Source organism: Solanum verrucosum, unplaced genomic scaffold (genome assembly GCF_900185275.1).
Source record: "Solanum verrucosum unplaced genomic scaffold, falcon-dt-bn FXZP01000072.1, whole genome shotgun sequence".
NCBI classification, from domain to species: Eukaryota; Viridiplantae; Streptophyta; class Magnoliopsida; order Solanales; family Solanaceae; genus Solanum; species Solanum verrucosum.
In genome coordinates this window covers 257,921-329,196 of record NW_026020208.1, presented here as the reverse complement: position 1 = coordinate 329,196, position 71,276 = coordinate 257,921, and the positions used below count along the sequence as shown (strand labels likewise).

Genomic DNA, 71,276 nt, shown 5'->3' with positions numbered 1-71,276 from the left:
AATAGACTAGTGGATCCATTAGGCAGTTCAGGTCCTATACTTTTGGCCGGATATAGGATGCGTTGGCAGCGTGAGGTAGATTGTTGTATCATCACTATAGCTCTTATGTGATGGTTGTCGTCGGTTAGAGAAACTCCCACAAAAGTTATTGTATTTTCATATACATCAGTTCATTGTATTTTTACATACATTTCAGAGTTATGTTGTATCCTTGTACATACATAGAGTTGACATCATGTTTTTAAACAGCTTTTCTTTATATTGCACTTGTTTTAAACTACTTTATATTGAAATGAGTTCAGTTAAGTATTCATGAGTTGAGAAGAGACAAGGTAAGTGTTTCTTTCAGATTCTCTTTCCAGCCTATGTTGTTTTAGCATTCCAACTCGCATACTCCTACATTCAATGTACTGATGTCAGTTGGCCTGCATCGTCTTATGATGCAGACACAGGTAACTAGGATCGGCATTCCAGCGCACCATTGATCCAGTGAGCAGTTCAAAGTCAGTCGGTGAGCCTCCTTGCATTCCGGAGGATCCATTTCATTGTTTTCTAGGTTAGTTCATTAGGATGTTGTGGGGTTTGTCTCAACATCCATCTCAGTTGTTATTAGAGGCTTCATAGACAGTAAGATGTTAGTTGTTTAGTCTTTTCATTGTCATTATTCCATGTTGAGACTTTAGTTTACCTTAATGGCCAGTTGAATGTTCCTTTATAACATTCCAGTTTATTATATGAACTTATTTTTGTTGAGTTTAAGTCTTCTGCTGAGTTAAGTAAGCCAGGCCAAGGGTTCGCTTAGGGCCTTTAATGGTTTTCGAGTGCCGGCCACGTCCAGGGTGTAGGCTCGGGGCGTGACAAACTTGGTATTAGAGGACAGAGTTCAAGAGTCCTAGGGAGTCTATTAAGCCGTGTCTGTAGAGTCCTAGTTATCGATGTGAAGTGCACCATATCTATAATTAGGAGGCTGCAACATTTAGGAATTCTTTCACTTCTTTCACACTCATTTCGTGCATTAGAGTTTATCTCTAAAAAGTTTCCCTCTAATTCGTTCTTTCACGTGTTTCAGATAATCATACCTCTACGAAGAGCAGTCAGAGGTTGTCCAGCTAGGAGGAATGTTGAGGAACAAAAACTACCCAATGCACCTGAAGTGCAACCTCAAGGAGAAGTCACCAATGCTGAGTTCAGAGAGGTTATAAGGATGCTCAGTCAAGTTGTGACCAACCAAGCTGGGCAGTAGAGAGGAGCTCGACAAGAAGAGGCTGACACTTTAAGGATTCGTGAGTTCTTGAGGATGAATCATCCAAGTTTCACTGGTTCAAACACTGCAGAGGATCCAGAGAACTTCATTGAGGAACTGAAAAAGGTGTTCGATGTGATGCATGTTACTGATATTGTGAGAGTTGAGCTAGCTGCATATCAGATGGAGAATGTTGCTAGGACTTGGTTTGATCTGTGGAAAGGGGGTAGAGCTGAGGATGCACCACCTGCGAGTTGGGCATGTTTTGAGGAGGCTTTCTAGGGGCATTTCTTTCCCTGGAATTGAAAGAGGCTAAGATACGGGAATTTCTAACACTTAAGAAAGATTCTCTCAGCGTTCATGAATATGGGTTGAAGTTCACCCAACTATCCCGATATGCTCCGGAGATGGTTAAGGACATGAGGAGTAGAATGAGTTTGTTTGTTGCTGGGTTGGACCACCTATCAAGCAAAGAAGGTCGAGCAGCAATGCTTATTGGGGACATGGACATTTCGAGGTTGATGGTCTATGTGCAGCAGGTAGAGGAAGAGAAGTTGAGAGATAGAGAGGAGTTCAAGAACAATAGGGCTAAGACGGGGAATGAGTCTGGGCAGCAGAAGAGTAATGTCAACCGGTCATCCTTCCAACAGAAACAGAAAGGACCTACTCCATCATCTACTAGTGCATCTGCACCTAAGAACAAAGGTGAGTACAATGGTCAGAATTCCAGAGCTAAGCCTGTTTATTCCCAGGGTAGTGTGGCACAAGGGGGTAGTAAGCCTCATGCCTGCACCAAGTGTGGTAGAAACCACTCAAGTATTTGTCGTGAGGGCTTCACTGGTTGTTTCAAGTGTGGTCAGACTGGGCATTTCATGCGAGAGTGTCCAAAGAACAAGCAGGGAAATGGTAATGGGGGCAATAGAGCTTAGTCTTCTTCAGTTGCTCCACCAGACAGGGCTGCACGGAGGAACAAATCGTTTATATGCTATCACTAGTCGCCAAGAGCAAGAGGATTTGCCAAATGTTGTCACTGGTATAATTCAAGTCTTTGAATTTACTGTTTATGCCTTGCTAGATCCAGGAGTGAGTTTATCTTTTGTAACTCCATATGTTGCTATGAATTTTGATGTTATTCCTGAGTAACTTAGTGAACCATTCAGTGTTTCTACACCTGTTGGTAAGTCTATTCTAGTAGAGAGAGTCTATCGTGATTGTCCTATTTTCGTCAATCACAAGAGTACCATGGCTGATTTAATTGAGTTAGACATGGTAGGCTTTGATGTCATTCTTGGTATGGATTGGCTTCATGCCTGTTATGCCTCAGTTGATTGTAGAACTCGAGTAGTCAAGTTTCAGTTTCCAAATGAGTCAGTCTTAGATAGTAGTGCCTAAGGGTCGTTTCATTTTGTACCTTAAGGCAAGGAAGTTAGTTTCTAAGGGGTGTGTCTATCACTTAGTCTGAATTAATGACTCTAGTGTTGAGATACCTCATATTCAGTCAGTTCTAGTAGTAAAAGAGTTTCCAGAAGTCTTTCCAGATTATCTTCCCAGAGTCCCTCCTAAGAGAGATATAGACTTCGGTATAGATCTTCTTCTAGATACTCGTCCTATCTCTATTTCGCCATACAGAATGGCACCAGCAGAGTTGAAAGAGAAGTTAAAGAATCTATTAGATAAGGGCTTCATTCGACTAAGTGTCTCACCTTGGGGTGCTCTAGTCTTATTTGTGAGAAAGAAAGATGGTTCCCTTAGGATGTGTATAGATTACCGTCAGTTGAATAAAGTTACCATCAAGAATAAGTATCCTCTTCCAAGGATTGATGATCTTTTCGATCAGCTTCAGGGTGCTTCCTGTTTCTCAAAAATTGACCTCAGATCAGGCTATCATCAATAAAGAGTGAGGGAATGTGACATTCCAAAGATAGCTTTCAGAACCAGATATGGTCATTATGAGGTTTTGGTTATGTCCTTTGGTTTGACTAATGCACCAGCAGCGTTCATGGATCTTATGAGTAGAGTCTTCAAACCTTATTTAGATATGTTTGTTATCGTCTTCATTGATGACATACTAATTTATTCAAGGAATGAAGAAGATCATACTAGCCATCTCAGAATAGTTCTTCAGACTTTGAAAGATAGAGAGTTGTATGCCAAGTTCTCTAAGTGTGAGTTTTGGCTTGAGTCTGTGGCGTTCTTGGGCCACATAGTTTCCGGTGATGGAATTAAAGTTGATACTCAGAAAATTGAGGCAGTGCAGAATTAGCCTAGACCCATATCTCCAACTGATATTAGGATTTTCTTGGGTTTAGCTGGCTATTATAGAAGGTTTGTAGAGGGGTTCTCGTCTATTTCGTCTCCTTTGACGAAGTTGACTCGGAAGACAGTAAAATTTCAATGGTCTGAAGCTTGTGAGAAAATCTTTCAGGAATTGAAAAAGAAGTTGACTACTACCCCAGTTTTGACCTTACCAAAAGGTACTCAAGGTTTTGTGGTGTACTGTGATGCATCTAGAGTCGGTTTGGGTTGTGTCTTAATGCAGAATAACAAAGTTACAACATATGCCTCCAGACAGTTAAAAGTTCATGAGAAGAGCTACTCAACCCATGACTTAGAGTTGGCTGATGTAGTATTCGCTTTGTGTTCACCCAGAAAGAGCTTAATCTCAGACAAAGGAGGTGGTTAGAATTACTCAAGGATTATGACATGAATATTCTTTATCACCTAAGTAAGGATAATGTTGTTGTAGATGCCTTGAGCAGGTTGTCTATGGGTTGTTGATGAAGAAAAGAGAGAGTTAGCGAAAGATGTGAATAGACTTGCACGCCTAGGAGTCAGACTTATGGATTCCACAGAAGGAGGAATAGTAGTGACGAATGGGGCTGAATCATCACTAGTGTCAGAAGTTAAAGAAAAGCAAGACCAAGATCTCATTTTGCTTGAGTTGAAGGCAAATGTTCAAAAGCAAAAAGTATTAGCTTTCGAACAAGGGGGAGATGGCGTACTGAGATGTCAAGGGAGATTGTGTGTACCAATGGTGGATGGACTCCAAGAGAAGATCATGGAGGAGGCTCATAGCTCCAGATATTCCATCCATCCGGGTTCCACAAAGATGTATTGTGATTTGAAAGAAGTGTATTGGTGAAATGGCATGACATTGTTGAATTTGTCGCTAAGGTGTCCAAATTGCCAACAAGTGAAAGTAGAGCACCAAAGGCCCGGTGGTTTGGCTCAGAATATAGAACTTCCCGAATGGAAGTAGGAGATGATCAATATGAATTTCATCACAAGTTTACCAACGTCTCGAAGACAGCATGATTCTATTTGGGTAATTGTCGACAGAATAACAAAATCAGCCCATTTTTTGCCGGTAAAGACTACCCATTCAGCAGAGAATTGTGCTAAGCTGTATATTCAAGAAGTGGTAAGATTTCATGGAGTTCCGGTCTTTATAATATCATATAGAGGTGCACAACTTACTGCACAGTTCTGGAAATCTTTTCAGAAAGGTTTGGGTTCGAATGTGAATTTAAGTACTGCATTTCATCCTCAGACAGATGGGCAAGCAGAGCGCACTATTCAGACTTTAGAAGATATGTTGAGGGCTTGTGTGATTGATTTCAAAGGGAATTGGGACGATCACCTACCTCTCGTTGAGTTTGCTTACAACAACAGTTATCACTCTAGCATCCAAATGGCTCCTTATGAAGCTCTTTATGGGAGAAGATTCAGAACTCCTATTGGATGGTTTGAAGTTGGTGAAGCAGGGTTGATAGGACCATATTTAGTTCACCAAGCTATGGAGAAGGTGAAAGTGATTCAAGAAAGATTGAAAAAGGCACAGAGTCGTCAAAAATCCTACACTGATGTTAGGAGAAGGGTGTTAGAGTTCGAAGTAGATAATTGGGTGTATTTGAAAGTTTCACCCATGAAGGGTGTTATGAGGTTTGGTAAGAAGGGGAAGCTTAGTCCCCGGTATATTGGACCTTATCACATAGCCAAGAGGATTGGCAATATAGCTTATGAGTTGGAGCTACCACAAGAGTTAGCAGCTGTTCATCCGGTATTTCACGTCTCCATGTTGAAGAAGTGCATGAGCGATCCTTCATTGATCATACCAACTGAAAACATTGGGATCAAGGATAGCTTATCTTATGAGGAGATTACTGTTCAGATTCTAGATCACCAAGTTCGCAAGTTGAGAACAAAGGAGGTAGCATCAATCAAAGTCCTTTGGAGGAACCAATTTGTTGAGGAAGCTACTTGGTAAGCTGAGGAGGATATGAAGAAGAGATATCCACATCTCTTTGAATCCGAAGAAAGTGCAGATCAAGGTACTAATTTTCTTCTTAGTGCTCTTTAAATTATGAATGAGCATGTTGTTTTTTTTGCATTTGCTTGTTGAGTGTTTGAATTTGATGCTACACCCTAAGCCTAGTAAGAGTAATCTCATTCGAGGACGAATGTTCCTATGGGGGAAATATTGTAACATCTCGCAACTATAAAGAACTAGAAAGAAGTTTGAAATTTGGAAATAGTTACTTTTGGAAAGAATGAGGAAATCTGGAAATTTTTAAGTAAGTTAAAGTGAGTTTTTGGTCAAATTCAAATGACTATAATTCCTTGCTCATGATGATTTAGGTGTGATTCCAGATATGGTTGGAAATCCCTTGGAATTATCTTTCCAACTCCGTCAAGTTTGTGCGATTCTGAGTTCGTATGAGTGAGTTATGCCTTTTGGAAGTTGGGTTGTTGGATTAAAGCTATGTCCAATCCAGAATTTTAAGGGGTATTTTAGTCTTTTCATTGCCCTATTATTTTAATCCTTTTTTAGGAGTTTAATATGGGTCAAATTAGATTTTAGTCAGTTTTAGAATTTGGGATTTCACGCTAGGCCTAAGGAGAAAGGAGAAGAGAAAAGAAGAAGGAGAAAAGGGAAAATTCATCAAGATCGATCAAGAAAGTTGGTGTTTCGCCAAGGATTTGCTTCTATCAGGTATGTGAGGCTCTCATAACGTTGGGATCATTCTCCCACGTGCCAAGCATATTAATTTCAGTTTGGATTCTTCCTAAAAACATTTGAATATTGATGATCTTGATATCTATTATTGAATACATATATTGTTCTTGAATTTGACTGAGTTAGGAAGTTTCTAAGTTCGTTACATCGCATTATAGGGTCATTTCGAGTTAGGTTCTTAGGTATATTTACTACATCTATGTATCTACAAGTAATCTGGAAAAAAGAATCGAGTTTGGGTGAATTGGGGTTGGAAAATGAAGAAGAAATTTCGTCAGACAAGGGATGGGCGCGTGTCGCACGCCTACTGCCCAGATTTGAACATTTCAACTTCGCGTCGCGGAGCTGACATGAGGTGTTCTGCCTCAAAAGATGTTTTTGGAACCAAAATTTAATTATGCCTCCGCGTCGCGGATCCACCTTCAAATCTTGAGTTTCGGTCTTTTCTCATGTTTAGCTATCCAAAATCATTCCTAAACAACATGAGATCTTTCCAAATCACAAATCTTAATCCTTAAATCCATAATTCAATTCAAGGATCAGTTAAGAGTCAAGTCAAGAGCAGTTCAGATCAAAGTCAAGAGTCAAGTAAGAGCAGTTCATTTCAAGCTTTCATAAGTCTTTTACAAACGTTATAACTTTATTTTAGACTTAAGTTTTGAGCTCAGTAAAGAGTAATGTTGAAGTTCTTTTCTTCAAAGAAACATATGGGGACTAAGTATTTCCCAAAGAGATTTAAAATGTTTTACACATTTAAATAAGAGCGGAAACTGAGATTTCCAAAGGGACTTGGGGCTAGTTTTCAAAAAAGAGTAATAGCTTTCTAAATGAAGCAAGCAGGGAAAACTGAGATTTCCAAGATAGCCTTTGAGCTAAATTTTGAGCACTAATCTCAAATCACAAGAGAAATATGTTTTTTTAAAACATAAGAGCTAGTATATTTTGGGAGTAGTATTGAGCACCGAGCATGAGTTCAGATAACTTACGTCATCATAAAACCATGTTGCCACCATGGGTAGAAAAGGGTCATACTTTTTAGATAAATCCTTTTCGAAATAGACTAGTGGATCCATTAGGCAGTTCAGGTCCTATACCTTTGACCGGGTATAGGATGCGCTGGCAGCATGAGGTAAATCGTTGTATCATCACTATAGCTCTTATGTGATGGTTGTCGTCGGTTAGAAAAACTCCCACAAAAGTTATTGTATTTTCATATACATCAGTTCATTGTATTTTTACATACATTTCAGAGTTATGTTGTATCCTTGTACATACACAGAGTTGACATCATGTTTTTAAACAGCTTTTCTTTATATTGCACTTGTTTTAAACTACTTTATATTGAAATGAGTTCAGTTAAGTATTCATGAGTTGAGAAGAGACAAGGTAAGTGTTTCTTTCAAATTCTCTTTCCAGCCTATATTGTTTTAGCATTCCAACTCGCATACTCCTACATTCAATGTACTTATGTCAGTTGGCCTGCATCGTCTTATGATGCAGACACAGGTAACTAGGATCGGCATTCCAGCGCACCGTTGATCCAGTGAGCAGTTCAGAGTTAGTCGGTGAGCCTCCTTGCATTCCGGAGGATCCATTTCATTGTTTTCTAGTTTAGTTCATTAGGATGTTGTGGGGTTTGTCCCAACATCCATCTCAGTTGTTATTAGAGGCTTCATAGACAGTAAGATGTTAGTTCTTTAGTCTTTTCATTGTCATTATTCCATGTTGAGACTTTAGTTTGCCTTAATGGCCAGTTGAATGTTCTTTTATAACATTTCAGTTTATTATATGAACTTATCTTTGTTGAGTTTAAGTCTTCCGCTGAGTTAAGTAAGCCAGGCCAAGGGTTCGCTTGGGACCAGCAATGGTCTTGGAGTGCCGGCCACGTCTAGGGTGTAGGCTCGGGGTGTGACAGTGAAGAAGATGAGGAGGGTGGGGTGTGAAGAAGAAGAGATGTGGGGGTGGGGTTTAAGAAATATTTTGATTTGTTTTTTTTTTCTTTAATAATTATCTGACGCGCATGATTTTTTTTAATTATTATTATTTTGTCATGTCAGCTTTAGGGGTAAATAAATTCACTTTTAAATAGCAAAGGTGTGTAATATGTCGTCATGATAGTTTAAACGTGTAACTTACTTTTCAGTACAAGTTCAAGGGGAAATCTATGTATTTTCCCTTATTTAAAATGTGTAACTTATTACTAATAGAACTATATAAACAATACATATAATGATTGTTCCAGTAAAAAGATTTTTTTAACGTTAAATTGATAACAAACTTACCTAAAACTAATAATTTAAAACAAATTTTCAAAGAAATCATCTATAGTAAAAAAAGAAATTAAGTAATAATTTGCATCTAATGTCTAAAGTCTTTATTAAAACCCCAAATAAATTGAAAGGACCTATTCAATCGAATTTTAGGAAGTTGTTACACCTTCTCATCACTAATTCATCAAACTGCGGCCGTGTGGGGCTGTGTCCTTGAAACAACAATAATGATAGGCTATACCATTATTGCAATTTGCAGGACTCCCTTCGTTTTATATTATTTTTTTATAAAAAATATCACAAAATTTCTCCCTTATTTTTTTTTAAAAAAAATTTACACTCTTCTAAAAAAAAGAATAAATTATAAAGGTAAAAGAAATATGTATAGTTAATTCTATCTTAATTTTGTAAATTGAAAATCAACTTGGTACGACTACTTATAGTAAATTAGACAACATATATGAGGCGAAGGAGTAGCAAAGAAGAGTGTTTTGCTTTTTCTGTCACTAGCTAGAAAAAATATTCATTTCGTTTCAATTTATTAGTCTTTTTTAAAATAAAAAAAACTGCTTAAATAGGAGTAATTTTTTATTAAAAAAATCTTTATTTTAATTTTATGGTAAATAATACAAATCAATTTAAGACTATAAGATTAAAAAAAAAGTTAGTCTTTTTAAATTTCGTATCAAGATAGAATCGGACAAGCAAATTCAAGCAGATAAAGTAATAGTAATATACAATATGCATGCAGACAAATAGATGTTGGTCTATATAAATATCATGTCAATTGTAGCTGATTTTGCTATAGAACAAAAAAAGAAGAATTATTAGGCTATATAGAACTATAGATGATGATGGTGTAGTAAAATAATATTTTGTTGTTTATGTATGGACAACTATTTCACGTTATTGGCCTTGTCTGTTACGAGCATAATCTCGTGTTATGTTCCACAATATTTTTCATGAAAAAAATATAGTGAATTTATTTTTTAATTTTTTTTAATATGTGATAAGTAAATAAAAAAATATAATTATGTCAAAATCATTTGTATATAATCTAGTAGAAACATTATGAAAATGAAATGTGGTAGGGAGCGGAGGTACTGGAGTGGCGGGATGTGGGATGGTCACGGTCCGTGACTCACGGAGTAGGAATTGATGGAGTTGAGTGGGTGGAATAAAGACCGAGCTTGAAATGTTACTATATTTCAAACTTGTTTTCTCCACTTTGATTAGAGAAGTCATTTTTTCTCATTTTTTGAGAAACTTATTTTCTTAAAAAAAAAATAATTAATGAGGTGTGACACACCATATTTACTTAATTGAATAGATCTTGAAATATTATACGTAAAAATCATAATATCTACTCACCACACTTGGGGGACAAAACTATGTAAAGACATGTTGATGCATACATACATAGAGATAGACTGATGGAAGCACAAAAGTATGGATAAGTATTTCAATAATTCAATTGAATGATATCATCAAGGCCAATTGCTTCTCTCGAGATAGTAATGAGGAAGGAAAATACTTGTCTATCGATGTAGTTTCAAGTCTTCGATGTCTCTCGGAGACTGATAAGAATTGTTCTTCTTTTGTCAAAATTATAGACCATGTATTTATTCTTCTCCTTCAAGTTCTACTGCACCCTTCGATTAAGTAAACCAAGCTCACAGAAAAAAGGAAATCTTTTACACCGATGTATCATACTCTCTCGACCAGGTATCATAAAAAAATACGGAAAAATCTTTCCAAAGTGAGAGAAGCAATCGATGTGACTTTTCTTTTTCTTAATTTGAAATTTTGATTTTGAGTTTTGAATATGAAAATATCCTTAATAAAAAGTGTTTTCTCCCTCGAATGAGCCCTACACTACATAAAATATTAATAAGACGTCAATACAAATATCAAGACATTGATATTCCAATTAAATGGACAAGACAAGATGCTTCTAAGCATGTTGCACATGTATCACAAAACTAAGACAAAAGGAAAACATAAAATAATGACACAACCCACAAAATGTTTGGAATTCATCCATTTGTGTGTCACGATCAGAATCATCTTTCCCTTAAGTCTCCTTTACTGTCTTTTTCAAAAAAAAAAAAGAGTTATTTTTCTTTGTCCCCCCAATCACCATAGCCACAACCTTTGACCCTTACCTTTAATGCACTTTTGAAAAGGATTTAAGTTATATATACTGATTTGGTAAATAATCTTCCAATTTAATTGGTTACAACACATTAGTATTCCATTTTCTAGGTTACCATGTCAGGCTCGTTACGAAGAGTTACCTGTTATTTTCAATGAAGTTAACTTGACAATGCACAAAACTTAAACTTTGGAAAGAAAATAAGAAACTCCCTAGCAATAGTTCCAAAAGGATTTCTTGAATTACTTAAAAAGAATTCATTTCATTGTTTTCAACTCAAGAGGCACTTTTGTAATAGAAAACCAAAATCAATAAAATAGCTATAGCTAAAAAAAATTGAGAATATTTTCTTTTTGTTCTTTTCCTTAAACAAAAAACTTAAGTTCTAGTGCTAGCTATTGTTGCATTGCAATGCAACTCCTCAAATTATCAAAGAGTCAATAGGAAGGGCAAAGAATTAGGATGAGACCTTGGGTTTTACGTGTCACCATTGCCGGTCGTGGTTCTTCAGGAGAGTGAAATTTGATCAACACGACAACCTTCAAGCATGAACACAGTGTCGGTCATGGTGGGACGATCAAGGGGGTCCGGTGCTGTGCAAAGCAAGCCTACTTTTACTCCTAATAAAAACTCTTCCCATTCTGATGATTCAGGGTCCAGTTCAAGCAATCCTGGCTCTAACAATTCTGAAATTTGACCTCTCTGTAATTGCCTCTTTACCCATTTCACAATGTCCTCATCCTGCGAGAACATTAACGACTTTTTCCCTGTTAGCAGTTCCAGTAATACAATGCCAAAGCTATAAATATCTGATTGTCTTGTGGCTTCTCCGGTTAATGTTGCTTCTGGCGCTACATAGCCTATAGTCCCAATTGATGTTGAAGAGGAAGGTTCGGCTGGTGTGGCTACAGTAAGCTTGTCTAAGCCGAAGTCTGAAAGATGGGCTTCAAAGTCTGCATCGAACAGTACATTTTGTGGTTTAACATCTCCGTGAATGATAGAGGCTGCGTGGAGGAAAGCAAGCCCACGGGCAATGCCAAGTGCAACTAGGTGTCGCATTGGCCAATTGAGAACATGACCACCATCTTGATGGGATGCTTCTTGAAGAAGGGTTGCAAGGTTCCCGTTTGGCATGTAATCATATGCAAGTAGTCTAAGGTCTGGAGGCCCAGCATAGTACCCACGGAGAACAGTTAGGTTTCTGTGCTTCACTCTGCCAAGCGATTCAGCCTCTTTTCTGAATGTGTTTTCATCTAGTGATCTATCTGGTAGTCTACAGATTGAGAGCAACATTCCATCACTGTAACAGGCCTTGAACAGCACTCCGTGGCGTGTTCTGCTAAGAACATTTTCCTCATCAAATTCCCTAGTTGCTTCGATTGTTTCAGCAACTGTAATTCTGTTATTGAACATAACAAGTTTTGGTCCAGCATTGTTGCCACTGCCACGAGAACCACTGGTCCTCGAACTAACCCTTGCAGGGCTATGCTTCTTCTCTCCAGCTGCCTTTTCTTTGAGCTTCCTACGCCATCTCAGCAAGGCGTATATGTAAAAACAGCAACATGATGCAAGGAGAAGACCTCCACTAGCAGACACTGCAATAAACATAATCAGTCTATTCTTACCATTACCAGTCCGCTCACATTTTCTATTCAATGGCTCCCCACACAAACCCTGGTTGCCACTGAAATCCGATGGATCGTTAAAATGATAACCGAGCTTCACTGGTATCTGGCCTTCCAACTTATTGTTCGATACATTGAAGTTCACCAACTTTGGGAGCACTGTAAGATTTTCTGGGATTTTTCCACTCAAGTTGTTTCCGGAGAGGTCAAGGGTAATTAAGCTTGATAAGCTGGAGAGTGATGCTGGAATGTTTCCCGAAAGATGGTTCGTGTCCAGCACAACTGATGTGAGGGATGAACAATTGGAAATAACTTCTGGAATTTCACCTGTCAGGGTATTTCTACCCAAATCCAACACACTCAAACGGGAGAGACGTGCAAGATCAGAAGGAATTTGGCCACTCAATGAATTTGACCTCAGATTTAAAATCTTCAGAGCAGTGTTATTACCCAAGTCAGGAGGTATTGAACCAGATATGTGATTCTTAGACAACGAGAGGACAACTAACGATGTCAAGAACCCAAACGTAGATGGTATATGACCTGAAAATGAATTGGAAGATAGATTCAAGAACTGCAAACCCATTAAGCTACTAAAACCTTCAGGAACATTTCCAGACAAGTTGTTTTCTTGCAAAGCAATCACTTGTAAACTAGGCAAACCACCAAGAACAGATGGCAATTCGCCTGATAAATTCTGTCCACTCAAATCAAGAGCTACCAGCTTATACAAAGTTCCAATGCTAGACGGGATAGTCCCTGAGAAGCCATTCTTACTCAGATTTAGAACCGATAACTGCTGAAGGTTCTCAATACCAACAGGAATACTACCTGAAAACTTGTTCCCACTAAGATTCAATGTGCTTAAATTGCTCAAAAACATCAACTCCTCAGGCAAGCTTCCCGTAAGACGGTTTCCTTCCAAATTCAAACTTTCAAGACTAGTGATATTGCTAAAACTAGAAGGGATTGAACCCGAAAACTGATTTCTTCCCATAAACAAAATCTTCAAGCTTTTAAGATCACCTATAAAAGCTGGAATTTCCCCTATGAATCTGTTCCCTTCAAGATCAAGAACATTCAAACTACTACATTTCGTTATCCCAACCGGTAGATCACCTTCGAATGAATTATTTCCAATTCTCAGCTGCTCCAACCTCAACAAATTCCCAATGGAACTCGGGATTGTACCCGAAAACAAATTCCCTGACAAGTCCAACGACGACAATGCAGAATTGTCTGTCAAGAAAAAAGGGAAATCTCCATGTATCTGATTGTGTTGAATATCCAAAACTCGCAATGAACTAAAACATCTAGACGATTGTGGGTGAAGAATCTCAGCGAAGGCATTGAAACCCAACTGAACAATCTGAAGGGAAGGAGGATACACAGAACCATTGCAGAAAAATGAAGTTGCTAAGTATCCAGAAAGCTTATTATGCGATAAATTTATCACCTGAATCTTCGGAAGAGCAGCAATCCCCGCCGGTATAACACCAGTAATACCGTTCCCTTCAGCACTCAAATGCACCAACGACGAACAGTTCGAAATTGCAGAAGGAACTGTTCCTTCTAACTCATTGTAGTCAAGCATAAGATACTGAAGTTGTTGAAGCCTACCTAAACTCGCCGGAATATCACCGGAGAATCGATTGTACGACAGATTAAGCAGAATAACCTGAGAAAGGTCCGATATTTTCTCCGGTATACCACCGGAAAACAAATTCTCCGAGACATCAAAATACCTCAGATTCACCGGCAACTCACTGGGTATTTCACCATACATCTGATTTCCAGCCACATTAAACGTTTCAAGCTCAGTCAAATTCATAATCTCCGGCGGGATTTCACCGGAAAAAGAGTTATACTGTAAGAAAACAGTATCCAGAAGTTTGCATTTGGAGATTGAAGCAGGTATAGTTCCATTAAAGAAATTTGAACGAAGACTAATCTTACGCAACATACGCAAATCAGAAATCTGGGTAGTGAGAGACCCACTAAGCTGTAAATGTGGAAGACGAATTTCACTCACATAGGAATCATTTGAACAAAAAATTCCTCGCCAATCGCATGGAGCAGAAGGAGATGTAGAATCCCAACTTGTGAGTGCTTCAAGTGGGTCATGAATACTAAGTTTGAAGGATTGAAGTGCTTGAATTTCTGGGTTTTGTTGAGAAAAGCAAAAGAATGAATGGGTAAAGAGAAAGAGGAAGAAGAAGAAATTTACAGAAGATGAAGAAGTAGCCATGGAGATTAAGGGTATCATTGTGAGAGTGAGACAGTGAAAGATGAGTGTTATTGGCAGGGTTGCAGCTAGTTTTGGTAAGTTGCGGAATCAGAATTTTTACTAGAAAAATGACCGAGAGGGAGGAGGGGAACGGCTTCTTATAAGTCGTGGATTGAGAATTTTCACTATTTCTGTAACTCACGCACTCAAAATTTTCACTAATGAAGGGTGAGACTACTTCTATAACTCGTTCACTCATAATTTTCACTAATGAAGAGTGAAACTGCTTCTATAATTCGCGTACTCAGAATTTTTACTAAATGAAGGGCAGAGTTGCTTCTAATAAGTTGCGGATTTAAAACTTTTATTGTTAAAGAATGGAGTTGCTTCAAATAAATTGTTGACTCAGAATTTTCACTAAGGAAGGGTGGAGTTGCTTTTGATAGGTCACGGATTCAAAATTTTCATTAAAATAAAAATATGATCGACTATGAGATTTTTTACTAGAAAAATGAAGGGTGTAATTGCTTTTCATAAGTTATAGACTCGGAATTTTCATTAATAAAAGGTGGAGTTATTTTTGATAAGTTATGGACTCATGATTTTTACTAATGAAGAATGAATCTGCTTTTGATAAGTTGTGAATTCAGAATTTTCACTAATGAAAAATAAAGTTACTTTTGATAAGTGATAGATTCAGAATTTTCACTAATAAGAGAATTTATTGGCTATAAAAAAAAAACAATATTTTTCGAAAAAAAATGTATTTTTTTCACTTTATTTTATGAGGGGAGTGTACAGTGTGAAGTAGATGTGGAGATTAGAGTTTTTATGAAGGAACATTTATCAAATGGCAGAATTGTGATGTGGAATTTAAAATGTCATAAATCTATGGACTATGTGGTTGGCAAATTTTAACCTCTTATGTGTTGAAATTATTGGTCTCATCATGACATCTTATCCAACTTATTGACTTACAACTTATATATGCTTTGATTATGTAAATTATAAAATAATAATTGAATATCATATTAAATGTGTTGAGTTTTATACAAAATAACTAAAAAGAAAAAATCAATATATATAGTTTTGATATATGAATAATTCCTTTTGATAATTAATAACCAAACTAATGGAGAGTTCAATCGAAAAGACTTGTCTAGTATGTTGGACATTTCATTTAGTCTATAAATTTATTAGCATTTTTCTCTTTGATGGATGAAAGACAGTTGACATATAACAATCGACCATTTATGAGAATCAATGACTTAGTTGGTCATAATTGACATTCTTCTTGAATTTAGGCCACTACTTCAATCGTGATCTCGTGTATGGATCAATCGACTCTGTCACTCTGATATCATTATCATAGACCAAGAGAGCTCAACCCAAAAGACTATTACGATAGGTGGAAGAACTCACTTTTTATCTATAAATTAATTAAATGATCATTTGATAGTTGGATAAGAAAGAAATTATTCATGTATTAATTTTCGTATAACTTATGCGACGTTTAATAGATAGATAAGAAATAAGATATTCATATATTAAATTATTATGACATTTAGTTGACGATTTAGAAATAATTTTATTATACATTGTAAGGGGGTGCTTATGTGTTTATTTTTCTATTTTGGTTTCATGTGCCCTAAATAGTAGAGAATAATCTTATAATGTATAATTAAATTAATAATTATGGTGAAGTACATAATCAAATATTCCTTAAATGGTAGGGATGAAAACGAAAGAGGAAAGAATATGATGTTACGCTTTCCCCCCCTCAATTATCTAATACTAATTTTAAAGTCGGGTTAATTTAATTTTCACATCAACTGTTGTAAGTTTCACTGTTGAAAACTTGAACCATTTTCATCCCCAAAGCTCGAGATTATAACACTGTGAATCTATCTTTTTTTATCGCGCTTTTGATCCTCTCAATGGGAGAATGAAACCATTAGTGGAAAGATCTGTTGTTTGATCTGATGGGGGCGATGAAACCAATATAGTATCGTTATTTTCCCTGACCTAACTTTCGAATGAAACAGTTATGAAATATTCGGGCCAAGTCTTGGATCTAACAACCAGATCGATTACAAGTAATCTCCTATCCTTCTTTCCTTGTTTTGTTGCACTCTACATTATGTGATACAATTTATTTATTTTTAGTTACCTACCTCTATGACTCTTTATAAGGTGGAAAAATATTGTGAGCAATTTAATTTTCTATCCTTCTTTCTTTTTTCATCATCTTTACCAAATGTCAAAAACATGTACTCCTTTTCCCATTTTTAGTTTGTCTTCACACAAAATCTATTTTTTTTTAAATTGCGATTTTTTAAATTAAAAATATTAAACAATTTTTAATCTTAAAAATATAATATCACTCTTATAATAAAGCATCATTAAAAGCAAAATAAAAAATTAAATATTATTATACATATAAAAAACAACATTAAATTAATTTATTATTTTTTGAAGAAAAGTTGGAGAAATAATTTATTAGACTACTATTTTTTTCACCTTTTATTGTTCTGTCATTACCTTTCAACTTTTCCACCAAATTTGTTGACTTTTGGTACTTTAGATTTACTACTTTTGAGATGTGGGTGGCCAATTAAAGGTGCACAAAAAGGAGAAAGAATGGACCAAAAATACTCTTTTATTGTCACAAAAAGGAGAAAGAATGCACAAAAATAAAATTTATATATATATATATATATTATTTTAATGAATTATATCTTTATACTTTATTTTCTTGATACTAGTTCATTAAGGAAAATGACTAGTATCAAGAAAAAAAAGTATAAAGATATAATTAAAAAGAATAGATTTATTTTATTTTAATTATTGAGATGATACTTATTTTAGGATAATTAATTTTTGCAAGTGATACTTATTTTGAAATGGATAGAGTATAAGTTTTTTGTTTTATATATTATGAGAGAATTCCTTTTATAATCATACAAATATCATACCATATTTAAAATTATAAGTTTTTTTAAAAATATAGCCCCGGTTTATCCATACAAAAAAAATAAAAAAATAATGTTTGTCTATACAATTGACTGATTCAAAAAATAGTAATTTGGAGATGAGTTTCAAGTTTGAAAAAGTTATTTTTTAATGAGTTTTTTGAGTGAATACTTTTTCACTTAAAAAATTCTAACTTTTTTATTTATTCAAGTTAAATGCATGTCCAAAAATCACTTGATTTTCAAATGTTTTTTAAAGAAAAATCATGTTACTCTTTTTTTCAAGTATCCCATATTTTATCTCCAAATGCCTATTTATAGTTACAAAAATATTAGTAATAATATTTAAGATTATAAGTATTGATATATTTATTTCATATTCAATTAAATAAGTTTTTTTTTAATATATATTTTGCATCAAATATTTCTTACAAGCACTAAAACTTCGATTAATTTAAATTTGCTTTAAATTATATAAGTTGATGTAAATTAAAAAGGAAGCAACAAGGACAAACTTTAATATGGCATTCCTTTCGTCCATTATATTAAAATAAATGTGTATTTTCAAATAATTTATTACTTTATAGTTCCTGACTTATCTTTATTTTCATATACGTAGTTTGTAGTCATTTCTCAAATATATTATATTCAAAGAATGAGAAGTAACATTAATATTTTATTTATTACTCTTTAACAATGTGTTAAGTTATATTGGACAGAAAAACCAATTATTATGTTGACATTATATTCACTATCTTCTTCTATTAAAGTCAGTAGGCAGGTTAATGTGATAGCTACAAAAATACATTGAATGTCATTTTCACTTCTATTTTTGTCGGGAGTTTATTCAAACCATTCTATCAAAATCCAAAAATTCGGAGTTAAATTAATTATTCTTTTTATATAAGTAAAATATATAAAGAATTACCTTTTTTTCAATTTAACTAAAGGTGACTTGTCCTTGATTTAATTGACGATCAAACGACATCCATTTATCTAACAATTCATTTTTGCTCAATATTTCACTCATTTGTTCAATATATCACCCAACAAAGAAAGAGTGTTTATTATCGTACTTCATCGACAACTAGACCACAAGTCGATACACTTACTATGACATTTTTTTTTTTGTTATTGATGATATGACATGTTTTTGTATTAAACAGTGTACTGATGTTGATTTGGTGAAAAGGAGATTAGATGAGATGGGAATAAGGTATGTGATTGCATTAGTAGAGGAAGAAGGGATCAAAGTGGATCAAGTATTTTTGCATGATCCAGATGGCTATATGATTGAAATGTGCAATTGTGACAACATTCCAATTGTGGCTATTTCTTCAAGTTGTCACTTCATAAAGCCCAATAAATTTGGAACTTACAATGACAACATAATGATGCCAATTGCTACTCCAAATTATAGTTGTGGTTTTATGGAAACTCTCATGATGGAGAACTTAAGCATGGACATGCTCAACTTTTCCTTCTAAAATTCTAGTCATGGGGGGTGGGTAAGGTAATTTGTTTATTTTTTACATGTAAAAAGATGTGTATTTGCATTTTTCAAACTTTATAGTTTGGTTGTATGTGCAACTATTATTTTTAATGAAAAAAAGAAGAAAGATATTTGATTATATTTTATGTTCTATGAGTTTGAGATCATATTGTTAACTAGGTCCTTTGTGTTTTTTAAAAATTTTCTTGAAAGTTAGGCTCTACTGTCATAAATTAAAGTTGATTATTTTTAATGGATAAAAGTATAAGAAGAATGTTTGTTATATTTTATGTTTTATGAGCTTGAGATCATATTGTTACTAGGTCCTTTGTGTTCTTTAAAAATTTTCTTGAAAGTTAGGCTCTACTGTCAGAAATTAAAGTTGATTATTTTTAATGAATAAAAGTATAAGAAAAATGTTTGTTATATTTTATGTTTTATGAGCTTGAGATCATATTGTTAACAAGGTCCTTTGTGTTCTTTGAAATTTTCTTGTAAGTTAGGCCATATTATATAGCGGTGGATTCAGAAATTGACGTTGTGGATTGATAAAAAAAAATTAAAAAATGAAATTATTTAATAGTGCTCAAGGGAACTAAACACTCATCGTGAAGGGTAGTAAAACTTAAGTTGGTTATAGCTTTGCCGTAACTATTTTTTAAAAAAACAAAACATATTTAAACTATTATATTTTGTGAGTTTTATATATATAACAATTCCTTTTTCTTTTTATCTATTTTCTTTTTTGAGGTTCATACCTCAAATATTATTCTTTTTGTATTAAAATATACCTCGATGTTTAGTTAGTGTACACACGATTATTGATAATTTAACAAATATTAGACCAACTTAATATCAAGATGTGTTTGGCTAGCGAATAAAATTATTTTAAGGTATAGTGATAGTTGAGATAGGTAAAATAATTGTTAGTTTAAATATGAAATTCGCTAAAAATAATAGTTTAGTAGGTATATACTTGCCTAAAATAATAGCAAACATAAGTATTTTAGCCAATCAGTTAAATGTATAAATTGTCCAAAAATTATACTATGTAACTTTTCATCAAAATAATAGTTAATAAATATATATTTTATTTTTTATTATATGATATATATTTAACTAATAAATATAATTATTTTGATTGACCGTCTAAATATATAACTTGACATAATTTTTTGTTTGTTACTAATATCGTAGAAGATACGACATATTAGTTGGAACAAATGATACAATTTGTGATGTTTCAACAAACGACAAAAAGGATCATCAAATAATGAACTGATGATATAATATTATTTTTTTAGAATTTTGAATATGTGATATGAAATTGAAATTATATTTGAATACATAATTTATATTTATTTCCTTTTATAAACATATATGAAAACTCTATAAATTGTGAAAACTATTAAATACTTAATTCTTATACAATCTTATCAGATGAATAAATCATAGTTCATAAATAAAATATCAGATCCTAAGTTTTCATATTGATAAATCGTATATTTTTATGTTTCTATAAATAAATATTTGTGATTACAAACATTTAAATACACATAAATTTTATAAAATTACAATTATCAATAATCAACAATAGTACTAATTATTCTTCAATATATTTTTTCACGTAATATAAACAATTGATTTTCATACTGAACACGAATCTTTTTAAATAAAATTTAAAATAATTTATAAATTATTAAATTTATAAGTAAGTTTTACATTTAGAAAATATTAAAACTACAATTAAGTATCTCAAATTATGTTATTCATGTCCAAACCTCATTTGAAATTATAATTTCATATTGCCAAATGTCTCATTTAAGTGTTTTTTTATTCATGATATTTATATTAAAATCTAATTAAATTCCGAGTCTCGAAGCCAAAACTCGGAGTATAAATGAAGGAGGGACTCGAACCTTTCTTTTGTTGAGACCCAAAGCGACGAAGCAAAAGGATGAAGCAAACAATGTTAGCTCTACTCATTGCTTTCTTCTCGCAATTGCTGATAATCTCAAACGGAATCTCAACTCCTCAGTTTTTTCTTCAGCAAATCAATTCGGAAAATAAGTATTTAACCAAAGAAGAACACTGGTTCAATCAGACTCTTGATCACTTTTCTCCCTACGTAAGTAATTATCCTCTTTTTGAGGTAGGGGAAGGGAATTATAAGTGGAGGAATCAAACTCTTAGGGTGAATGTTTACTAGTTACTCAATTGAGCTATTGGATTCTCCAATCCAGTTCTGTTTTTTTTTTTTTACCTTTTTTGTGAAATCTGTTGGTAATTTTAGGGAAAGAGAGTTTGTTAAGTACTGTATGATTTTAGCTTATATGCAATGTTTAAATTTGATTTATGGAAATTTTCTTATGTTATATTGAATTTTGTGTCAGGCATTTTTGGGATTTTTTTTTTGGGATTGCTGTTTTTTTACATTGTAAGTGTTGTTAGTGGGAGGTGGAACGTATACCGTAGAATTAGTTGACATGATATATATTGCTGGTGGGAGGTGACATGTATCTCGTAAAATTAGTCGACCTGGTATTTGTTGCTGGTGGGAGTTGGCTGGTATTCCGCAAAATTAATCAACTTGGTCCCTGTTGCGGGTGGGAGGTGACAGATATCCCGTAAAATTAGTCTATCTTATACCTTTTGTTGGTGGGAAGTTGCACATATCCTGTAGAATTAGTGAATGTGGTATCTGTTGTTGCAGGTGGGAGGTGACAGATACCTGAAAAATTAGTTGATCCCTATTGTTGGTGAGAGGTGGCACATATGCCATAGAATTAGTTAATGTGGTATCTGTTGCTGGTGGGAGGTGGTAGGTATCTCGCAAAATTAGTTAACCTGCTCCCTACAGTAAAATTAGTTGACCTGATACAAATTGTTGGTGGGACGTGACAAGTATCCCGTAGAATTAGCCGAAGTGCATGCAAACTTGGGTTCACTGTTTTTCTTAGAAAAACTCATGATATACCCTTGAAATTAGAGTTTTTGGTAATAAAAATGAATCCTTTAGACGGATTCTTGTTTTTGATGTACTTATGTTTTTTGTGTATAGCTTTTGCAAAGGGGAAACCTTTTTTGTGAAATTTGCTTTTATTTTTAGGAAAGAGAGTTTGTTAAGTAGTATGATTTTCACTTATATACAGCGTTTAGTTTGATTTATGGAAATTTTCTTGTGTTATATTGAATTTTGTGTAATGCATTTTTTGGGAAGAATTGTTTTTGGGTTCGCCATTTTTTCTTGGAGAAAGTCATAATATACCCTTGAAATTGTAGTTTTTAGAGATAAAAGTGTTTTTTCGTTAGATGAATTTTTGTTTTTGCTGCAACAAGTTGTTGTGATTTTGTACTGATGAGGGACAAACAAAGTGGTAAATTAGGGAGAGAGGGAGCGTGAGGGAGGGAATTTGCTACAGTAGATTGACCCATTGTATAGCTTTAACTCGGTGCTGCAATTTGTAGGATCATCGTACATTTGGACAGAGGTACTATGAGTTTCTTGACCATTTCCGAATTCCTGATGGACCGATATTTTTGAAAATTTGTGGAGAATCTGCATGCAGTGGGATACCGAACGATTACCTCAGTGTAAGTTGATAGTCTTTACTTCTGATACTATTCCTAGTGAATGCATTCTTAAAATTCTTGTTTCATCCTTTGATTTTGTTTATCGGGACAATCGGTCTTTGTCATTGTCCCTTCCGGCATCCCCTTTTTCTTACCTCCACTCCCCAACTCACTTTCTATCTTCCCTTTTTGCCATGGGTGGGGTTACATGGCGGTATGGGTTGGAAAAGGAAATGGGAAGGGAAGTGTTCTTCCATTTCATGTCACCTAGGTTCTTAAGGCAACATTTGGAAAAATGGTTGATCTATATGTATTTTGTATGATTATATCTAGTTCTACATTTACTGCAATACTGGTTTTATACTTAAGGATCACTATTAAAGTTTGTCAAAATGTTTTCATGTGAGTGTTAACTCAACTATCTCAGTCGATATCAATTTGAATCCGATGTAATGCTTTTTTGAGATAAAGGAATCAAGTGCCTCTCGCCTCAACATTTTCATATTGTGTTTTCTTTGTGGAGACTTATATGTTTGACAAGGCAGTGTGCCATGAAAATTCCTCTGTTGGTGTCTTTGATGCTGAACAAGCATTGGAACAACAACATACCCAGTGTAGTTCTACACGGTGGGGTCTGGGGAGGGTATGTACACCGGCCTTACCCATACCTCATGGATGTATAGAGACTGTTTCTTGTTTATTTTCTTGTGTTGGGTAAGTAAGTAGAAAATATTGTCCTAAAAGCATTTTTGTATAATATAGGCAAACATTATGGGGATCGGGATGGGGGTGGAGGTGGGTTGTGTTGGAGGGTATGGAGGATACAATCAATGTGGAATGCCACTTATGGAACTTGTGTTTCCTATTTCCAATGGGAAAGTCATTTTCCTTATTTTTAAGCAACTTATTTGATCAACCAAAGATGGAAAATTGAAAAAAAAAAAATGTTTTCCTCCATACTAAACACACCCTAATACTCTGGATAATTTTTTTTGTATGGTATAACCGGAGAACTAGAATTTATGATGCCTGCTAGCAAAAAGAGAATAGGCCCTGACATATGTACATCATTAATGAAAATGATGAATTTTACTTGTTTCATCTCTAAACCTATCAAACCAAAGGTTCTGCAAGTTTGTCAGGGGAGAAAGATAATTTTCCAGTATGGCCTTCATAATCCTAAATAACCTGAGTTATTACAAGTGCTTATTTGATTCATAGGAGACCTAAATCAAAGTCACAAATGGACTTTTCGCTGAGAACACTTTCTCTTTTTCCAGGAGGTGTTTACTAGTCTATTCCCATACATCTTTTGTGCATTTTGCAGTTTTTGTCTTATTTGAAAAAAAGAAAAAAAAAAAGAGAGAGATTAGTCTCCAGTAATACACCTTTAGCCTATACATCAATTCTTTGTCATTTAAAGTGCTATGGTCAGATAAAAATCTTACTTGATGAAGTATGTAATGCTAACCTTCTTCACACTTTCTCTTTTTTGTCAAATGAGACTTTTACTAAGGTTTGGAAGACTTGACTTTTTCTGAAATCACCACAAAGCAAGCTTGTAAGGTGTTGTTTGGTGATCAAAGTTTTAATGAAAATGGTCCACTTTTTGAAATACTTCTAATCTTTTGTGACGCCAATGTCGAGAGGTGGCATTGTACAAGTTTTAACTTACCATGAAATTCAAAATTATTTGGAATTTTTACTATCTAATACAATGATGTTTTCAGTTTTTATAATTAAGGTACAAAGATATGTTTGTCATTTCAGATGCTAGTATTTTTATTGCTAATACAAGTACTTGTATTCCACATCATGTCCGGTGTAAAATTATACAGGATTTCCCACATAATTTTTGTGGAACGTGATTTTATTTATATGAGAAACAAAAATGGTAACCGAGCATCGATGTATTAATGCAAATTTTATACTGAGGTTATTTTGAATCCAAACAATCTCAGCATTGAGTTCCAGCTTGTAGTATTTTGGTTAGCTGACACAAAACAAGCACATAGATACATGCTCTGTCTGTGACAATGACTTGTCGTGTAGAGTCATGGAGGGCTAAAGCATAAGCTGACTTATGTTTACTTCGTTCGGTTTGAGGACTGGATGGGAATATGTACTATGCCTGAAGAATACTTCTGAACCTTGCATGTCTAACAGGTTTTAGCCAAGAAGTTTGGAGCTGCTGTCGTTTCTCTTGAGCATCGGTATTATGGGAAGAGTACACCCTTCAAGTCCTTAACAACTGGGAATCTGAAATATCTGTCATCAAAACAGGCACTTTTTGACTTAGCAGCTTTCAGGAATTTCTATCAGGTTGGCATCTTAATCTTGTTTCTTTTATCTGTGGTAATTCCTTCTGAATTTGAAGCATGCCACTTCTTTTACAATCTAGCGCGATAGCTCGTGGGGTTACCTAACTGCTATCTCTAATCCGATAGCATGACAATGGATAAGCCATTGGTTGCATCTCTGATTTAGTTTTCCACTTCCCGACTCTGCTTCTTACCCCTTTGCGTGATGAGTGTTTCAGTGGATAATATTTCTGATATGTTTGTGGTAACCATAGTGGGTATGTTGTAATATTTCTGATATGTTGCAGGACTCCTTGAACGTGAAACTCAACAGATCCAATATTGAGAACCCATGGTTTGTCTTTGGTACTTCATATTCAGGAGCCCTAAGTGCATGGTTTCGCCTGAAGTTTCCTCACTTAACTTGTGGAAGCCTTGCAAGCTCTGCAGTGGTTCAAGCAGTTTACAGTTTCTCAGAGTTTGACAAGCAGGTAAAATAAAATTGTGCTACTTTGATTGTTAATATTTATGCCTAAGTTGCTCGGACTCTCCAAAAATGTTGCCGCACCCGTGTTGGATCCTTCAAAAATACACTATTTTTGGAGGACCCGACACGCACCCATCGACCTTTTTGAAGAGTCCAAACAACATAGATTTATGCAGTTTTTCTTTTTATCAGGAATAGATGCTTATACAGAAGGAGCTCTTTTGGATGGTCTTCATTGTATTTCTGTCTTACTTAGGTGGTTTTTTAGATTGTAAAACAGTTTTTCTATTTTATTTTGTTTTTGGGCGGGGGACTTGGTATTAGTTTGGACAATCCTCACCTCATGAACTAGATTTTGTGGTTGAGTTAGGCCCGATGTCCATTTCTTGACATGGTATCAGAGCCCATCCCAATTTCTGGTTACCTTTACGTTATCTACGCTCCCGTTGGCAGGTTTGGGGTGTTCAAGAGTGTGTCAAAATTCCCACATTGGTTGTGGATGGGTGATTTGGTCTCTTTTGTATAGTATTGGAGACTCCTCATCTCGTGAGCTTGCTTTTGGGGTTGACTTAGGCCAAAGGTCTATTTTGTAAATAACAACAATAACATCATCAGTGAAGTCCCACAAGTGGAATCTGGGGAGGGTGGGATTTACACAAACCTTACCCCTACCTTTGTGAGGTATAGAGGCTGCGTAAGGTTAATTGTCCTTAGAAATTACCTTTTTGATTATGCTTTGTTTTCCTGGAAACAATACTTTTGTTTGTAAAAGTTGTTTTGTTTTCCAGAACAAACAAGCTTACTAGAATATTCTTTCAAAAATTAATGGTACTAATAAAAGGGAGAAAAATAAAAAACACAAGCTGTCCCCAAATCACTAAAGGAGGAAGAAGATTATTTGAGAATAAAGTCCTCTTAACTCTCTATACAAGTCTGAAAGTGAGGCTATATAATAAGCTTATGTACTTTATAACATGTAAGTCTCAACCACCCTCCCCATGCATAATTAGAGGATATTCTTCACTGGAAAATGCTTATGTTGCAGGCAAAGCCACACACACTAAATAATGTGACTTAGATGACCTAAAAGCGTTTTCCTGCCACTCTTATCAAAACACACACACAATGACCTGCCAATTGCCTCTGCTTCCATTACAACCACAATCTCTAAGATGGAATAACTGATATAATGCATACACTGAAACTCTAAATTCCTCATAATACCAAAATATTTTCAATAATTGCTTATTCCTTAAGAGCACTTTAGCTATTGTCAGTATGAAAATTACCTTAATCATTCAAAGCCTTCAAGGTTCAGCAGAAGTTTAATGCTCCAAATGGGAGTAGCCAAATGAAAAATGCCTAAACATTAGGTTGGGTAAGCTAGAAGGGGAAATACTTTCAAGAGAAAATATCCCAAAAGAAAGCTTACGAGAGAATAGACCTAAACACCCTGAATTTGAGACACTGTGACCGAGAATGTTTGCTGTTAAAAACTCTTTTGGATTTTTCAGATAATTTCTTAAGGATCAGTGAATTTGACTCCTGATTGTCCTACTACAGGTTGGTGAATCTGCTGGTCCAGAATGTAAAACAACATTGCAAGAAATTACCAAACTAGTAGAAGCAAGACTTGCATCAAATCCCAAGGACGTTAAATCGTTGTTTGGCGCTGATGAGGTATGAAACTTGTGACTTTTTTTTGTTTATTATGTCGGTTGTGGTTGTTTCTGTGATTTCCATGTTTTCTTTTAGAAGAGTTCTCTGATATCATCCTCTCAATCACCTAAAGCAGCATATGGATGAAGGTATCCTTGTTAACTCTGGAAACTAATATCACACTGCATTGCTCTTTCACTTATTTCCTAGAAGAGTTCTCTGAAACCCTTAACACCTGTGGTGACATATCAGTGACGATATATGCTGAAATGTGGGCTGCTGAAGACTGTCAGAATAATGTATTAGGAGATTATTGTCAATAATCTGTAGAAAAACTATACCATATCGTTGACATGGAGCCTAGCACTTATTTCTAGGGTTTTCGACCGATCCCTGGAACCACATTTGTTGATACGTATATGGATAGATAGATAGATAGATAGCGATTCTTCCTCTCGATGACGAGGGACGGAAAGAGAATCCGCTTAGTCTCATAGACAAACTTTTGTTTTCTTGCAGCTGAGAAATGATGGTGACTTCCTGTACTTTGTGGCAGATGCTGCAGTTACAGCAGTATGTATGAGACACTCATATGATATCCTCTACTGAATGCTTGTAATTTTCCTAATTGAGAGTTTTTGATGTTTTAGTTTCAATATGGAAGTCCAGACAAACTATGCATCCCACTACTTGAAGCAAAGAAGTCCGGGGCAGATTTAGTGGTATGGTTTTGTTTATTGCATCCCCTTCCCCCCTTCCTCCCTTGACTGATTATTTGTCTTGTTTACCAAAAGCCGACTTGACCATAAAGTGAAAACAGGACTGATTAATCCATTTTTTGAAATGAAACATTGATGTTTACAATGTAGTAAAAACATTCCAACTTCCAAGGTTGAGTATAGAAATTGGTTGGAAAGTTAATGGTGAAAATTGTTAATTTGACTTGTTTTAAGAAACAAGGCATTCATTTTGGTAGAAAGGAGAACCTTTGTTCATAGTTTACACAAGCATGATCTTGTATACAGTGCAAAGACAAAAGTAGAACTTGCACTAGCATTGCAACTCAGCTTTTGGATATGCTGGCTTGAACAAACAATAAACATCAGTCACATTTCTTTAGGAAACCTGTCAAAAATATTCATGAAGTGAATTCTTCGGTATAAGGAACAGAAGTTTTTGTTGGAGTGGATACCCATATTTATCCAGTTATGCCTTGTATTTTTGTGGAACCAGTAAGTAGTTAAACAAACCACTTAATAAGTTATTGAAAACAATTTTCCGCCTGCACTTGGATTAGGTTCTGACAGTGTATATTTCTATATTGGGAAACAACATAAGTAGATATTCACATGGATGTTTATGTTCAATAGGTAGTGAAAATCTCAAGTTATCTCTGTCAAAATTTCATTGTTGATATCCTGTTATATGCTAGCTTTCCAGGAAGTTTTCTTTTTGGGTTTGTTTGTGTTCTGCAGTTAAAAAAGGACTTCAGCTTATTTACAACTCCATAATGTGATCAGAACATCATGTTAAATGATCCAATCACCCAAAAAGAAAGAAAATCATTCGTTTTGTGGAAGACGTTGCCAATTCTCTGTTTCTTTAATCGTTTATCACTTTATTCTATTTCTTATCTGCAGAATGCATATGCCACCTATGTAAAGGACTATTACGTTAAGACTTTTGGGGTCAGCGTCAAAACCTACGATCAGGAAAATCTGAAGAACACTGTTGTAAATGGTGATACTTCTAACCGCTTGTGGTGGTTCCAGGTTTGCACAGAAGTTGCATATTTTCAGGTTGCACCCATGAATGATAGTATTCGCTCTTCTAAAGTTGATACCAGGCACGTGTCTTACTCTTGGAAGTATTTAAGGAATATTTCTTTGCTTTGTTTAACTGCTCTATTTCCACTTGTTTAGTCTAGTGTGACTCTGGTGAACTGACTTTATAATTCAATAAATTCATCTTGCAGATACCATTTGGACCTGTGCAGGAATGTCTTTGGAGCCGGTATCTATCCTGATGTTGATGCAACTAACTTGTACTATGGAGGCACCAAAATTGCTGGTAATCATTCGATGGTTATTTCTAGCAATCTTATTAGTGATTTTTTCCCAACTTGGTATATTTGTTCATAGGATATGCTTGAGTTATTTAAAAGGAAAAAAAAGGAGGAGGATAGATCTGCTGTCCACTCGGTTGCACTTAATAAGAGAATATTCATTACCCATGCTGTTTTATTTGATTCAGGTGGTTGACCTTTTCTAATTTTACTTTGCTATAAACATTATATAGCTAAATCAAATTGTCTGGGATTACTTTAAATGGTCCCAACATTCATGGCACTTCCTGATCATTTCACAAAGTGATGACATCATTGTTGGCTTAAGTTTATTACTTGTCTTAATGGTTAAAGTTAAGAAAATAATAACCTCAACCAACTGAAGGGGGGTGGGGGTGGGGGGGCAATAAATAGTTGATATAATGGCTGTGTTTTAGAATGGAAGGTGTATGTTGTATCTTTGAAATTTTAAAACCTTTGTCTTTTGGGGGTTGATGACTCTCAGGTTGGACTCATATCTGATTGAATATAATGTCTGGCAGTTGGAATTTGACCTTGTATGATATTTGTCACCTAGTTCTTGGGGTCCTTACTGCTTTAGCCTCTCATTCTATCATATGCTGTGTATGTCCTCTAGGCTCTAGCCTTGATTTGCATGTGATTGTGGGGTCCTGTTTAAATCAAAGAATAGAACATTTTCCCTTAGGCTTACATTTTTCATCCCTCAAAAATGTTGGAGAGGGTGTGAGCTCTAGTTGGATGAATAGTAGATCTGTTTTTTCGCTTAATCCTGCTTCAAATGCAGAACAATTATGGAATTACAAATTTCATTATGTTAAAATTTTGTTTTGGCAGGGTCAAAGATTGTCTTCACCAATGGATCACAGGACCCCTGGCGACATGCATCCAAACAGACTTCTTCCCCAGAGTGTACGTTTTTTAGGCTGCTCTAATAGTGAAATTTCATGCCTGCCCATTTTGAAATTAGACTGGTCGAGTGTTGTACTCCAAGACAGATGCATGGTCTTTATTAATGTGTTGTTTTAGATCTGTTGAAGTAAAATGGACCATGCTATCTTTCAAAAAATATGCAAAGAGAAAAATGCACCGTTCTTCATCCACAAGAAATCTTTTTTATTATATTCAGGTTAGAAGGTGTGGACTTTATTGAACATTCATCTGCTATCTTAACTTCATATATTTTCCTATAAACTTGTCTGCAACAATTGATAATTGGTTTATCTGCTTTTTGATCTTAGTATCAACGTGGTTGGGTTATGTACAATGACTTTCTATCATATGATTCTCTCAGAGAAGTGTGTGCTTGAATTCACAGTGACAGATCACAATGACCTTATGCTAAAAGTACTTCTGAAAGTGACAATTTTGTTGAGGCTAGAATACTCACTTTAAATTGTTGTACTTCACGTATTTTTCTTGTTTCTGAGATCTTTTTTCAACTTTCAGTGCCTTCTTACATAATCTCTTGCCATAACTGTGGCCATGGAACTGACATGCGGGGCTGCCCTCAGTCTCCTTTAGTACCTGAAGGTATGCATATATCAGATCTCAATGTTAACTGTGTAGATTTCACTGGTTTGGCATATCCACTAATATGCTGGAGATGGATACTCTTACTTCAACCCCCATCTTTCCGTTTCTTTGTTTGCAGTTCTTTTATTTTGCTCTTAATTTGGTCTCTTTGGTCACTGCTACAATTATTTTACTTATTTTCTTTTACCTCTCTAATTTTGTTGTTCTCAACTATGACTCTGAACTGCTGCATACATTGATAGCACTTGCAATATGAAATTAATTGTGAATGTCAATAATAGACACTGTAAGATCCTATCACCTAGGATTATCCAAAGGGGGTGAACAAGATGGCTTGTGGAAGGCAATTAGGATAACCAAGGTGTCAAAGAAAGTTGCCTTCTTTCACTGGTTTGCAACGTGAAATGCGATCTTAGAAGGAACAAATAGATTTTGAGCCTGTTTGGATTGGCTTATTTTAGGTGCCTTTAAGCTGAAATAGCGTTTAAGCACTTTTGTAGTGTTTGGGTAAGACAAAAAAGGTGCTTTTTAAGCACTTGCTTTTAAGCCAAAATAACAAGTATAAGCCATTCCTAACTTATGGGTCCATCCAAACAGGCTCTTTGTATAACGAGTGTGAAGAAGATGCAAGCCATGTTTAAGTGCAATCGTGGATATCTTCACAGCTTTGACCTTGTCTTTTGTTTATTGACATCAAGTTGAGTGTCATTAGAGATTGTGGCAGAGTAGTTGCGAGTTTGAGGCTAAAGAGAATTGTAAAGGTAAAGAAAAGCATAGTCTAAAATAACTTTGTTGTCTTGTCTTTTTGGGCAATTTTGGGAAAGAGGAATAGGAATTTGAATGTGTAAGGCATTGAGAGGGATTTGAGGAGCATAAAAAACTTGCTTTTGTTTCATTCTACCATACTTAAAAGATATCTTTCGGTATAAATTATTGGTAGAGGTTTGCTAGTAGAATGTGATTGGGGTCCAGATACACTAATTGTAAACCCTGACCCGTATCTGTTGATTAATAAAGCATTTTGACTTGTTAAAAAAACTCAATGACCATAGTTCCAGGGTATATGTTTTTCTTTCTTTAGTTTGTAATTTGTTTAATCCTATCTGTACTTCACAAGCAGAGGTTTTACTGATCGGGAAGGTATAATTTCTCCAACTTTTTCATACGTAGTGATGGCAGAGCATCCACACTTTTGTTCTTACAGTTGTACATGAACAATCTCACAAGTCACAACAATAGTTGGATACCGTAAGTTCGCTCACAAAATAAAAAATTAATCAAAGTTAGCATCAGATTGGATAACTGTCTGAATATAGCTTCCGGTCTCCACACATGACAAGAACAACACCCTGATTAACTGTAGTGCATTCCAATTCTAGAAGCTTCTTTGCACATCATGTCACAAAGTTTACCAGCATGGTTGTGTGCATTGATAAGCAACTTGTCTTAGAAATGATGCTTCGTGAAGTTCCTTCCTTCAAACTCAATGAACCATGATTCATTTCATGACAATTCTTTCATATCACAGGTGACGCTAAAAACTGCAGTTCCCCTGATGCAGTTCGTAAAGTAAGGGAAAAGATTGTTGAACATATAGATTTGTGGCTATCTCAGTGCCAGGTTTCAGGTAGGAGTTCAATGTGAAAACATCATCTCAGAGCTATACAAATTGACATAATACTTTATGTCCACTAGCTAACCACTAAATAATGTACCTCGTCGTGGACAGATGTATAGTTGCTCATCCATGAACGATGTCATCTGTATGAGTTGATCTCGTTACTGTGACTTGCTAATAATATGAAAATTTCTTCTTCTTGAGCTTACTTTCTTAAAGCTCTGGCATTATGTAATGTTCCGTTAGCTGAGGTATGGCTCACAGTTTGACCATGATTATAGTTGACATCGCATCATAATGGTCGTTCTTGTAAAACAAAATCCTCGCTTTTTAAACATATATAAGCAGGATTTGTGATGTATATAAGTTTGCTGGACAATTTCTGTGAAATGACCAGTATTCTTCTGTTTTGCATCTTGTACTTTGTAAGAACTGTGATTTAGAATATCCAATTTCACCTATTGGCTATTGTAAAAATGCCACCGGGTACTCTATTTGGACATCGCTATTTAACATGTATCCACTTTTAATGTTTTTGGGCACATCTGCCTGTTTTGGATCAACTTCAGACATGCGGTGTCTGAAGTTACATATGGATGAAGTTCAAGCATTTCTTACCTGAAGTTCAGGCAAAAATGGTTGAACGTGGTGCTTGTTACGAGTTTGAACATCTGTGGTAAAAATGCAATGCGTGATTTGTAGGTTAGGTGTCCATCACAAGTTTGAACATCCCAAGTATGGAAGCGTGGTATTTAAATGAAGAAAGCAAAAGAGGCATGATCATTATCCATTGAGTTTCAAATCGTGTGTCTTAACATTAAATGTTCATACGGGAGCATGTGGGAAAAGGTTAATTATATACTAACATGGAAAAAGATGTTGAGTTAGTCGTGAGTCACGACTTACACATATGAACTTGCAATTCGTGTTTATTGTCGGAAAAACTACATAATTAGACATACTTCACTACCATATATACTATTATTATCTACACTTTCAAAATATTATGTATCTTACCATTGATTAAGAATTACCTACCAAATATTGAGGAAAATACACTTAGATATGTGTATTTTTGCTATAAGATACACTAAACTAGGAAGAGAAGCGAGCAAGATTTATCTATGCATCTAGTGTGGTTCATATGTATCTGGAATACTAGATACATAGGAGAATGACGAGTGAAATGGGAGAGACAAGGAAGCTGAGCAAGATTTGTTATGTATCTCTAATACATGCGAATCCACTGGGATACAATGTTTTTAGAGCGAATTACACCTAGTTTTGATGTCATGTATCTCGAGATAGATGTATTTGGACTTATCTAAATGCATCAAAATTTAGTAAGATACATAATACTGCAAATAAAATGTATCTAAATAATTAACTCTTGAACTAGTGGGATTTGTATAAGTTTCCTTTTATTGTCTCATCCTCTCTTTTCCCTTTATGAACTGTGCAAAGTAGTGTTAGCCACACGGTTGGTGTAAGCCACAATTTCTTATGTGACTAAAATTCTGTGTTTTTTTTTTAGTGTTGATATATATTTTACTTGAACTTTTTTAAAAATATATATGAGGGCAAGTCTCAAAAATTAGCCTGAGCCAATTTTTAGGAACTTAAGAATATTTTCATAACCTGATTAAATTTCATGATCAAACAAATCTTTGAAGATAGATTTTTAAAATTTACTTTTAAAATTTATGGTTAAACGCTAGTGAAATGCTAATAGCAACACAACCACATTGATTTTTGTTCTTTCTTCAACAAAGGATTTACAAAGAGGTTTCAAAATAGCAAATGACCTAAATACTCTGAGCAAATTTTCTAGAGAGCATACTCTTCTTTTCTCTTTTTTAAAATAAGAACTATTTTTTTTTTCCATAGACCCCTTCCACCAATGTATATATTACAAATAAATGAAGCTGAGTTCCTTTAATATAACAAAAAGGAAACTTCATAAAAAGATGAATAATTGAAATTTCATTAGTCTTGTCAAAGAAGATATTTTAGGTAGGTACAATCAAGATCATGGCAATAGCCTTTTGTTACAGAATATACTAGCTAGGATTATGATATATTTCCATACCAAAACAGTCAAAATTAACCAAGAATTAGAGTATATAAGGGGATATTTTTTTTTATCTTATTCGATATTTACGTCAAATCAACACATAAATAACATATATTTTTGTATAGGCTTTGTTTTTATGCAGTCCGCATGGTAAAGTATATATTTTTAATTTGGCATAATATATAAATATGACTCTTAACTTAGATTCAATCAGTAACTATGACCTTTAGCTTTGGGTGTGCTCAAGTAGACGTTGAAACTTGTGTAAAATTGAACAAATAGATACATTCGTCCTACATGACAATTTTGTGTCCTACATGTATTATGTTATGTAGGACATGTGTTTTGACTTGTTCAATCTTATAGGACATAAATGTCACTTGAAGCAAATTAAAAGACATATTTATGTGAGTCCGGAGCCAAAAGGGCAAAAAAAATTGTCAAAAATTCCAAAAGGGTACATCAAATTTTTTTAAAACCAAAAGGGCAAAATCACTCCTGACGAAGCAATTTCCCTCTGACACATTGACGAAAAATCGCTACTATTTTTTTTCGCTGCTGTAGTCAGATTTTTTTTTTCCTTACACATCGCGCAGGGGCAGTGTTTTTCATGCCTAGTGCTATTATTTTTATGCCTATTGTTAATTATTAATAATATAAAATGATAAACAAGACGGACAATATACTCAATAAAATTGTTGAAGCATGAGGAAAACTGAATTATATATCATAAATAATAATAAAAGAATATTAAATTAAAAAGAAAAACTTTTTTTTTTAAAATTCTTAACCAAAATCAAGAAAAAAAGATTTTTTTTTGAGAAAATCGCTGCTAAGGCAGCGATCTTAGCAGAGATTTTTATTTTTTTTAACGTACGACAACTTTTGTCAATCAACTTTTGTCAGCGATTTTGGTTAAGAATTTTTTAAAAATATATTCTTTTATTATTATTTATGATATATAATTCAATTTTCCTCATGCTTCAACAATTTTATTGAGTATATTGTCTGTCTTGTCTATCATTTTTATATTATTATTCCCTCCGTCCCATATTATAAGTCATCTTTTTCATTTGCACTTGCATTAAGAAATAAGGTAATTTTACCCTTATGCCCTTATTTAATGTTTGTTTATGACAACTTTGTAATAAATGATGAAATGTTAGATTTTCAAAAATATAAATGTATTTGGATGACTATTTAAATTTTACTTTTTGGATCCAAATTTTTTCACCAATTGATCCAAAAAAATTTTAAAAACAAGTTTTTCCCACCTCAATTTTCCTATATATTTTGTGTAAAATGTTTTTTTTTATATATTTTTATATATAAATTTTCAAAGCAAACATGACAACATCACAAAATATTCAAATTCCATTACTTTAAATTGATCTAAATTTTTTCTGCTGAATCTGATGTTATTGATAATGAAATTAGACGACAAATGAATTTTAGTTCTAGTTCGACAAATCATTTTTATTATTATTTAAATGGTGCATAACTCCTTTATTTGGATCTTGATTTTTCTCAATTTGGCCTTCACATGTTTTGGTTGAGTCTTCTAGTTTTACATCCTTTGAACTTTTTGAAATGTCATCTTCTTAGATAAAAATTGTTGAAGCTTCAACTTTCAAAATTATTTTTGAATTTTTTTTCATCTTTTATTTTTAATTTGTTTGTTGATATTTTTTTTTCAAAATAAGATTTTATAGAATAAGTAGTGAATAAAGAAAATAGTTAATTAATGAATGAATTACTCTCCCAATGAAATTAATTACTTGTAGATTTCCTAGGTTAGTCAAAGTAAATACATTTTCAAGATTAATTAATTAATCAATCAAGGGTATAATGGGCAAATTATGGTAATTTATGCATAAATTTTATAAAATGACATATATTGTGGTCCAACTATTTTTAGAAAGGGGTGACTTATAATATGGGACGGAGGGAGTAATAATTAACAATAGGTATGAAAATAATAGCACTAGGCATGAAAAAAGCTGCCCCTGCAGCGATGTGTAAGGAAAAAAAATTTCTGACTTAAAATCGCTGCCATTTTAATTTTAAAAAAAATTACAAAATCGTTGTTGTGGCCGAGATTTTTAATAAAACAAAATTTTCTTTTTACAAAATCGCTGCCCTTTTTAGTAAAAAAAATAATAAAAATTACAAAATCGTTGCTAGGGCAGTGATTTTTCGTCATTGTGTCAAAGGGAAATCACTTCGTCAGGAGCGATTTTGCCCTTTTGGTTTTAAAAAAATTTGATGGGTCCTTTTGGAATTTTTGATAATTTTTTTTGTTCTTTTGGCTCTGAACTCATATTTATGTATTATGCCTTTTTATTTTTCAATATATATACATATATATAAATGCAACTCATAAAATTGTAAGGAGCTGAGAGATCTTTTTGTTTTGCATCTTATTGGCTATTGTAGGGGCACCCTATTTCAACATCGCTATTTAATTTGTATTAAATTTTTACATTTTTGCACATTTTTCTACTTTGGAATAATTTCATACGGTTGAAGTTCAAACATTTCTTGCCTAAAGTTCACACAACACTAGTTGAACTTCAGCTATATATGCATAAACTTCAGAAAAATAATAATTGAACTTCAATCATATGAAACTTTAAATATTCTGAAATAAGTAGATTTACAAATTTTTACGCACTATCAATGGTTTATAAGGTAGTCTATCGAAAATAACCTCTCTATCTCACAAGGTAAGGATAAAGTCGATGTATATCATATCCTCCTTAGACCCTATTTATGGGGGGTCACGCTGAATATATTATTGTTGCTATTGCGGTGGCTTAAATGGTAATTTGTATTTAAATGAAGAAGACATGTACATTCTCCATTGGATTTCAAATTGTGAACCTAACATTAAATCACCGGAATCTGGATAGATGAGATAAAATCACCTAACATTTGAATGTTCTAAGTTGCTTAGTATTGCATGATATATGAACAAATTGAGGAGATATAAGTTCTTATTGACATTCGTCGTAAGGTAAACTATCGCCTTTTAGGTCTCTCGACTAATTCTACCACATAAGTCAAAAATAAATAATAACGTCCTCCAAAATATACCATACGTGCTTTTCTTCTTTTTTAGCGATTCAGCAAAGTTTAGATTTTTTAACTCAGATTCACGAAATATTATTAAGACACATATGGTAGTGATGGATGTCTAATAAGGTAGTTTATCCTTATTGTAACCCACACCCATATGGAATAAATTCGTCGAGTGACTTAATTTTGGGTATATTCGATCATAAAATTTGATTAAAATTTTAAAATCTAATCCAAAATATATGATCAAACCTAACTTAGTTTGATGCATTCTTTAAATATTTCCAATTGCAGCACATTGATTTCTTGTTGCTTTCGCCAACAAATTATTTGTTCAACAAATAATCAGCAAAGAGATTTCAAGATGGAAGTCAATCAAAAAGTTTCGAGCAAATCTTTTAAGAAGTGTATCCTTAGGGGTTGTTGGGTATGCGGGATATAATGAAATATTTTATTATTTAATTTGATATTAGATTTATACCATCTTTGACTAATAGATATTTCATCTTATCCCATCCAATTGGGGATTGTTTTATCCCACCTCCCATATGAGATAAATTAATCTAGTGATCAAAATTTCAGAATAGTTTAGCACCAAACTAAGCTAGAGTTCGACCATATTTATTGGATCAAATTTTCAGAATCTAATTCAAAATATATGGTCAAACGCTAGCTTAGTATTGGTGTATTCTTTACAAAATTTCAAATTCTCAAAATGACTTAAACTAGTTTTTGAGGACTTTCACTCAAAATATTTTCATTTTTCGCGAATAAAATATATACATACATACAACTTGATTTTATCTCATCTCCCATATACGATAAATTAGTCTAGTGACCATAATTTTGAGATAACTTGACACCAAATTAGGCTAGTGTTTGATCATACATTTTGAATCAGAATTTGAAAATTTATCTTCAAATTTGAAGATAGATTTTCAAAATCTAATTCAAAAATATATGGTCAAATGCTAACTTAGATTATATTGATGCATACTTTGAAAATTTCAAATTTCCAAAATGACTTATTAGACTAGTTTTTGAAGACTCTCACTCACAAAATTATAAGTTTTTCACGAATAAAATATATGTGTACACACAATTTGAGATTATTTTATACCACATTCTATATGAAATGAATTCATCGAGTGGCTATAATTTAGGGATAATTTGCACCAAAAGCTAGCGTTTGACCAAATGTTTTGGATTAGATTTTAAATTTTATGATTATTTTATCTCACTTCTCATATGGAACGAATTCGTCAAGTGACTATAATTCTGAAATAATTTAGCACCAAAAGCTAACTCTTGATCAAACATTTTGAATTAAATTTTAAAAATTTATCTTCAATATATATATATTACCAAAAGCTAGCTTAGTTTGGTTCATTCTTTAAAAAAAATTAAATTCCCCAAAATAACTTATGAGATTAGTTTTTGTCTTTTTGGAGAACTTTCACTCACAAAATTTTAATTTTTTCACGAATAAAATATATGTGTACATACAACTTGTGATTATTTTATCTCACCTTATGTTTGAAACGAATTCATCGAGCGACTAAAATTTCAGAATAAATTAGCACCAAATTAAGCTAATGTTTGACCAAATTTCTAAATTAGATTTTAAAAGACTTTTAAAATCTAATTCAAAATATATGATCAAACTTTAACTTAGTTTGGTGTATTCAGATTCCCAAAAATAACTTATTAGATTAGTTTTTGAGAACTTTCACTCACAAAATTTTAACTTTTTCACATGTATACACATAACTTGTGATTATTTTATCCTACCTCCTGTTTGAAATGAAATCGTCGAGTGACTATAATTTCAGAATAACTTAACACCAAATTTAGCTAATGTTTGACCAAATTTCTAAATTAGATTTTAAAAGACTTTTAAAATCTAATTCAAAATATATGATCAAACTTTAACTTAGTTCACTGTATTCAAATTCCCAAAAGTAACTTATTAGATCAATTTTTGAGAACTTTCACTTATAAATTTTTGTAAATTTCAATACGTATTCACGTAACTTCAGAAACTCAAATTTTTGAGATGGATAAATTAGTCTAGTGACCATAATTTTGAGATAACTTGACACCAAATTAGGCTAGTGTTTGATCATACATTTTGAATCAGAATTTGAAAATTTATCTTCAAATTTGAAGATAGATTTTCAAAATCTAATTCAAAATATATTGTCAAATGCTAACTTAGTTTGATGCATTCTTTGAAATTTTCAAATTTCCAAAAATGACTTATTAGACTAGTTTTTGAGGACTTTCGCTCACAAAATTATAAGTTTTTCACAAATAAAATATACGTGTATACACAATTTGAGATTATTTTATCCCACATCCTATATGAAATGAATTCGTCGAGTAACTATAATTTAGGGATAATTTTGCACCAAAAGCTAGCGTTTGACCAAATGTTTTGGATTAGATTTTAAATTTTATGATCAAAATTTAAAAATATAATTCAAAACATATGGTCAAATACTAGCTCAATTTCGTGCGTTCTTTAAAAATTTCAATTCCAAAAAATAACCCTGGCTAATTTTTGAAGACTTTCACTCACAAGATTTTATCCTTTTTACGGATAAAAAATATGTGTACACACAACTTATGATTATTTTATCTAATCTTCTATATGAAATGAATTAGTCAAGTGATTATAATTTTGGGATAATTTAGCACCAAATGAAGCTAGCATTTAACAATATATTTCAAATCAAATTTTGAATATTTGATCAACTGGTCAAAATCTAATTCAAAATATATGGTCAAATGCTAACTTAGTTAGATGCATTCTTTGAAATTTTCAAATTTCCAAAAACAACTTATTAGACTAGTTTTTGAGGACTTTTCACTCAAAAATTAGAAGTTCTGCAAGATTGAAATATATGTGTCCACACAACTTGAGATTATTTTATCTCACTTCTCATATGGAACGAATTCGTGAAGTGACTATAATTCTGAAATAATTTAACACCAAAAGCTAACTCTTGATCAAACATTTTGAATTAAATTTTAAAAATTTATCTTCAACATATATATTAGTTTGGTGCATTCTTTAAAAAAAATTAAATTCCTTAAAATAACTTATGAGATTAGTTTTTGTCTTTTTGGAGAACTTTCACTCACAAAATTTTAATTTTTTCACGAATAAAATATATGTGTACACATAACTTGTGATTATTTTATCCCACCTCGTGTTTGAAATGAATTCGTCGAGTGACTATAATTTCGGAATAAATTAGCACCAAAATTAAGCTAATGTTTGACCAAATTTCTAAATTAGATTTTAAAAGACTTTTAAAATCTAATTCAAAATATATGATCAAACTTTAACTTAGTTTGGTGTATTCAGATTCCCAAAAATAACTTATTAGATTAGTTTTTGAGAACTTTCACTCACAAAATTTTAACGTTTTCACACGTATACACATAACTTGTGATTATTTTATCCTACCTCCTGTTTGAAATGAAATCGTCGAGTGACTATAATTTCAGAATAACTTAACACCAAATTTAGCTAATGTTTGACCAAATTTCTGAATTAGATTTTAAAAGACTTTTAAAATCTAATTCAAAATATATGATCACAATTTAACTTAGTTCGGTGTATACTAATTCCCAAAAGTAACTTAGTTCGGTATATTTAAATTCCCAAATTATTCTAGTGACCATAATTTTGAGATAATTTGGCACAAAATTAAGCTAGTGTTTGATCCTACATTTTGAATCAAAATTTGAAAATATTTCTTCAAATTTGAAGATATATTTCCAAATTTTGATCCAGAATATATGGTCAACCACTAGCTTTCACTTATAAACTTTTTCAAAAATTTTAATACGTATACATGTAACTTCAGAAACTCAAATTTTTGAGATGGATAAATTAGTCTAGTGACCATAATTTTGAGATAATTTGGCAATCATACATTTTGAATCAAAATTTGAAAATGTTTCTTCAAATTTGAAGATACATTTCCAAATTTTGATCCAAAATATATGGTCAACCACTAGCTTAGTTTGATGCATTCTTAAAAATTTCAATTTTTCGAAAATGACTTATGAGACTGGTTTTTGAGGACTTTCACTCACAAAATTATAAGTTTTCCATGAATAAAATATATGTGTACACATTACTAGATATTATTTTATCTCACTTCCCATATGGAATGAATTCGTTGAGTGACTATAGTTTTGGGATAATTTAGCACCAAAAGCTAGCGTTTGATCATATATTTTGGGTTAGATTTTAAAATTTTATGATAAAAAATTTAAAATATAATTCAAAATGTATGGTAAAATACTAGCTCAATTTCGTGCATTCTTTAAAATTTCAAATTCCAAAAAATAACCTTGACTAGTTTCTAAAGACTTTCACTCACAAGATTTTATTTTTTTACGAATAAAATATATGTAGACACATAATTTGTGATTATTTTATGCCACCTTCTATTTGAAATGAATTCATGGAGTGACTATAATTTCAGAATAATTCAGCACCAAATTAAGTAAATGTTTGACCAAATTTCTGAATTAGAATTTAAAAGACTTTTAAAATCTAGTTCTAAATATATGATCAAACTTTAACTTTTTTGTGTATTCTTTTTAAAAAATTCAAATTTCCAAATTAATTTTTTCACAAATAAAATATATGTGTACATATAACTTGTGATAATTTTATCCCACCTCTTGTTTGGAATGAATTGTTGAGTGACTATAATTTTGAAATAAATTAGCTCCAAAATTAAGCTAATGTTTGACCAAATTTCTGAATTAGATACTAAATAAAATCTTATTCAAATTATATGATCAAACTTTAACTTTTTTGGTGTATTCTTTGAAAAAAATTCAAATTTTCAAAAATAACTTATTAAATTAGTTTTTGAGAATTTTCACTCACAAAATTTTAATTTTTTCACAAATAAAATATATGTGTACACATAACTTGTGATTATTTTATCCCGCATCGTATTTGGAATGAATTCTTCTAGTGACTATAATTCAGAATAAATTAGCAGCAAATTAAGCTAATGTTTGACCAAATTTATAAATTAGATTTTAAAAGACTATTAAAATCTAATTCAAAATATCTGATCAAACTTTAATTTAGTTGGTGTATTCTTTGAAAAAAAAAATCAAATTCCCAAAAATTACTTATTAGATTAGTTTTTGAGAATTTCACTCTTATTTTATCCCATCTTCTATTTGGAATGAATTCATCGAGTGACTACAATTTCGAAATAAATTAGAATCAAAATTAAGCTAATGTTTGATCAAATTGTTGAATTAGATTTTAAAATACTTTTAAAATCTAATTCAAAATATCTGATCAAACTTTAACTTAGTTTGACGTATACAAATTCCCAAAGATATCTTATTAGACTAAATATAAATTTATGAAGAAAATATACTTATACACGTAACTTCAAAAACTCAAATTTTCAAGATGGAAGTGGTAAACTAATCACATGTGTTTTGGGTTTTGTCGGTTTTGGTACACAAAAAAATTTACCGACTGTTGAACACTAAAAAGAGAGTTAAAAGTCACCCTTTTTTGTGGGTAGAGATTTTGAAGATTTTAAACAGTCAATAATGACGAAATTTGATTGATATTTGTTCCTATAATCTGACACTTCACGTTCCGTGTAGGGTTTGATAACTCCAAAAGAGAAAAAAATAGTTTCTACGATATGGACGAATCTCATCCGATCGTAGCTCCGGTAGCTGGAGTGGGAGTCGGAGTCACCGGAGATGTTGCTGTTGTTGTAGCTGGAGGAGGAAGTACTGTGAGTTCGGTTGGAAACATGATCGGCGGCGTAGGCGGAGGAGAGAAGAGGAAGAGAGGTCGGCCGCCACGTGGACAAGCGGGGAAGCCACCGCCGCCGCCGAAGATACAGAGAGTGGTGGTGGAGGAAGATGAGGATGAAGATGTTTGTTTTATATGTTTTGATGGTGGTTCTCTCGTACTATGCGATCGAAGGTAAGTTTGAGTTAATAATTGTGTGTTTTTGTATAAGTTGGTTTTACATTGTGAAAGGTTTTGTATTTGAAGGATAGTAATGGTGTAGAGGATTCGTAATTAGTTTGGATTTAGGTTTCTGGATGCTAGTTTATTGCACTTTTTGCTAATCTCAGTAACTATTGTGCCTTCATTTCCATTGTGAAAGCTTTTGTATAGGAAGGGAAGTACTAAGTTGAGCAAAATTGGTGTAGAGGATTTGCGAATAGGTTGGGTTGAGGGACAGTTGATTGATTTTCCAGTTTCTGGATGCTAGTTTACTGCACTTTTGGCTAATGTTTGCCTTCATTTCCATTGTGAAAGCTTTTGTACTTGAAGGGAAGTACTAAATTGAGCAAAATTGGTGTAGAGGATTCACGAATAGGTTTGATTGAGACACACGTTGATTGATGTTCTAATTTTTGGATGCTAGTTTACTGTACTTTCTGCTAAATGTTGATAATTGATACAGATTTCCTAATTTGTTCCAAATTGTGTTCTGAATGGTTAGGGGTTGTCCGAAGGCATACCATCCAGCTTGTATTAAGCGGGATGAGGAATTTTTCAGCTCAAATGCTAAATGGTTCTGTGGTATGTTTCCCCTTCTTCAGGAACTCAAAAGAATCTATTCACTTTCTATTGTTGGTTGCTAGATTTTTTTCTGTTCTTGTAGTTTTAGTTTATTGACGGGAGTTTTTATCAGTAGAGTGGAATGTACTTAAGAATCCACTAAATCAATTAAGGATCCACTAAAGCACAGCATACGATTATAGCCAAGAACTTAAGAATTTCAAAACCGAAATAAACCTTCTTTGATTCATTGAATGTCATTTTAATAAAGTAACATCTGCATACACAGTGCAAGTAAAACAGAACCGACCGCTGCAACCCTATCTCTGTTTTAGGATGCAATCTCAAACGCGATCGAGTTTATGGTAATAGTAATATTTTAACCTATTCAGCTCATGAACAATTAATAGGGTTCTAGACCTATGTAATTTGTGCGGATATCAAGTATTAAATTAATTGAGAAACACAACGATAACAATCACATATATGAAGAACACCTATAAAATAATGAAATTTGCATAAAAAGAGTGTGTACCTGGGTACGTTAATCGAGAAAAACAATGATAACAATCACATATATGAAGAACACCTACAAAAAACAGTAAAATCGCAAAAAGAGTTAGTACCTTTGTACGCCATAGCAACACACAACTGATTTAATCGAGAAACACTACGATAACAATCACATATATGAAGAACACCTATAAAATAATGAAATTCACAAAAAGAGTGGTTACCTCTGTACACCTTAGTAACGTGCAACTGGAGATAAACTAGGCCGAGTCTTCCTTAACTTTAGTTTATGACGGCAAACAACTATTTGGAAATGTTTTAGGTTAAGCAAGGAGAGAGGACCTAGCGCCATATATATAGGCTTAGAAGCTTAACCTAGTGGGCCTCCCAAATACAGGCTCACTGGTCTCTAACATGCCTACAGTATCTTCGGCCCACGCCTAGTACATGAAATGATACAAGCCCATCATGAAATCCGCATAAATATATGTTCCATGTCTTGTCCACCAACCATTAACACTTGGCCTGTTTGGTATACGAAATAATAAGTTAATGGTAAGTCCACATTTAGTAAATAATTCTAATAGTCCCTACTAGTTTGGGATTGAATTATAGTTCTTGTTGTGGGATTTTCACCAACAATAGAGGAAAATAGACTTGGAGTCTTCATACAATGGACTCCAACTTGTTTAGGATTGAGATGCATCTATTATTGTTGATAGGATTTTTCTCTTAACTTTTTCGACAACTACATTTTTGAATTGTTCATTAGTTTGGCATTTATTAGGCTATTGCATTCTAATCTGTCTTCTCATTCAAGGTTAGGAATTTATTGAACTCAAGATACAACAACGACAACATACCCAATGTAATTGCACAAGTGGGGTCTGGGGAGGTAGAGTGTACGTAGACCTTCTCCCTACATCGTAAAGATGGAGATGTTGTATTCAATAGTCCCTTGACTTTAAATAAAGCATTCTCAAACAGTTTGAAAAAGCGAATACATAAATGAGAGCAGTAACACCAATGAAATAATGTGAAATGAAGAGTAGTACACTACATATAGAGTAGAGAACAACAATGACAATGAAATAATGCGATAATTGAAACTCGAAAAACACAAGTGATAACCGAAATTGAAGAACAAGAAACTACAAGAATAACGCTAAAACCACAAGTAAAAGAGAAGGTCTAAGTATGACCACAAACCACTAAGCCTATCTTGCGGAAAAGTCAGAAAATGGTCAACTACCAACTAACCTTCTACTCTAATCTGCGACTTTAAACCCTCCTATCTAAGGTCACGTTCTCAGTAAACCCAAGATGCATTTTGTCCTGTCTAATCACCTCCCACCAATACTTCTTCAGTTTGTCTCTACCTCTCTTGATGCCCACCATTGCCAATCTCTCGCGCCTCCTCACTAGGGCATCTACACTTCAACTCTTCACATGCCTAAACCATTTCAGCCTCACTTTCCTCATCTTTTCCACTATGGAGGCCACTCCTTGTCTCCTACCTTGTCCCAGATTTCTTCATTCCTAATCTTATCTCTCCTAGTATGCCACACATCCACCTCAACATCCTCAGTTTTGCTACTTCCATCTTTTGAACTTGTGAATTCTTGACCAACTAACACTCTGTCCCATACAACATAGCCAACATAGCCAGTCTGTCTCATGAGATCAATTCTTTGTTCCTTTCCAACATTGTCTAACAAGAATCATGGACTGTAAGTTTTTAATTTTTTGTTAAAAAAGGATTCATGAGCTATATGTCTTGAAGATTTTTGTAGTTGCGTTAAAGTACCTATTTCATTTTTTCTATTCTGTTATAACATCGCAAAATTATTTCGGTTGTCAGGTTGGCATATTTGTAGTGTGTGTCAAAAGGCTTCTCACTATATGTGCTATACTTGTACATATTCATTGTGCAAGGGATGTACTAAAAATGCTGATTACTTCCATGTCCGAGGGAAAAAAGGCTTTTGCTCAATGTGCATGAGAACTATCATGCTGATTGAGAATAAAGACCAAGGGAACAATGAAAAGGTATATCACATGCACCATGGTATTGACAGATTTTTAATCTTACTTGTTAGCCTTAAAGAAGGGGTGCTTCTGGTTTTGTCGGTGCTTGGAACAATTTTGTCTTCTCCATATTACTATGTCTCTAGAGTCAATAATCTCATTTTGATTCCATATATTTTGAGTAAGTTGCTTCCAACATCCGATTAGTGTGTCCTCTTATGAAAAGGAACAGTTGTAGTCTTCCGGAACTGGATCTGGTTATCAGTTCAAAATTGCTAATTTTTTGCTCTCTTCATTGTGTTTTTTGTCATGTCTTGCAATATTTTCTACTCCCTACATCCCAATTGATGAGACACTTTTTACTTTTTAGTCCGTTCCAAAAAGAATGACTTATTTTAGACCACAAGTTTTAGAGTCTTCTTTTATTCTTTAACTCTGTGCCTAGTCAAACACCTCAACATAAATTGAGACGGAGGGAGTAATAAGTCTACCATAAAGATAATTTTTTTAATTTGATTCTTTGTGCAAAATATTTTAACTATCTCGTTTCAATTTTTTAATTTCTGCAAATTGGAAAAATGTTGGGCTTTATTTTGACAATTTACTGTGATTTAAATGCCTATATCTACAAAAAACCTGTTCAGGTTCAAGTAGATTTTGATGACAAAGGCAGCTGGGAGTATCTCTTCAAGTTGTATTGGGTATACTTGAAAGAAAAGTTATCGCTAACACTTTGTGAACTTATTCAAGCTAAAAATCCCGAGAGAGAATCAGGTAGGATACAGGGGGAACTGAAATATGGTCATCATGTTGCAAATGGTAAGACGTTAATATTACTAGTAACTTTTTAGAAGTTCAACTCACCATGATCTAATTGGAAACTTTGTTGTACTTATCCAGTTAAAGGAGAGGGATCTATCATGGCTCAGCGCAAAATGAATGAGAAAACAGAGGCTCATGCAACTAATATCTCGGAGAAGCTAGGAAATCGAGCCATCATTGATCAGGCTGTGGATGGGTCTGGATCTGAGACTTCAATTGCAAGTCTCTCAACAATGAACTCAGCATCCACCAACATCAGTGAAACAGATGAAGTGTGGCATTACCGTGACCCTAATGGTAAAGTGCAAGGATCATTTTCGATGACACAATTGAGGAAATGGAGTACATTGGGGATTTTCCCACTTGATATGAGGATATGGACAAATAATGAGTATGACGATGCAGTACTTTTAAATGATGCACTAAATGGGCTGTTCCGTAAAGCCCCTGCTGTTCATGGGAAGACCTCAAGCCAGTCTCATGAGCTTGGACCTGCCTCTGATGACAGAAATGGTACTGGGTGTGGAAGTTCTGCTGGAACAGGGAGAGAATGCAGAGAAATGGAGGTACCTCGCCATCGTGCAAGTAAAGATTCAAATGGAAATGCTGAGAATATGAGGATGGATGGGATGTCGGCTTCTTTTCCAAAATTTTTGGACTTGATGAATGGAAATAATTCTTATTCAGACAAACTCCAACTGTGTAGCGCAGTCCCTTCATCTCATCATGGCGAGGTGCATGTTGCTCTTCCAAGTAAGGAAAGAGTTCATGAAAATGTGGAGCTTTGCATTGCCACAGGTCAAGTAATTAAGGATTCCTGTGGAAGCACAATATGCCAGAATACTGATACTTACAGTCGTAATACCCAATCTAACAGCCATAGTAATGTAGGGCAGTCTTCTGGACAGAATTGGGGGTCCTCAACCAGTAGCAGACTTTCATTTAACTTGGACAGTGGTTTTGCTTCAGGTACCAATTCAAAAGATTCATTTGAGCAGAAAGGTAACGTGAATCTTCCAGATCGGCCAAGTCCTGCCGCAAAAACCACCTATGACGATATTGAAGCTCAGGCTGCTGAAAAGCTGCTTTTTTTGAGTTCAGGTGTTCCTCTTCGTGCTTCAGATATCCATGATTGGTCTAGTTCTACTCCAAAGTCCTATGGTGAAGCTAAAGCGGGACAGGCAACTGGAAACAAAGAATCTGCTCCTTCTAAGCTTTCTGTGCAGGATTCAGGCCCTAGCTGGAGCAGTGGTTCTAGTCTAGCTGATGAACAGGACGGGAACTCACCAACTGCAGAACCATCTGCTGAAGAACGGGATGCTGGTCTTGTCTCCATTTCTTCTCTGAAGCCAGCTGAAGCAGTGAGTGATCATGTTGCCACACCCATTCCTATAGCAGATCAACTTAATCTTAATCTTACTTCCACATCACTCCAGATGTCAAACTTATCCAGTTGGCAGGCAACTGTTAATGAGCCTATTGAGTTCAGCACTTTGGCTGAAGAGTCGGTGTCAGATCTATTGGCTGAAGTTGATGCAATGGAATCTCAAACTCAAAGTGGTATGGGTTCACCTACTTCAGCAATGAGGTTTAGTGAGCAGATGATACCAGGTTACAAAAACTTTATTTTAGCTTTGTTTGAGGACCTGAGTCCTACGCATGATCCTGCAAAAAGTGATGGCTTGAGCTCAAATGGAGATATAAAGTTGCCTTGTCAATCACCTGTGACAGATGAGTTAGTTGGGCCATCTCAAGCTGATGTATTTGACCCTTTGAAGAGGTCTGATGGGAATTCATCTAATGAGCAGCGAGGGAGAAACTAAGCACGCTAATCTGTCAATCACCTGTGACAAACAAGCTAGTTGGGGCATCTCAAGCAGATGCTTTTGACCCTTTAAAAAAGGGTCTGATTCAAAATTCATCCAACAAGTACAGAGGGAGAAACCAAGTCCGCTGATGTTTCCTTTTCCAAAGGGAAGCTTTTTTCAATATTGCTGCACCTTGTATAAGTCAAAACATTGAATTTCTCAGCAGTTGATAGGAGTACTGAATAGGAAGTTATGAGCACTGGCCGTGGGACATCTCAGGGAAACATGTTTTGGGGCTGTTCAGTTCAGGGATTTGCAAATGTTTGTTGGGATACTACCAAGGATACTGCATGGGTAAATCCATACTTGAATTGTCTCCGTTTGCTGGGAATCAAGTATGGGATAGTGTGGAGGAAGTTCACAGGGGAGAGTTTTTGTTGGCGCAAGACTGGGCTCTTCAAGGGACTGGGATTTTGTTTGGTAGGTCAGACTCAGCTTCCTCCCCAAGGACAAGAAGTTCGTTAACTTTGAGTTCTAGTTTGCAAGAAAGGGGTGTTGTTTGACTATCTATACCACGTAAGGTGTCAATTACGTAAAATTTGATTCAATCCTTCTCTTTTCCACAATTAAACATATGACTGAGATCCCTCCCCTCTCCTCCCCCAGAATCATTATGTGAACTTTGTAGAAATGAGGTGCAAAAAAAATAGTATACATTGCCACAAGGTAACGCTGATCCAGCAAATATCTACATGTTCCAAACTGCAGTTGGGAATTTGTTCTCATGCATTTAAAAGTGTTGTGTGAACTTCTGTAGAAATTAAGTGCAGAAGAGTTGGTAACTTGGTATACATTGCAACAGGTTAATTCTGTCCCAGAAGACAAATCTCTGGGAGAAGAAATACAATTGAAACAAATAAGTCATCATGTATGACTATGCAACAATACTGTTAAAAAATATGTCACATAAATGCTATTGTATTCACACCTTTTTACAAGATATTATATTGTAGGTTCAAAATAGTTCCTGAAATCACTTTTGGTCTTTTATATTTATCTAATCTAAAGTGAGTATTTTTGTCAAATATATATTTAATGGAAACTCACATCTGGAAGTACAAAATTTATAGTTTATGTGATTTTTGGTCTATTTGAAGTAACCGATGAAACATTTTGAGGTGCAATTTAGTTATTTTATATTCATTTCTTGTGTTGTTATTTTTGGCATTTGGCAGATAGTTTTTTCTTCAGAACGATAATATATTTAGTGAAATTTTACTAGGTGGGGATTAAGGAGGATAGAGTGTATGCAGATCTACCACTATCGTAGATATAGAAGAGTTGTTTCTAGAAGATCCTCAACTCAAATGCATCAAATTCAAGTAAAAGAATGAGAAAACAATATAGAAAGCATAACAATTAATCAGAAAAAAGCAAATATAAAGTTTACAAGAAAGAAAAATAACAAAAACAAAAGTGTAATAATCGAAAGTCAGAACTATATCGTTTGGTGTGAAGTATAAACACAAATAGTCCTGGGATAAATATTTAGTGACACTTAATTTAGTGTTTGGTTGGAAAGCTTGGGATAACTTATCCCGGGATTAATATATAGTACCGGGATAAGTTATCCCTCCCAAAGGGTGGTATAATAATCCCATCATAATTTGTCATGGGATAAACTAATTAAATAACAAAACTATCCTTCAAACTCCCACTTACTGGCAGCTGATCAAGGTTCACGTTTGGCAATGTCAAGCTGCTAATTCTAGTAATGTCCACTAATTAACAGAAGGAATTTCCATGGATGTGCAGTTTACACCTATCATCATCAATTATCTACGATAACTTCGGCAGATTTAAGAGCAAGTACATGTTGGGGTCTTATATGTTGAAGAAAAATAATTGTTGTGTTGGAGAAAATTCGAGGCTAATCAATTTCTGCACTTTTTATGTGTTTTGAGTAAATCTGTAGCTGCATTTTAAGCCAATTTACTGCTGTGTATAGATGAAAACTACTGCTGTACTGGTTAGGCCAAAATCTGCTACATTTTTATTATTCGCTACTAATTAAATTTTGAGCCCTAAGTTGCTTCATTTTTTATACATATTTTTAAAGTAAATGTGATTAGTAAAAGAGTTCTCTGATCAAACCATATGTTTTCTTTAGCGTGGAGTATAACTGACACATAATTGATCACAAAGAAAATTCATACATAAAAATAATTAAGCTAAATAAGGTAGAGGTTTGTTTTTAAGAATGAATAACTAAAACTCTACCAAAAAAATATGTACACAGAAAGTTAAATAAGAGGATATTTTTGTAAGCAACCACTTATTTTTAGAAAGTATGCAATGGTTTATTATTTTTTGTACAACAAACCAAACAATCAATAAAAAATAATGTCACGATAACTAATCTCAATATAACTAATCTCAGCATAACTTATCCCGGCATAACTTATCCCAACATAACTTGTATTCAAACCAAACGACCCAAGGGTATGGTTAATACTATGACATGCATTAACAAGCCTAAATCTTCACAAGGCAAAACAACTTTCTACCTCTACTAACCTTCTATTCTAATACGCGTCCTCCACTCCTTCTTATCCAGAGTCTCGTCCTTGGTAATATGAAGTTATGTTATGTCCTGTCTAATCACCTCCCCAAATATATTTTTTTGATTTATCTCTACCCCTTCGCGTACACCCAACACCCTGTCTCTTGCACTTCTTTATTAGACTGCCAACGCATTTTCTCTTCACATTCCCTAACCATTCTAATATCACTTTCCTTATTTTGTTTGCCATTAAGGTCATTCTCACATTCTCCCGAATAACCTCATTTCTAATATGCCCACACATCTATTCAACATCTTTTATCACCGCAACATGCATTTTATTATCCTTTGGTTTTTGTTATTTCTTTTTCAATTATTATAGTATTTTATTATGGTTACTACTTATTTTTTTCATATTGTTTTGTCATACTTCCCATCATAGCATCGAAAGAGTGACCGAAACCTGTTCCTAACCAGCTCGTAAGTAGCATCCCGTTGTTGGTCGGCACAATAGGGCGTCAAAAGCAAGTCTTTTTGATTGCCCCGCTGACCTTTTCTAAAAGCACCTTGGGTCGGAGGCTGGTTGTAAAGTAAAGAAGGGTGGTGCGTTTTCAAATTCAATTTACTTTGAATTGATTTTCTTAAGTCGAACTGAATTTACTAGAAATAATCTTTCTATTTTGCCTATTAAAATTACATTAAATATATTATTATTGTTATTATGCTTTAATAAACTTAAATGATCAAAATTACTCAACTAATACTTTGAAAAAATGATATTTTTTCATTTTCTCTTTGAATATTATGTCAAATATATATAGTCACTAACATACATCGTTTACGTTAAAAGACTTCGTCGGTTCATCGAAATCTTCAACAAATATACAGTTCGACCGCTTAATAAGAAAAAAAAAAAAAGGCGAAATCATAACTTCATAAAACTTGAAAACAAAAATGGCGAAATCAACAAATTCATAAAACTTGAAAAAAACTGAACAATTAATCAAATCGATAAAATCCGGTCAAATTCAGTGATCAATGTCGTCGTCTTTGATGTTGCCACCGACGCACCGGTATGCAGCCGGAGCTTTGTTTGGGCTTGCTCTTCACCAGGCTCAGATCCATCAAACTTGTCCATTGGGCTTTCCCGATACACCGCCGGAGGAACGGAGTAGCAGTGGCAGTAGTGCAGATTCCGTTTCCGATGATCCTCAACTCTGGGTTCATGAATCCTCTGCTCTTCTAAGACCTATATTCAAGTTAATTCCTTCTACTTGCTCAATTTTAATTTGATTTATTGGATTATAAAATGTTGAAATTCGGTATTAGTTTCTCTTTGTTAATTCTTAGGTCCGCATATTTCTGTCTTTTATTTTTGTTAAGGGAAGGTAAAAAATACACATAAAGTATTCGGTTTTTGATTTTTATGACTGAATTGTCAAGTGTGTGAGTTTTCTATGTAAAACTATGGTCAAATGTTTATTGAAATACACTTAAACTAGTAGTTGTTTCCTTTTCTAAGCTGAAATAAATAGTTGATGATGGGTGAGCTAGAAAAAGTGAATACATGATAATTCAGATAGAAAACTCAAAAAATAGGGATTGTTTTTGACTCTTTACTCTTTATCATAACTATGGTAGTATGGTGTGCCGGCCGGCTTACACGCAACACAATTAGTTCCACCTTCCACTAGCAATAACTGGTAGTAACTCTATCCTTCAAGGCTATGACAAATGGGAAGAAATCACCTAGTTTTTTGTTTTTTTAATCTGGTGGGATTTGATCGTGAGCCTCATGGTTCTCATCCCACTTCATTGGCCATTAGACTACACCCTTGAGTGCAAATTCCTGTCTATTTCAGCTGTTATTGCAGGGTTTTTTTGATATTATATTACGGTTTTTTGACTGGAGAAAGAGTTTAGAGGTTAGTTTGACTTATGTATTATGTTACTAGTGGAAGTGGTAAACGTTAGATTGATAGAGAAGATATCACATTTAAGTTTTAAATTTGAATAGCAAAATTACGTTTATTTGTTGAATGGTGTCAAAATTTTGGGACGTCTTAAAATGGAAAAAGCATCATATGAATCGGGGTTGAAGGAGTATTTACTACTTACTAACTAATGGAAAAGCAAAAGGTGTATGACTTGGGCATACTTTGAACATGACACATTTGATCCGTTCAACCAGCATTCAACAACTAATGCTAGTGCGTATTGGTCAATTTGTAGATTATTAATTTGGGTTCCGTTTTGGATTTGTTGTGAGTAGATTTTTAGAGATTGATGACAAGGCATGGTCTGGACTAGAGGAAACTGCTGCCTCTACACCACCAAAGCATCATGTTGGAGCGGTTAGTTTTCTTGTCTCTTTAAAGTTGTAGAATAGTAAGGTAGGTATGTTTATCAGTTTATGTCCATGACTAGTTCCTGAGTTTATCAGATAATTGCATTAAACTAAGGTCTACTGTACTTCGGGAGGAGAGATCTGTTGCCTCTGCTGCTAAATGCTTTAATTAAAATGGAAAGGTTTCTCCTTTGATTTTTAATACATTAGTCGATATCATTAGGCAGTCTTAAGTAAATATCTTTGTCATTACTTGCCTGACGGCATGATTACTGATACTACATCAGTTTCTAAGGTTACTGTCTGAAGAAAGTGATGATGGTTCTTCAGAAGCAGCAGACATGGAACTTGCTTTGGCAAATGGCGTAGATGCTATGGCATCAAGCATGGAGAGAACTTCTGATAATGAGTCTAAGGAGGAGAAGAGGCGTGAATATAAGCATGAATGTGAGGAGAAGCTATCAATTGCTGATGTGAAGTCCAAGTCTGATACGGAAAATACGAAGGTTGAAAATTACCCAGAGAAAAGCCAAAAACCATCTAGCATTGTGGGGGCTCATTTGAAGTCTGTTAGTGGATCTGATGAAAAACCTGTGGAAGAGGTATCAATGCTTGGGTACACTAGGAAGGTGACCATTCTCTATGAGCTTCTTTCAGCTTGTCTCGCACAAGTACCTGAAGACGGTAAGAAAACTACTCGAAGAAGGAAGGGTTATGATGCTCGACATCGTGTGGCTTTACGGTTGCTAGCGACATGGCTTAATGTCAGATGGATCAAAGTGGTACATTCATTTAAATGATGCATAAATTTCCATTATGTGTCATGTTTCTTTCTCTGCTAGCTCTGTTAAAGTGAATGATTTATTAATTGCTAATCCTTTTAGGATTTATGAACATGCTAGTTTTATAGTAGAAAGAATCTTTGTAGACCTTTTGTATGTCAGTCTGCAATCATGAAGTTATTTGAATGCCTGCTCTCTTGAGGAAAAACTGTGTAGAGCATTCAATTAGCTGCCCAAAAGTGGAGAACACTAACCAGTAATATGAGCTTGAAAAATTTATTCTGCTTTTAGCTTGTTTTCCATTGTGAATGGATAAGATTTTATCCTACTCATTTCCCTACTCAAAAGGACAGATTTTTTAAGATATGATCCAAGATATTCTGCCAAGTTTATATCGGCTAGGTGGAAGAAAAATCTTAGAGATGTACCTTGAAAATGGCTAATATTAAGTCTAAGCTCTAATGAACGTTTGGTTTGTATACAAATTGTTACTGGATCATAACTCAAGACTTGTAATGCGTGTATAATAGTCATGTAATTATTTGAATGTTACAAATGTTTCTTTCAAAGTATTGAAATCTAGATATATGGTATATTGTCTATATGTTTTTGATCGTATTAAAATCTAGATATATGGAATACTGTCTATATGTTTTTGATCGTATTAAAATCTGGACTTATGGTATATTATTTAAATGCTTTTCATTTCAAATTGGATAAAGATTTTTTCCAAAACTCCGAAGACCCATATTACATCAGTTCTGTCTAGCATCTTGTTGGTTATCATATGTGATTTAAAATAATTAGTGAACCATAAATTAAAAATCATCATAGAATTATGCTTCTTAATTATTTATTTTTGATTATATCATAAAGAACAATTTTAAGAGGAAAATTAAAATGTTAGTGCTAAATTATGAGATAATTGAATGAATAAATATTGCATTCCTTTTCTGACCAATTTTTGCTAAGTACTTTCTTATATTTTAAAAATCAATATTAAAAACATTATTAGAAGAAATTAGATGTAACAAGTAAGAGATGGATAGTAGATCAAGTTATTATTATAAAAGGCATGTTTTTGCATCTTTATGTGCTCTAATACATGTATTAGAAATTATGGCCAAGTTGGTAAATACAATAATTACCACATAACCAAAGTGCGTATTGTTAAAACCTAATCCAGATATGGTAACTGACATCTGACTTCCAATGTGGAATTTGTTACCAGAATTATTGCCAACATTGTAGGTAATCGAGCGACACGTACACTTTTGATTTGGTCTGGAATAATACTTCTGATGATTTGCACGTTCTTATTTCGTTATGCCATGGAATACTTGAAGATCTTTAAATACCCTGATATGGCTATAAATTTTTTTCCATAATAGCGATGGGGTCATTTGAGCAGGCTACTACAGACAACCTTTTTATGTTAGCGATAAGAGTCCGTCTCTAGCCGTGGTACAAGAACAATCTGCATAGTAGGGAGCTGCACGCTTTTAGCGGGCTACTACAGTCATAGAATTCTTTATAGAGTGCATGTTTAAAAATCTTAAATTACAAGTTAATATAAATAAACTTTTGTTTATCCCACATTTGTAAGTTCACCTTCCTATAACTCTATAGAGTAAATATTTATATGTTTTGCTTTCCTAATCTTACCAGTTTCAAAAAATATACATATATGTTTTTGCTTTCCTTTTATATTAGGAAGAGAATTTGGATCTTTTATATTCTTTTGGTTCTTTACATTGATGTCAACAGTGTTGTGAGGAGAATATAGATGCTTAAGTGTAAATATACTTTATTCTGATTTTGACAAGCAGTTCTTTTTCATTTAAGTTAGGATAACATCTGTTTCATATGAAGAGAACATGTTGAAATGGCACATAATTTACATCTGTCCCAAGTAGCTATTTACTTGAGGCATGAACTTCCATAAACTTCCCATTTTGAAAGAATTTATGTGCTGCAGGAAGCCATTGAGACCATGGTTGCTTGTTCAGCAATGGCTTTGCTGAAAGAGGAAGAATCAAAGGAGGAAAGCCAATCTCCTGATGGTTCATGGGCTAAGTGGAAACGAGGAGGTATTATAGGTGCAGCTGCATTGACTGGTGGAACTTTAATGGCAATTACTGGTGGTAGGACATCTAAAATTTTCTCAACTATTAGCAGGCAGATATAATCTTAACAAGCCTCCAAGGGAATAGATTTCTCTGACCTTTGTCTTTGTTTTATTCTTAAAGAGCTATTACTATGTTCAATGAACAACCATATTAGAGAACAAATTGTAGGACTTTCTAACCTCTGTTTTATTATCAATCAGGTTTGGCTGCTCCAGCAATAGCTGCAGGCTTTGGTGCTTTAGCACCTACCTTGGGCACTCTTATTCCTGTGATTGGAGCAAGTGGGTTCGCTGCTGTTGCTACTGCTGCTGGGAGTGTTGCAGGATCTGTTGCAGTCGCAGCATCATTTGGAGGTAAACGTTTACAGGATTGTCTTGTGTGTGTATAATCTTTTAACATTCTTTGGTTGAATCTTTTCTATGGGATGATTATGGAGACAGATAATGTAACACAACTCATATAGTTAAGATTGGGTTTGGACTGTGAACATCTTTAAGTAATTCTTCAGTTATTTGATGTTGTTACTGATACTTCTGCTTACCCAGCTGCTGGAGCCGGACTTACAGGAACTAAAATGGCCAGGAGAACTGGAGACGTTGATGAATTTGAGTTCAAGGCTATAGGGGAAAACCACAACCAGGGGGTAAATCATTAGCTCTCTTTTTGATACTTGATATTTCTTCTTAGCATGTATTGTTTCACTGGGTAGGATTGCAGTCTGCTTCTCTGCTTGTTTGTTTTTATCCCCTCTTCTTTATTCTCATAGTTTCGATGAGTTATAGTTTTAATCATGGACCATTAGTTCTCTTTGGTATTTGTTCTCTCACTTTGCATATTCTCTCAGCGGCTGGCAGTTCAGATCTTGATCTCGGGACTTGTTTTTGAGGAGGAAGACTTTATAAGACCTTGGGAAGGACAACATGATAACTCTGAAAGGTAAAACATTATTCTTTCTATTTCTCAGTTTATTTTCATTTTGGTGATACCGCCAAGGTAGCGATGAGCTTTATTTAAATTTCCTACTTGTGTACCTAAATAACCCAACCGTTTCCCATATCTTTAGCACAAGGATTATAATGTGACATTTCACAATATTCTCAGGTATATATTGCTGTGGGAATCGAAGAATCTTATTGCTGTAAGCACTGCAATTCAGGATTGGCTGACTTCACGTAAATATTTTGTACTTTGCTTTCAGTCGATGTAATACATTGACCAGCTACAATTTTATTTCAATGTATAATGTTAACAAGCATGATTTCCTAAATAACAGGAATTGCAATGGAGTTGATGAAGCAAGGTGCTATGATGACTGTACTACACACTCTTTTAACAGCTTTGGCTTGGCCAGCAGCTTTACTTACTATTACTGATTTCATAGACAGCACATGGTCAATTGCTGTGGACAGGTTTTTGTTGCCTGCTTATCTTTTCTTTTACGCATTCTTTTTTTGGTGTGGGATGTGGGTCCGGGAGGAGGAGGTTGTGGAGATATTTTCCTTGCCCTTCCTCTGCAATCTAAAGGTGGTATATTAATTACGAGGATGGGAAAATCAAAAGGAACAACTCAAATCATTTACCCGTATCACGTTAAAAGTTTTGTATCCCTAGCATTTCTGGTCCTTGAAATCTCATCCTTCCCTTCTCCAATGGTGCTGATTACGCTCCAGCCTCCTACTGCTTGAATCATTGAGCAGTTGTGTCATACCGTTTTGTGTTGAAGCAGAGCATCTTACTTCTTTGTTTTGAAAAAGAAACTCTGATGATGGTTGCTGATGTGTGTTTGCAGATCTGATAAAGCAGGAGTGCTCCTAGCAGAAGTGTTGAAGAAAGGATTACAGGGACACAGGTATACAAGCCTAAATGTAATTTGGAATAGCTTCATTTTGATTGTCCTGAAAGTCTGGGCTTACTTGTTAGCCAATTCCGATATTGATTGTCCATGATTGTTTCAGGCCTGTGACACTTGTAGGATTTTCACTAGGGGCAAGAGTTATTTTTAAATGTCTACAGGTTTTGGCTGAGAGTGAAAATAATTGTAAGTGTCTCTATATATTGTTTAACTTTTTAGATTGATTGTTTGCTTCATGTGGACCTCAACTAATTTGTTTTGAGGCATAGTTGATTGCTTTGCTTCCTGAGATCCTGACGTACTTGAATTTTGGCAGCTGGACTTGTGGAAAGGGTCGTTCTTCTTGGGGCACCTATTGCAATTAAAGATATGGAATGGGAAGCAGCTAGAAAGGTTCTCATTGTCATAGTTTTCTTGATTTTAACTACTTTTAATTATAGTCGTAAATCTTTGGTCCTCCCCCCACCCCCTTATTATCCCCTCCCTTTTCTTCATATTTTGTTTTCCTTACTAGTGTAGGATTCGACCTCATTACTATCTGAAGCTCGCTGTTCTTGTTTTGCAGGTGGTAGCTGGTAGATTTGTGAATGCTTATTCTACCAATGATTGGATGCTTGGAGTTGCCTTTCGTGCCAGGTATGCATTATTCACAAGCATAGTACTGATGTTGAAAATATCAACTATTGCTGCTGCAATATATTTGACGGTTTCAAGGATTTCCTCACTATCTGCTTTCACGTTTGATTTACCGTTTTCTTCTTCTCTTTCTTGTGACTTCTGCAACGTCTTTTTAACAGTCTCCTTACTCAAGGCCTAGCTGGAATTCAACCAGTTGAGATTCCTGGTGTTGAGAATGTAAGTTTGATGTTCCCATTTTTTCTCTCTGTGTTGCAGTTGTCTCCATTTAGTTGAAGTTTAATTTCTTTGGTACTCCATTTACAGGTTGATGTAACTGAATTCATCGAGGGCCATTCGTCGTATCTATGGGCTACACAAGAGATTTTAGAACTACTTGAGCTGGATACTTATTATCCTGTTTTCGGTCATCGCGTTGTAAAAACATAAATTTTACAGTTATTATTTCTTTTAGGCACTTCATTGTTGTGAGTTGTGACCCCCCCACACATTTACCAACTGTAAAGCTTCAGTATGTGAGTAAGATTCTGAAACAAGAACAAGCAACTTTGTAAATTTTAATGGAAAGTAGGTTAGCTAAATTCTGTTTCCTTTTCTTTCCAAAGACATGTTAGTCATTTGGAATTTATGATCACATTAGTTTGGGGATGATTGTTAATCTTTGCTTTATTTGAGTAAGTTTGAGAGTTGTGTTGCCTCAAGGCCTAGCTCGAGTGGCAAAAGGTGGAGAATTTGTGGCTTAGGTCACATGTTCAAGTTCCACACCATGCAAAGCAAAGTTCACTATTTAAGTGGAGAAGGGTAGAGGGGTGGTTCCATTATCCACTGAGTTTAGAAGGCTGTGACAGACAAATTTTCGGTTATCAAAAAAAAAGTTTGAGAGTTGTGTATGACATAAGGAGGTTCAAATTTCGATGGAGGCAAAAATCATTTAGGTGATTTCTTCTAACTTACCTAGGTTATCAAAAAAAGAAGGTTGAAAGTTGTGTATGACATAAGGAGGTTTAAATTTCGACGAAGGCAAAAACCATTAGGTGATTTCTTCTTACTTACCTAAGTTTGGTACGGCAGAATGTGCGGGCCGATATGTATTCGGTGGAATAGTTAAAGGTGCATGTAAAACTTATTGGGAAAGATCAGCTCTTGTTAAGATGGGCTTTTTCGTGTGTTGTAGACACTTAAATTTATATAAAATTTGAATTTTTTCCTGAGACATATATCACAATAGTATAATCTATGTAACTTAAATGTGTTCCTTTTCTTACGAAATGCTTTTGTATATATATTCTTATTTTCTTCTTTATTTTTCTTTTAATGTTGATTAAAGAACCAATGATTTATTATTTTCTGAGTAATTCATTCATTAGAGGTTCTTGAGTTATGTGATAATGACAAATAATTAAATTCATGTTGGAATATTGCTAATATTTTTTGAAGAACCTATTTTTTTCATTATTTTTAATGTATGAATATTAGTAAAGGATTATTTGCAAGTTCAATGCAATTATTATTTATTTCGCGCGGTCAAATTACCTAATATAAATGTAATATTCGTTTTTTTCCCGCCCCGCAATTCATTTCCGATATTCGCCCCGCCCCATTGCGAGGAATGTTTCAATTCCAATAGAATACATTTTCCAATCGCTTTTCCGGCGAAGTAGAGACGATAAATCGGCGACGGAGTAGAAAGGAATGACGGAAACGGAGAACACAATTTCCACCGGAAAAGAGAGAAACTCCGCCGATCACTGCCGTATCAGCAATAGTATAAGTGTGAATAATCCGGCGGAAGCCGGAGATGAAGGCAAAAAGGAAAGTTCATCATCTTCATCCTCATTGAAGAAGCAAGGAAAATCATGCAAAGGATGTCTATATTATTCGTCTACTTATAAATCTAATTCGCGAAATCCTCTATGCCTCGGACTTTGCCGTTCTCTTCCTCAAGGTAATCTTGCTCTCTCTCTCTCAAATAATTCCATTTTTTGGTGTTAATTTAGTTGTTTGATTTAGCTAGCGTTCCAAATATCTGTTTGGCCATGAAATTTGATCACATCTCAAAAAAAATTCAAGTCCAAGCACAACTTTAAATTCCAAAAATCACAACTTCAAAAACTCAAATTTTCAAGTTTCAACTTCAAAATCTATGGCTAAACGGGAGCTTAGTTTGCTCAAAATTTTGATCCTTGGACTCATTTTCTGAAAATGTGCCTGCTTAGATATGGGCGTTCTTTGCCTTGTATTTTCTCAATGTGACAATAGTCTCAATGGTGTGCTTGCACGCGCACACGCATAATGATTTGCCAGGATTCTAGCAGATTTCTATGTCGGTGTAGCAATAAGTGTGAGTATTACGGACCATCTAGTTTTAGGGAATCTCTATTTGTCTTATAAGACGAAATATTGAGTATTGGAGTAAATGACCTCAAATAGAAAGAAATGGAGGATTCATATAGATTATTCCCACCAGTTTGGACTTGAGGGTAGTTGATTGAATGATTCGCATGCTACAACAAAATTCCGTTATTTGATCATGCTTTTTTCTGATAATTATTTGTGGTTCAAGTTCATTTAGTTGGCTACTTCTTTATTAAAGATTAGGACTTTCTAAACATTTAAAATTATTCATGAATGGACATTTGAGATTTGTGGTGAGAATTTCTGATATATCCCTTTGGCAATGCATATTTTTTGTTGAGAAGGTAACAAAGATTTTTTATAACTCTAGTCAAAAGCATCACATAAATTGGGACAAAGGGAGGAGTAATATGCATATTACTCCTCCCTTCATCCCAATTTATGTGATGCACTTTGACTGGCATAGAGTTATAAAAAACAAATAAAGACTTTTGAAACTTATGGTCTAAAACAAGCCATAAATGTTTTTGTGGCTATAAATCATCTCTTTAAAAGTAAAATTGAAACTTTGAAGTTAAAATGTTTCTAAATATAAAAATGTAACATTTTTTGGGGAGAAACTTGAAAGGTAAGTGCTTCACATTAATAAGGCAGAGGGAAATTTTCGTTATTCCAATTTCAATTTGAAATATTATTTGCAAATCAATGTTTGATTTACAATTTGATCCATTATTTCAGCTTCAACTTGAAACAAAGAACTTGTAGTTGAAAAAGAGTCTGAGGAGTATTTCAAGTGAATAATGGTTTTAACTCACAAAAGTTCATTTTTAACTCTAGTGGAATCCATGTCCAAACATATCTGACTTCCAAATACTTTCTTTTATGATTAGGGACTTCCATATACTCTTTCAACTTCAACTTTTTTTAAAAAAACTTCAACCTCCTCCTTTTTAAACTTCAACCAAATATTGTCCAAACACCTTATAGTCAAACTATGAATTTCAACTTGCCGATTGGATCTTGCAGGTTCTCTTTATATTGTTCGTAATGCTTGTTACTTTTGCTGTATTTGGACAAGAGAAACTCTTAACATTGTCTTGATTGCTTGTTTTTGTAGGTTACCCTTTGAAAGAAGTATGTATTGTTTTATGGGTAGTCTTTTGACAAAAGTATGCATTGCAACACCCAAGGGTATTTCCTATAGCGGTCAATGAAGTGAGCGAAAACATTGGAGACCAGTGTTTAAATTCTAGTAGAGACAAACACACTAGATGATTTCTTTCTATTTGCCTAAGTCTTGGTGGGCTAGAGTTAATCGGTACCTATGGGGGTGGATGTAACATGTACTCGGTGGGATAACTGAGGTGTGTGCTAGTTGGTCCCGATACGACTGTTATCAGTAAAAAGCATAGTTTAGTAAAACATGAAATCAGAACATGTGACTTTACATACTTAATAGTTGAGAGCATCTCCCTCAATGTTATCTCTTCAAGCATCACATGCTTTCTTTTTGTTGCTTATTAATTGTTGCTTTCTAAAACTTACCTACTTAATTAGCTATTTTCTGAGACTCATCTTTTTGTTTTGATAACTAGTACCTCAATATATTGTTGGGAAATCTGAGATGCAAGCTTCTAAGGAGGGTGGGAACCTTACAGATTTTAGATATGCTTGCATTGGTTACTCCGTTTACCTGGATCAGAAAACTCGGTCAGCTGATGGGCAAGGGGTTCAAACAGAATTGCCGGTCTGTGCTGGCCTTGAGGTTTGCTTGAACCTTGTTATGATGTTTTGAGGATAAATTTTTATTCTGAGAAGATGAATGTGATATTTGAGGATAAATAGTTTGTACTGATGATGTGTGGTTATATTGAGATCAGAAGCAAATCGTGCATAGGCTTCTAATCTGCAGAGCAATTTATTCCCATTTGAGGTGTAATACTTGATATCTCATGTGAAATGAGTTGTACATACTATGTGACTGACCTGTCAGCTTTATTGATCACTTTTTGTAATGTGAAATTAATTTGTGTCTGTAAAAGAGAGTATGTCTCAGAAGATAATATGCATCAAATGCTCGTTGTTTTTTCTATCTTAATTGTTTGTTATTCCACAACTTTCTTGCTCAACTAACGTAAGTGTGCACTGGCACAGGTCTTGGTGGATAGAAAGGTTAGTTCAGCTGAGGCAGCTCCTGGCCATGCTCGTAAGAGAGAAGGTGACTTTCTTTCATTATTTCAGAATTCAATGCCGAAAGAGGTCTTCACTGTATTGTTTTAGGTCTTTGATGTTCAGATGGACATGTGAATTGTTTTCGCAGTTGAAGAGTGTTGCTTGATTAAAAATTTCCTAAATATCTTAATTCTGGTAATAGATTTTTCATGATTGGGACGTTTAACGAATTCCTAAATATCTTAGTGAAAGTTGGTCCGTGTTTAGCTACTGCATTTCCTATGTAATTCTTGCTTTTAGTGATGCATTAGGAAATTCTTTTGGTGGTTTTGTAGGTATCTTCCCGAGAAATATTTTTATTAGAAAATGTAATAATAAAAAGAATTCATTAATAGAAAATCTTTGATCAATATTAGAATTGTACTTCCCTATTTGTTTCTAAGAATATTTTCTCCTCTACTTTGTTACTCCCAAGTACCTATATTTTTGGCTAGGAGTCCATGTTGAAGCAGTTTACACCCAGCTAGCAGGTCTCGAGTTACAATGTTTTATACCAAGAATTGAGTGACTTGTTTCACCTTTTGAGGTTTTCGCATAGCCTTTATATTCAGGACAGAGGCAAAAACAATATGTCCTTTGCAGAACTACTGTTTTTGTGAAGAGATGTCCAGCTATTGTTTGGCCGCTACTGTTCTTCTCAAACTTCCCAATACTTTTCGAGCTTCTTGAACACCATCAACAATCTCTCTGGCTTATATTGCAATGAGTGGATCTGTTAGGATATAATTACAATACATCTGCTTAATGTATCATTGTATTGTTATGAGTTTCTTAAACATCTGAAACCATCATATTGTGCTGACAGCGGCAGTCGGCAGAGGTAAGGCTTTAACATATGGATTCGGTAGAATCCAATAGCTTTGTCCCGGAGTTTGTATTTGCGTTATGAAATCTACTAAATATGTACAAAATAAATTTAGAACCCAGTTACTAACACTTGGAAATCGCTGTCTTAGAATACTGATTACCGAACTCATAAAGTTCAAATCCTTGATCCATTTTGAATGCTGATCAAAGTAATAGCTTGGAGCATTATCTATGAGTTATGTGTTGTTGAAGGTATTCTGTATATTACCATAAGTTTAGTGATACACATATTTTAAAGAGATAAATTCTCATGTAATAACATATAAGAGTGGGGGTAATCATAGTCAAATGGTCTTTATCCTTACTAGAAGATGAGATAGAAGTACATTTAAGGACTATTTTACTATATGATTATTCCATGAGAAACAATGACCACTCAACATAGGTTAGTAGTCTTAGATGTAAACCTTAAGAGTGGAATGAGAAAGAAAGATGACTTGTAAACAACTGTGAACTGGGTGGTGGACATTAAATGGCGCTGTCAGTTTGCCTTTCAAGAAAAACTATGAGAAGAGGGAGCTTGGGACTTAGAGGGGGACATAGACATCCTGTGGAAGGAAATGTTAGGTTGATTAGAAAAGTAGCAAGGGAAGTGTTAGGTGTATCTAAAGGTTTAGGATCTCGATCACAGGAATCCTAGTGGTGGAATAGGGAGGTACAAAGAGTTATTAAAGCCAAAAGATAGTGTTACATGAAGTTGCCAAAAGCAGAAGACAAAGAAGCCTTTGTAGAATACAAGGGAGCTAAAGCCTAAAAGAGAACCTGAGAAGGCTATTAGTAAAGCACAATGGGAAGCTCTTGATGACTTGGACCAAGAGCTAGGGACATGAGAAGGTGAGAAAGAAATATGTAAACTAGCACGATTGAGAGATTAGAAGGGTAAGGATTTAAGACAGGTGAAGTGTATTAAAGATGATTTAAGTTAAGGGTTTAAATAGGTTGAAGTATATGAAAGATGATTTACAACAAGTTTTATCGGGAGATGACGAGATCAAGAAGAGGAGATAGAGAGGCTATTTTGATCAATTGTTCAACTTGAACCAAGAGAATAACATTTAAGACCTCCACATGTCTGTGTATGATAGAAACTTTAGCTACACTCGTAGAATTAGGCCAACAGAGGTAAATATGTCATGAAAAGTATGAGGAAAGACTTGTGGTCCAGATAGTATCCCTATAAAGGTTTAGAAGTATCTGAGAGAGGTTGGATTAGAATGACTCACCAAGAAATTCAGTGCTATACCAAGTGATAGGATGCCCTATGAGTGGAGGAATAGTACTCTGATTCCAATTTATATGAACAAATGAGATATGCAAAGTTGTACCACTTAATTCATGAGTCATATGATGGAACTTTGGAAAGAGTGATAGAGCCTAAATTTAGGAACACAACAAGAGTGGCATAGAACTAGTTTGGATTTATGCCATGTAGATCTACAATGAAGGCTATACTCTTTCTTAGAAGATTGATGGAAATTTAAAGGAAGAAAGATCTAACATGTTGTTCATTGACCTAGAGAAAGCATATATGATAGAGTACCATGAAAGTCCTTTGGTGGGTGATGGAAAAGAAAAGAATTCATATTAAACATATAAATTCCATAAAGAACATGTATGAAAGAGTTATCAGTAGCTTAAAAACATTAGCAGGAGATGCGAAGAAGTTTCTCATAATAGTGGGTTAGCATTGAGCCCCTACTTGTTTAGCCTAATTATGAATGAGCTAACCAACACAATACAAGATGAGGTCCTATGGTGTATTTATTTATTGATGATATTGTATTAATTAATGAAACTAGTGAGAATGTCAACCAAAAGCTTAAACTGTGGAAGCACCTTAAAGAGCAAGGGTTTCAGGATAAGTAGAAGACGGAAGGCATGCACTACAAGTTTAATCAGTATGAGAAGAGCGAAGTTGAGGTGAGATTAGATGGGATTGTGGTACCAAAATGCAAATATTTAATATATCTAGGCTCGTTTTTCAAGAGAGTGGAATGATAGATGAAGATGTTGCTCGGGATTAAAATTAGATGGTTGAGATGAAGTACTATCAGGGTGTTATGTGATGAAAGGATGCCTATCAAAGTGAAAGATAAGGTCTATAGAGCAACTTTAAGATTGACAATGTTATATGGTAGTGAATGTTGAGTCCCTAAAGCCCAGCATGTCTTCAAGATGAGTGTTGCAGACATATGGTTGCTAAGATGAATGTGCCGTCATACAAGATTCAAAATTACCACTTCGAGGATAAAATGAGAGGTCACTTAAGATGGTTTGGTCATGTCCTGTGTCGACCTACAAATGCACTGGCTTGAGGTGTGAGACTTTGGTGAGTGAAGGTGTCAAGGGGGTAGACCGAAAATCAATTGGAGGGAAGTTGTTTCGGAAGGTCATCTAATCCTTGGAATCAATGCAGACTTAGCTTAAGATGGGATACAATGGAAGAAAATGGTTCATATCGGTGATAATACATACTAGTTGGAGATAGATTTTACACTTGTTAGAGAACTAATATATTATAGTTGAAGCAGTTTAGCTTTGTAACCATTTTTGCATTTTCTCAAATGTCCTTACTAACACAACAAAAACATATTAATAAGAGGGACTTTAATTTACTGTCTTTTACCCAAAATCTAAACCTGATCTCCTCTCTCCTCTTTTCTTTTCTTTCTCTCCCTCGTCATTGATGATTCCATCAACTGCAACAAGCATAAAGCTGGGAAATAGATTTAAGACAAACAATAATTTTTCTTCTTAAATACATTTTGGAAGATCGATTTAGCAACCTGACCATTGGATTTTGGTTAATGGGAATGGTATTTGTTTTTTGTAATGCTAAAAGATAATCGCTCGGGAAATATATATTCACTTCATCTAAAATAACAAAACTTCAAAACTTTGCATGATTGGTTGACTTAGGTATTAGGGGTAAACAGAAGGTTACAAAGGGTAATCAAAACATATGCGCCCCTCAAAAGAATTAAAAAGAGGCCCGTTATTCTTGTTTAGCTTCAGCTTCTACTAGAAATCCAGATTTCAGTTTTGTTACGTGGATTCCATTCACTACTCAGATTTACATCCTTGGATCCTGGGCTTTAAGGTACTTCAGGGGACATAACAAGCAAAGTTAAACAATTATGATATGTCATGGTTATGGCCCCCTCTAGGGTAAAAGATGTAGTGTTCAATTCTTAAAAGTGCACCCGCTGTTTTTCTTCTCTATAATCCTTTTATCTTGAAGAGATGACGATCAAACAGAAGAGAACAATACCAAATAAACTATTTCGTTGGGAGAAGTCCTGAAAGGAGAACTTTAAAATTTCAATCTGTAGAACTGTACATGTTGACATTCAAAATGTATTCTGTTTTGATTTATTTGTCTTAGTTTGACTTGACCCGGAGTTTAAGAAAGAAAGGAAGACTTTTGAATCTTGTTGTTTTAAACTAAAGATATATTTAATGTACCAAAATGCCTTTTAATTTTGTGGTCTTAAACATGCCATGTGGGACGTCGAAATTAAAGAGTAGTCAAATTAGAAAGGAGACATTTTTTTTTTAAACATACTAAAAAGGGAAGTGTAAGACGAAACAAATTGAAATTGAGTGAGTATTTGTTATTTGAACGTGTTGCCAAAACAGAATATAGAAGCTTATTGCCTGATTGGAACTTCAAAGGTTTTGGTTCGCCTGTAGAACTTACTTGTTTTAGCTTTGCACCTTAGTAAATCTATAGACAATGTTTTGCTAAATTACAACTAGCAAATGCATTGAAAAAATGTTGTACGAAATTAGGTATCTTATTGCTTTGGTTGGCTTTGATTATTTCACCTCTTTGTTTTTCTCTCTATATTTATATTTATCATTCACACACACATGTAAAAAGGCTCAAGTGCTACTTGTCCTTTTAAATTCATTTTGATTTTATTAGCATAGTTTGGAAAGAATTTTGTAAATCACAACGCTTAAATGGTGAATGTCATTTTTAGTTGCTCGTAATTTAATATGCTATTTAACTCAGAGCTCTTACTGAAACATTTTTGTCTAATTTATCATTTTTGTTCTTTTAGACGGTCATGGAGTATCGCAGCCTGGATCACATAAACCAACTCACTCAACTGGTAATGAGTTTCTCACCAGGCAAGCATTCTTAAAACTCTTGATATGAACTCTGCTGGAAGTAAGTGCTTGATAACAACACTCATGTACTTTGATTCCTTGAAAATACAGGTTCACCAGGAACGCAAATTTGGTTGCGTTGGGGGTTGCCAAGAACTTGCAGAAAGTGGGAAACCGAATAAAAGAAGGTGTTGATGACATTTTCTATCGACGACCAAAATAGAACTCTGACGTGGAGTTAGAAACAGGTAAAGATCACATGGCTGAAAGTAGCTCCGTCAAATAATATATAGAGTAGCTTCTTTTGTTGCCCTCGTCATTTTGATATCTGAAATACGCGATCTTAGCTGGTAATGGGGAAATTGTAACGTGTGTATGAAATCCGTATTGATATTTGTTCTGTCAATTAAAATTCATAGCTACAGAGGCATATATATGATGCCAAGGTAACCTGTATAATATTATGTACATCGAACCAGGTGGTTTGTTTGTTACTAGTAATGCAAGACATTCATTTAGGTCAGTCATGATTCTGTGTATTGATAATTTGTTTTTGCTTGAACCATTTGTTACAGCTGTGATATTGTTCGCGTGGGTGTTCTAGACGATAGACAAGATGCGGATTCTGGATTTTAAGTTTATAGGAGCTGGACTACGACCTCATTTGAAGGCTAGCTCTTGCTTCGGAGCTTCATTTCCACATTTCACATATTGGAAAGGGCAACCTAAAAAGGAAAACTCAGTCACTAGACAAGTTTTTGGAATGCTCCAAATTCGACTTGAGCATAGCTCAATACTAACAAAAATAAATATCTCTATACAAGGTTCTTGCACAATCTCTTTTGCTTATTGGGTTATTATGACGTTATGTATATACGTGTTGAAATCGAAATGAATCTTTTAACACAAATACAAGGTAAATACAATGATGGCTCGTCACTTGCTCGGAAATGATAAGCAAAACAACGAATGAGTAGAAGATTGATCTTGGAATAAGAGTGAATCAAGCGACGTGTGAATTAGATGCACATTACGAGTTTAAATCTTTTTCTAATTAAGTGAAAAAGGTTATAAGGGTCAAATTTATCCTTCATAGATTTTGTTTACGTGCTATTTAACCTGATAAGAAATTTCAAATAAATGCCCGTCTAGCTCAGTTGGTAGAGCGCAAGGCTCTTAACCTTGTGGTCGTGGGTTCGAGCCCCACGGTGGGCGATATTGTTTTTGCACCAATGTTTGATTGATCTATATTATTTATTTGTTTAAGTTTTTCCTTAAAATAGGCATTATTCTTTAATTATGCTATTTTTCTTTTCACTTAACAAAATATATACAAAGTTAATTACAAAGATTAGGATGCAAGGTAAATTACAAAACTACTTCAATGAGGAAACATATCTTCATTTATATGAGTAATGATGGTGGTAGTTGAAGATGGTGAATGATTGTAATTTATAATGGTACGCGATAATAATGATGGTAATTGATAATGGTGGACAATGGCAATAGTTATGAATGGAGTTAACGACACAATCACATCAAACTAGGGGCGGGTTTACTGTCACGATCCAAAAATGGACGTGATGACACTCGTCTTATCCCATCAAAACAAGTCAGCCTAAAACCTAACTAATACAGTGAATGCGGAAGTAAAACGAGAATAAATGTTCAGTACTATAAAATAATGCGGAAATAAACTCTAACTAAAAATTGAATAACAATTTATAATGCGGATAATAAGTCAACTTAGCTAAATCCCCAAAACCTGGTTGTCACGTGCACAAACCTCTAATGTATTACAATAGATGTGAAAGAAATAAACAAGTCTCAAATGATGTTGTCTCTAAAGTAGAACAAGATCATAAATAGGAGTGAAAAGGTCTGCTGAGATACAATCAACTACCTCATAAATCTCCATAGGAAGCCTCAGACAATAAGATAAGAGAGAGCATCATGAAGATCCGAGCTTTTAACCTACACAAATGTAGAAGCAATGGGTGAGTACCAATACACGGTACTCAACAAGGGAACTCCAAAACACAAGGTAAGAATATAGAATACGGATACTCCTACCGCCCCAACCGAACACAATTACAACCTGCATAAAATCAGCACAACCTAATAGTTCACTACTATTTGCTAGAACATAGCTCAATAACAACACTCCAACATAGCATATTGGCAACACACGAGATCAAGTTCATCATTCACAAGTTACACAAAAGACACTC

At 34.3% G+C, this 71,276-nt stretch overlaps 5 protein-coding genes and 2 non-coding genes across 11 annotated transcripts; 6 read left to right on the top strand and 1 right to left on the bottom strand.

Annotated features, from left to right (window-relative positions):
• Positions 1–11,073: 11,073 nt before the first annotated feature.
• LOC125830212 (probable LRR receptor-like serine/threonine-protein kinase At4g36180) lies at positions 11,074–14,602 on the bottom strand. The gene has a single exon (XM_049509415.1). It carries the CDS (start codon positions 14,574–14,576, stop codon positions 11,193–11,195), a length of 3,384 nt encoding a protein of 1,127 aa, XP_049365372.1. The 5' UTR covers positions 14,577–14,602; the 3' UTR covers positions 11,074–11,192.
• A 6,315-nt stretch (positions 14,603–20,917) lies between these two features.
• On the top strand, positions 20,918–32,419 carry LOC125830220 (probable serine protease EDA2). 2 transcript variants are annotated; one of them, XM_049509427.1, is made up of 13 exons: positions 20,954–21,129; positions 22,470–22,595; positions 24,741–24,896; positions 25,183–25,365; positions 26,925–27,041; positions 27,540–27,593; positions 27,671–27,742; positions 28,661–28,866; positions 28,996–29,090; positions 29,941–30,015; positions 30,553–30,636; positions 32,168–32,266; positions 32,369–32,419. In XM_049509427.1, the coding sequence occupies exons 1-13, from the start codon at positions 20,959–20,961 to the stop codon at positions 32,374–32,376; spliced, it is 1,446 nt and encodes a 481-aa protein (XP_049365384.1). In that variant the 5' UTR covers positions 20,954–20,958; the 3' UTR covers positions 32,377–32,419. The 2 variants fall into 2 exon arrangements, with proteins under 2 accessions (XP_049365385.1, XP_049365384.1); XM_049509428.1 differs by having other exon boundaries at positions 20,918–21,129; positions 32,168–32,419.
• LOC125830288 (small nucleolar RNA snoR83) lies at positions 23,751–23,885 on the top strand. Its single transcript, XR_007443136.1, has one exon. It is a non-coding gene; the product is annotated as a small nucleolar RNA snoR83 (small nucleolar RNA).
• A 10,565-nt stretch (positions 32,420–42,984) lies between the features above and the next one.
• LOC125830213 (zinc finger CCCH domain-containing protein 44-like) lies at positions 42,985–49,911 on the top strand. Its single transcript, XM_049509417.1, has 5 exons — positions 42,985–43,407; positions 43,937–44,016; positions 46,370–46,557; positions 47,181–47,355; positions 47,437–49,911. Exons 1-5 carry the CDS (start codon positions 43,118–43,120, stop codon positions 49,179–49,181), a joined length of 2,478 nt encoding a protein of 825 aa, XP_049365374.1. The 5' UTR covers positions 42,985–43,117; the 3' UTR covers positions 49,182–49,911.
• A 2,841-nt stretch (positions 49,912–52,752) lies between these two features.
• Positions 52,753–60,039, top strand: LOC125830215 (uncharacterized). 4 transcript variants are annotated; one of them, XM_049509419.1, is made up of 15 exons: positions 52,753–52,988; positions 54,002–54,083; positions 54,364–54,858; positions 56,837–57,002; positions 57,188–57,340; positions 57,533–57,630; positions 57,832–57,923; positions 58,089–58,159; positions 58,261–58,396; positions 58,777–58,836; positions 58,943–59,025; positions 59,156–59,232; positions 59,405–59,475; positions 59,637–59,694; positions 59,782–60,039. In XM_049509419.1, the coding sequence occupies exons 1-15, from the start codon at positions 52,768–52,770 to the stop codon at positions 59,902–59,904; spliced, it is 1,986 nt and encodes a 661-aa protein (XP_049365376.1). In that variant the 5' UTR covers positions 52,753–52,767; the 3' UTR covers positions 59,905–60,039. The 4 variants fall into 4 exon arrangements, with proteins under 4 accessions (XP_049365376.1, XP_049365377.1, XP_049365378.1 ...); XM_049509421.1 differs by having other exon boundaries at positions 52,774–52,988; positions 54,407–54,858; XM_049509422.1 differs by having other exon boundaries at positions 52,828–52,988; positions 54,372–54,858.
• Positions 60,040–61,069: 1,030 nt separating this feature from the next.
• LOC125830234 (uncharacterized) lies at positions 61,070–69,483 on the top strand. The gene is made up of 5 exons (XM_049509442.1): positions 61,070–61,420; positions 63,426–63,595; positions 63,985–64,048; positions 68,997–69,066; positions 69,157–69,483. The coding sequence occupies exons 1-5, from the start codon at positions 61,168–61,170 to the stop codon at positions 69,266–69,268; spliced, it is 669 nt and encodes a 222-aa protein (XP_049365399.1). The 5' UTR covers positions 61,070–61,167; the 3' UTR covers positions 69,269–69,483.
• A 704-nt stretch (positions 69,484–70,187) lies between these two features.
• Positions 70,188–70,260, top strand: TRNAK-CUU (transfer RNA lysine (anticodon CUU)). The gene has a single exon. It is a non-coding gene; the product is annotated as a tRNA-Lys (tRNA).
• The last annotated feature ends 1,016 nt before the right edge of the window (positions 70,261–71,276 follow it).

What these genes read in the sequence shown, in the direction of transcription:
- LOC125830212 (XM_049509415.1), bottom strand. Translation starts at nt 14,576, where the DNA reads ATGATACCCTTAATCTCCATGGCTACTTCTTCATCTTCTGTAAATTTC.
- LOC125830220 (XM_049509428.1), top strand. Translation starts at nt 20,959, where the DNA reads ATGAAGCAAACAATGTTAGCTCTACTCATTGCTTTCTTCTCGCAATTG. An exon ending in TCTCAGAGTTTGACAAGCAG is followed by an intron (nt 25,366 to 26,924) that starts GTAAAATAAAAT and finishes GTCCTACTACAG; the next exon opens with GTTGGTGAATCTGCTGGTCC. An exon ending in ACAGACTTCTTCCCCAGAGT is followed by an intron (nt 30,016 to 30,552) that starts GTACGTTTTTTA and finishes TTCAACTTTCAG; the next exon opens with TGCCTTCTTACATAATCTCT.
- LOC125830213 (XM_049509417.1), top strand. Translation starts at nt 43,118, where the DNA reads ATGGACGAATCTCATCCGATCGTAGCTCCGGTAGCTGGAGTGGGAGTC. An exon ending in ACCAAGGGAACAATGAAAAG is followed by an intron (nt 46,558 to 47,180) that starts GTATATCACATG and finishes AAACCTGTTCAG; the next exon opens with GTTCAAGTAGATTTTGATGA. An exon ending in TGGTCATCATGTTGCAAATG is followed by an intron (nt 47,356 to 47,436) that starts GTAAGACGTTAA and finishes GTACTTATCCAG; the next exon opens with TTAAAGGAGAGGGATCTATC.
- LOC125830215 (XM_049509419.1), top strand. Translation starts at nt 52,768, where the DNA reads ATGTCGTCGTCTTTGATGTTGCCACCGACGCACCGGTATGCAGCCGGA. An exon ending in CTTCTAAGACCTATATTCAA is followed by an intron (nt 52,989 to 54,001) that starts GTTAATTCCTTC and finishes TGTTGTGAGTAG; the next exon opens with ATTTTTAGAGATTGATGACA. An exon ending in GGGAAAACCACAACCAGGGG is followed by an intron (nt 57,631 to 57,831) that starts GTAAATCATTAG and finishes ATATTCTCTCAG; the next exon opens with CGGCTGGCAGTTCAGATCTT.
- LOC125830234 (XM_049509442.1), top strand. Translation starts at nt 61,168, where the DNA reads ATGACGGAAACGGAGAACACAATTTCCACCGGAAAAGAGAGAAACTCC. An exon ending in CGGTCTGTGCTGGCCTTGAG is followed by an intron (nt 63,596 to 63,984) that starts GTTTGCTTGAAC and finishes GCACTGGCACAG; the next exon opens with GTCTTGGTGGATAGAAAGGT. An exon ending in CCATGCTCGTAAGAGAGAAG is followed by an intron (nt 64,049 to 68,996) that starts GTGACTTTCTTT and finishes TTGTTCTTTTAG; the next exon opens with ACGGTCATGGAGTATCGCAG.